The sequence below is a fragment of the Brachycentrus maculatus genome, unplaced genomic scaffold (genome assembly GCF_059751285.1).
Source record: "Brachycentrus maculatus isolate JH-2025_06_01 unplaced genomic scaffold, ASM5975128v1 h1tg000379l, whole genome shotgun sequence".
Taxonomy (NCBI): domain Eukaryota; kingdom Metazoa; phylum Arthropoda; class Insecta; order Trichoptera; family Brachycentridae; genus Brachycentrus; species Brachycentrus maculatus.
The window spans coordinates 1-62,500 of NW_028281128.1; the positions used below are offsets into that span (position 1 = coordinate 1).

Below are 62,500 nucleotides of genomic sequence, written 5' to 3' on the forward strand. Positions count from 1 at the left end.
ATAATACTTTCTTTTTCAAAATTGCTCGTTATTATACCTCACCCTGTACGCTATGTCTTCAAAAATTATCTTTCTAGAATGGGATACGAGGTATGGAGAGGCAGATACTTATTAAAAGCGTTGGTTTTAAGACTTTTCAAGCCGCCCATGCCACCCCCTTTTCTCGAAAGAGCTTTTTAATGAAAGCTATTTAGATTTCAAAGCTCTCTCCGATACGTAATAGTCCACTCGACCCACGTTCAAATTGTACACTGTTTATCTATTATCAGTTAGGCATGGTAGTTGAAATCTTACTGATGTTTTTTTTAAAGCTTCAAGACCAAAGAAAACACCTGATGGATGCTTTTCTACACCTACTGATTTCCCTTTACCATTCATTACCCAGTGAAAATATTAATTATTATTTTTTTAAATAAAATTAAATAACTTTGTTTTAACCACTTTATTATTATTATGAGTACACTTTAACCTACCGGTTTCGACAAGAACCTTGTCATCATCAGGGTTTATTAAATTCTAAAACATTAAAAACATTAAAATGCTCATTAAAATAATAAAAACAACATTTAGGATTTTTTACGGAGTTTTTTGGTAACGGAATGTAATTAATTATGAGTATTTTAATGTTTTACAATTTAATAAACCCCGATGATGACAAGGTTCTTGTCAAGACCGGTAGGTTAGGTTACTAATAATAAAAAAGTAGTTAAAATGAAGTTGTTAAATTTTATAAAGTTTATACCCTAGACTGGTCCCAAAAGCGCAGGAGTGATCACATTACCTTCATGTAAGTAACGATAGAGATAACACTGCGTCAATACGATGTAGTGCCCTATGCGCCGTTGGGTGTGGATAAGGGTTAGAAAACATTTGACGTAATTATTTTTTTTGAAAACACTGTTTTTGTTTTGAAAAAATAAGTTTTTCTTCAAAATAAATACATGAAAAAAAATGATTAAAAATATCAATATGTGTTCTTAAAAATACATTTTTTTAAATCGTGTGCAGAGACGACGCCGACGACCGGTTACTAGTGCTGCAGACCGCATACTGATTGCAAGTTCCCCTTAATGGAAACTCAAGGAAGAAAAAATCTTGTGGGTCCAAGTTGTCCAGCACTGTAGCTAAACACGCTAAGGGCGCTTGTCCACTACCCGGAATTCCGTGTAATTTTACTGTGCAGCACGTCAGTTTGCGTTTTGGCTTGGCTTGGATTGGCTTGTGCTTTTGTCCATCTTTCTTCAGATCAGAGCTCTTGATCGGTGCGTGAACACGTTGCGCGTAAATTCGATCACGCTAAACTGTCGTATTCGCTTTCATTTTTCAAAACCGGACTGCCGGACGGTCAAATTCAGGGTAGTGGACAATCGCCCTATTACACCATGGAAACGTCAAATGTTACCAATATTGGGCCTCAAGTAAAAACGTTACAGAATATCATACCTGAATGACGCACTGATGTGATGGTTTTCTAAAACAGCTCTGTCGTTATAAAGAAGAGCTGTATCCGAGCCGGACATGACGTGGAAGTTATTAGTGGTTCCAGTGTGCTCGAAGTCGTGGATGATGGCCGCCACAAGCGTTGCGAATATCTCCAAATCTGTCAACCAATTCTGAAAACAAATCATCGACAGTGCTTCAAAAGGGTTGTGAGCATGTTCATTGAGATTTAAACCATTTTCTTCGACCATTTCACAGACATCGACGTTGATTTGTGAGAATGTAACCCTATTTTGGGCAGTCCGAAACAGCTCGGCTGTCCAAATTCAAAACACAGTAAGGGACATTTTTTTGTGTTACGTTTTTTTTGCATTTTTGAAGTCCAAAAATGCAAGAAAAACGTACTGCAAAAAAATGTCCCTTACTGTGTTTTATTAAGTTGGGACAGCCGAGTCTGTACTCCTGTCCACTCGTGTACAGGGTGTTTTTTAAGAGCTTGAGAACTTTAATAATACACGAAAGAAATACTTTTGGAATATATTTTTTTAAATATTACAATCTGGTACATAATTTTATATATATATTTATTTATTAATATAAACACACACATATATATATATATATATATATATATATATATATATATATATATATATATATATATATATATATATATATATATATATATATATATATTATATATATATATATATATATATATATATATATATATATATATATATATATATATATATATAAATATATAAATATATATTCATGATAAAAATAACATAAGGAACCTTAACAATTATTTTTTTACTGCAGTCTATTTAATTAAAAAAAAATTAAAATATGATAGGGTCCACTTAATAATGAAACTTTAAAAGTGTAATAATAATAGCCTAAAGTTATTTTTAATGGGACTAAATTATAAAGAGAAAAGGGAAATATAAAAAAATCCAACAAAAGAAGTTTTTCAAGGAAAGGTTAGCCAACTTTGTTCTTTGTAATGAATAAACTGAAAATTCTGAAAATATTATTCCTCGTTCTCTGAAAATTCTATTGCTCGAAAAATCTTTTTGCATTTCAGTAGTAAGGTCTGTATATTGTTCTATAATACTTCCCTTTAAAGACGTTCCTTTGATTAATACAAAGGTGTTTAAAGTAATTACGGTTATATACATAAATAAATAAAAATATAATGTGAAAATGATATTTAATGTAAAATTTCACCGCATTCAGAAAAATATCATTAAGAAAAATTATTTCATTAATATATTCCCAGTAAATGCCCAGACTTCCATATTCTTCTTCATCTTTGATGAGATGTCAAAAAATAATATGAAAATAACTCCTGTAATTGGAGATAATCCAGATTTTGTGAACAAGTATTTGGACACACTCAAAATGTTGTAAATAAATTATCTGGTCAAATTATAAGCTTAATAATAAAAATGAAAATGGTATTTTCTGGCGTTTCTCATGTGTGTGATTATAATCCAGGATTCGGATCTCACATACTAATATAAGAGTTTCTGCTTAATAAAAAGCTTCTTTACATCTCACCAATAGATGTCTCTAGTGAAGTTCTAGTGATTCAAGAACAAGGTTTCTAAATTGGTTCATTTATATAGAACTTCCAAGAATTTGAGTAGTGTGGTTGTCAACAATGGGTAGAATTGGTGAATGTTACACGTGTGTCAAGTGATCACTTAAACCAGCCTATGACGGTCGTCAGCCCCGTAAATGCCCAGACTTCCATATTCTTCTTCATCTTTGATGAGATATCAAAAAATAATATTCCAAATATGCGTTAACGAGTCTGGGCTTGTCTACTTAGGAGTTATTTATAATATATTGATATCTCAAGATGAAGAATAATATAAAACTGGGTATAGCGATGTATTTACTGGGTATACGACCTGTCAAAGGCTGGTTTAAGTAAAAACTTTATGCACCTGTAAAAATAACCATTCTCTTCGTGATTGACAATCACACTTCTTTAAAAATACAACTTCCTGAATTCGAGTAGTGCGGTTGTCAATTATGTTACACGTGTATAAAATAATCACTCAAACCAGCCTATGCAAAGTCGTAAGCCCTGTAAATACTCATACTTTCTTATTTTTCTTCATCTGTGTTATTTTATGGATTCAATTAAAATGATTCTATAATATTACTAGAAAGTAAAACGAAATGCCAAAGTATCTTTTTACTTAATTGTTTGGATTGCAAAACAATATACTAAAATGTCTTCAATTGTGTCATTTTATAACATTTTTTATAGTTTTAGATGACAATATACACATATATTTGTAGATATACATATGACAAATATGAATGTTTATAAAACATGTTATTAACACATGAAAATTTAAGGGTCATCATATATTAAAATTGAAAAATTAGTTAATGATGTCAAAATTGTATAAAGTTAAAATGATAATTTACTGCAGGTACTAAAAAACGTGTGTCAGAAATGAAGAGTCTAAGGAGCATATCTGGCAAGAGTCTATGAGATAGCATAAGGGACACCAGGATAAGAGAATCAAGAGGGATGGTTTTAGGCGGGGAAGACAACGAAGAAGACAATGGTATGCGCATGTGAGGAGAATGGAACTATCCAGACTTTCCCTACATTGCACTGCACGGCCAACCCCAAGGTCTGTCAATCCATCCCTTTGGTGATCTGCCCGGGAGAATCACGAGGGATGGTTTTAGGTGGGGAAGACAACGAAGAAGACAATGGTATGCGCATGTGAGGAGAATGGAACCATCCAGACTTTCCCTACATTGCACGGCACGGCCAACCCCAAGGTCTGTTAATCCATCCCTTTGGTGATCTGCCCGGGAGGCGTCTCCCGGGCAGATCACCAAAGAGATGGATTGACAGCTTGGAATCAACATCGCAGAAGGACAATACCTCTTAAAAACAGACCACAAGACCTACACCAAACCTCTGTAAACGTCTTTGCACTGTTTCTTGTCTGTCTGCTGTGCTGGTCGGAGTTGTGGGCGTCTGTGTACCGGTCAACGCCGAATCGGATCTAGCTGACTAATTGAACTAAACACTAATCCCTTTCACTGCCTACACTGGGGTACTTCTAGAAAATTTGGTGATGGACTTACAATATTGTATTTATATAGATTGGCAGTGACAGGTATATTGAAAGCTTTCAAATGTAAATTCACAGTAAAATCGGGATACAATTTTATATTGTTTCACATTTTTAATAAATTTCGTAACTTAGTTTTTTTTTAAATTGCTTGGCAAGAGCAGATCTGTCAGGAAACCTAGATGCTTCTGTATCAGATCTGGGCATGCGGTGGGACAGCTTTCAATATATAAGGCCTACACCAAGAAAGAAGAAAATTTACTTTGTAAAAAAAACATAAAAAAATTAAACCTGTCTTAATAAATGAAAACATAGTTATTTTTTGCGTTGACTTTTCATAGAAGGTCCTATTTTTGGATTTGTTTTTGTCAATATCTCAGTAATACCCTTACTGGATAGTTTTTGTTATTTTATATGTTTAAAGTGCGATGGTCATGATTAAATTTAGAAATGGAATAAGAGAGGATGTAGGATAAGTAACTAAGGATTTAGTCGTCTTTTTTGAATAAAAGTATGATGAATAAAGGATAACCGTTTAGAAATATCGGATTTCAATAATAAGAATTTCAATTTGCAAATATCATCCCGACTCTATTCAATTTCTTAGACCTCAGAGAATACTTCGTGCTATTTCAATTTCAGCAGCCATTGTACGAGTATGACAACCATTCACCAATATAATAATATTATAAAATTATATTTATCAAATATAAGGTTTAAAAATCTATATTTAAACATTTTAATGACATTAATTTCGAATAAAGCAAAATGTTGATACTACTTTGTGTTGGATTTGTATAATGGCCTAGTATTTTATGAAATTTTACAAAACGAGATAGAATCAGAAATACCAGGATAAATGACATATCGCTCACTCCTTTCAAGAACGTCATAAATCAAAAAACTTGATTTTTCAGGAGTACGTTTTTGATGTTTTAAAATATAAAACAATGTATTAAAAATAAATATCAGGCCACTTATTGAACTTTTTACTCTGCAACAGATCTTTTTAGGTTCTCCATTTGAAAAATATTTAGTTTATTTGAAAAAAAACAATTAAACAATACCTTTTCCTCAAAATGCAAAAACAACACATTCTGGCCTGTAGCGGGTAAATATAAAGTTTAAAATATGTCGCGTTTGCTGGGATATAGTACATTTTCTGGGCATTCCGAAAACATGCACAACTGAAAATGGACGATTTTTGATTTATGACGTTCTTGAAAGGAGTGAGCGATATGTGAGATCAATGATGTTGTTAGGAGTTGGAATAATCCACAGGCGTGAGGAGTTACATGAACGTGGAAGAGGCGAAAATCGTTTGCAAAGACAGATTGATGTAGCGTTCTATTCTCTCTTCCTACCTCTGCGGCGAAGTGGCGTGATGGTAAGTTAGTAAGTAATATGTAAAACTAAGGTGGAACAAATGCGAAGATTAGGAAGAGTAAGGATTTTATGGTAGCGGAACTTCAGAAGCTGGATGGATTTTGAAGTGGAGCAACTGTTTCATGTCGTTAGCGATTCTTCTTCTCTTATTCTTCTTCAGTCCATTTCCGGACAAAGGTCTCCTCCATCTGTCTCCACGTCGACGGTTGGCGATTAGAAGTTATAAATCTTAGAGAAGAAAAAGAAGATTGACATACCATAAGTCCAGTTTGGCAAAGCATGTAGTGAACGGTTTGAGCAACGTCTGCCGCGTGGAGATTGTTGTGATAAGGATTCCTGTGGCGGCAATATCCTTCCTCTATCCTTGTTAAGAAGGTCTCCAGAGTTGAGGGAGGCACCTGGTAAAAATAGGGGAAACCAAAGTTTTAGTAAAATCTTACTTTACTAATATAGCGCACTTATAAATATGGTGGTCTAATGTTTACCATATTTATATGTGGACTATATTAGTCCACCAGGCAATTAAATATAGTAATCAATAGTATTACTAAAGTATAATTATACTTTACTTAAGTGCACACATAAATATAGTGGTCTAATATGGTCCACCATATTTATATGTGGACTATATTAGTCCACCAGGTGATTAAATAAAGTAATCAATAGTATTACTATAGTATAATTCTACTGTAGTTAAGTACACGCATAAATATGGTGATCTAATGTCAACCATATTTATATGTGGACTATATTAGTCCACCAGGTGATTAAATATAGTAATCAATAGAATTACCACAGTATGATTCTACTTTACTTAAATACACACATAAGTATGGTGGTCTAATATAGTCCACCATATTTATATGTGGACTATATTAGTCCACCAGGTAATTAAATATAGTAATCAATAGTATTACTACAGTATAATTCTATTTACTTAAGTACACACAAAAATATGGTGGTCTAATATAGTCCACCATATTTATATGTGGACCATATTAGTCCACCAGGTGATTAATATAGCAATCAATAGTATGACTGTAGTATAATTCTGCTGTACTAATATAGTCCACAAATAAATATGGTGGTCTAATATAGTCCACCGTATTTATATTTGGACTCTATTAGTCCACTAGGTGGTAAAATATAGTTGTCATACAAAAGAAATGTAAATAAAACGTAAAGTTGGCAGAGTAAAAATCATTCGAATGTAGTATTAAAAAAATACACTCAAATGAAAATTGTTAAACATCATTTAAACATAAATATATGCAGTGATAACTAGTTTTATGTGTGTTAGGTGTGTCAACTTGAGATGAAACATCTTTCGTTCTTTATATGAAGGAATGTGTGTCGAACTTATACTCGTATGTGTAAGTATCGTAATATATTTTCCAGGTTGTAATGACAAGAGAATACAAGATTTTGTCATTATTTTATTTATCTATTTCCGTAGTCTGTAAATCCGGATATCAGTCGGAAAGAACAGAATTTGCCGATGGCTATCCACTTATCCGTTGTAACTCTAGAATTTATTCAAAAGAGAAATTTTATTTTCTACTTACAAATATTTATTATCGATACCGCTAGGTATATTTAAAAACGCCAGGGAGAAAACTGAAGTTCAGAAAGGCATATTGAAAATAAAAATTTCCTCCAACTTAGAATGGAGATTATTACCCAGGTTAGCCATGCGATGCAATAAAAAATTAATATGAAGTATCCCACCCTTGCGTGTAATGTCTTGTCCCTATATTTTCCTATATTGTCATCGTTTTATATTTATTCACCATTAATTAATGCCGCTAATAAAAACTGACAACACCGGATATTTTCCACGAGGAATCAATTTGACAAATGTGCTTTTATACAGAAAACCATTAAATTTTATGCCATTATGACATTTTATGCACAGTAAAGACCGGTAACTTGCATATTACTGTACTTGTAAAACCAGCGTAGTGGGAAGAGGCTATAAAAGGAATGCGTAAATATAATAACATCAAAATGGGAAGATAAAATAGGAACGAGGAGACAATTTGATATGATTCTCAAATGAGATGTAATTTTATTGTATGATTAATCATAATAATTATCTTGTTCGAGATAAACAAATGATGTCTATTTTTTTTTAAGTGTACAAATGCATTAGTTACATATCGCTTACTGCTTTCAATAACGTCATAAATCAAAAAACTTGATTTTTCAGGAGATCGTTTTTAAAGTTTAAAAATATAATGAAATGTATTAAAAATAAATATCAAGCCACATATTGAACTTTTTACTATGCATCAAATCTTTTAAGGTAAAACCTGAATGTTTTTTCCCCATTTGAAAAATACTTTGTATATTTAAAAATAATTAAACAATACCTTTTCTTAAAAATGCAAAAAACACCACTCGCTGCCCTGTAGCGGGTAAATATTAAGTTAAAAATATGCCGCTTTTGCTGGGATATAGTACATTTTTTGGGCATTCCGAAAACATGCACAACTGAAAATTGACGATTTTTGATATATGACGTTCTTGAAAGGACTGAGTGATATATAAATTATGTATGACGTTATTGAAAGGAGTGAGTGATGTATCATTAAATATTCTTTAAACATTTACTCGTAGATGTGAAAAGGAGAAAATTATTTGAAAAAAAATTATATCTACATTTTGGAATCAAAATATGTATTATACTGACATGTTTCAGGAGCAGGAAATGATTTTCAAAACCAATTATTATTTTGTCCGTCTCTGTAGTGTAATGGTCAGCACGCTCGGCTACCGTTCTGGAGGTCCCGGGTACGATTCCCATGGGGGGTAAAATAAATATGAGTGATTTTTTCACTGTAATATTTATTCAATATTACCCTTGACTGGTACCTGAAGCGGAGGGCTGATCACCTTTCCTTCATGTGTAAAACGATCAAGATAACACTGCGTTTATATGACGCAGTGCCCTATGCACCATTGGGGTGCGGATAAGGGTTTTATTATTATTATTAATTTTTTTTGTAATACATTAAAGAATTGTAATATATTATAATATTACCCTATTTAGTTTCGCGTTAAGACGTATCTACCGTATTATAATATTTTTAACTCGTTTTTGGTTAGGAGCCTAAAAATAATTTAGGGCGTTTTCTTTGTTCAAATAACCACCGCATAATTTTACATGCCAATAGTCTAGTTGTTGACAAAAATCAATTATGAAGCTAAAAAACAATTTTGATATTTGGTTCGAAAAAAATCGGAACAAACAAAAAAATCACTTTTCACGTTTCATTCACATTTTACGAAAAGGAGTATATCAAATACATTATTATCATTTATTGGATATAAGTTTTAATAAAAATACAAAAATAGATGCCAGCCAAGGGTTTAAGTTAGTCCAAAATTGTGCAGCTGTATTATATGAAAGACAAACTGATGTTTCTCCAAATAAACTACAGGGTGAGTTTTCAAGTCAAATAGCGTAGTATGAAAATATGCTTAAATCGATTGCAAACCTTCCCCAAGGGTTTCAGTGCCCAAAATCAAAATAATAATTCCGGCTTTCGTAAATCAGCAGTTTGCTTTATATCGTAGTATTACATTTGTAATTCAAGTAAATATTGCGTAATGCATCGGATAATTGGTTTATATTTTGTAATACTATTTGCGATTCCCCGAAATTTAATATGAATTAATTGTTCGGTCATTTAATATTCGAGTTGTGATTGAAACGATGTTAAATATTGTACATTGAATTTTATATCATAATCGAGAGTTTAAATGAATAAATAAACGAATAATTATCATTGTTTGAAAATTCATAATCATTGATGTTTACATCTGGTTTATAAAGAACTATATCGCTCACTCCTTTCAAGAACGTCATAAATCAAAAATCGTCAATTTTCAGTTGTGCATGTTTTCGGAACCCCCAAAAAATGTACTATATCTCAGAAAAAGAGCCATATTTTTAACTTAATATTTCCCCGCTACAGGGTAGAAAATGTTGTTTTTGCATTTTGAAGAAAAGGTATTGTTTTAATTATTTTTTTAAATATACTAAATATTTTTCGAATGAAGAAAATACCTTCAGGTTTTACCTAGAAAGATCTGTTGCACAGTAAAAAGTTTAAAAAGTGGCTTGATATTTATTTTTAATACATTGTGTTATATTTTTAAACTTTAAAAACGTTCTCCTGAAAAATCAAGTATTTTGATTTATGACGTTCTTGAAAGGAGTGAGCGATATGTACTCTTTAACTCCATTAGTTAATTATATTGGTATTTTAAACATAGGTAAAACATAATAAACCACGGTCTACATAGATTACAATTTTAATGGCGTAAATTCTTAGAAAATTTCATTCCACATAAAAATAAATATAAAGTTAGTGGTATCTCATATATACGAGTAACGATAAGCAAGTGACATGAAAACTAACATTTTTCTTTGATCATATTTGTAAAGACTAGGGTTGCCATTAAAAACCCTGGAAAGCTAACGTGGAATCTCTTAATCAATTTAATTTTTGTTTACATATTAAAATATTAATCCAAAATATTAGGTTAATTACGATATTCAAACGTAATACTGAAATTTGTGATAATATGAAGATATTTTTGAAAACCTATTAAATATTTGACGTACGATATTAAGTCAATTGAATTTTTTTATTGATATTTTAACAAATACAAAGAAGAATATGGTCTGGGTGTTCACAGGGATTACGACCTGTTAAAAGCTGAATAAAGTGATCATTTTATACACGTGTAATGTTCACTATTCTACTCATGACTGACGACCACGATACCCAAACTGCGGTTTCCAAGTTATATTTCGCCTTCAATTGAAATGATCTGACGTGTACTACTTCTTTGGCGACATCTACAATACAATATTTTTTACAAAATTTTTATACAATATTTTGAACGTGGTTTGAGTTTATTTAACAATGATGGTTAAGAACGCTGTCAGGTATCACTGAAATTGAGAAAATAATTTTATAAAACGTTATATTACCAATTGATTAAAATTTCCATTATTATTTACTCAAGTCCTTTTGATCTAATTTAAAATTTCACCCTCATAATCCTTTTTAAACACGGCAGCAGCTCTCAAAGAAATTCTTAATGCTACTTAATTTTTATATTACAAATAGGGTGATGCCTCGCATAACAAACGCTGCGCACAGCGAACGTTTTGTTCGTCCATTACGCGACTCTTACAACGAACCTCGCTTCTCACAACGGACTGTATCGTATTTCATCATGTCTCTTGATCATTCCAAGGTTGTCAGCAGCCAATGCACTTGACTTACATACGACTTATACGGAATATACTTGTTCCTTACTGGATCTAGGAAAAAGCAGCCGAGGATACAGAAGTGGTGAAGAACATCATCATGGTGGCCCAAAAGTTGGAATTGGAGGCATAGAAGGAGAATGTGGAAGAGTTTATTGAAGACTAACAAGAGCTGACAACTGAAGAGCTCCAAGCACTCCTAGTCCAGTCACATGATAAAGCTTAAAGGGAAGCTTCATCCGATAACGAAGAGGAGCATTCGAATCAACCAATCTCAGCTTCTGGTATCAAGGACATCCTGGTTCAAAGAAAGAGATTCATGAGATTACTAACACTTACTTTCCAAACTCAGCTGAGACTAAACAGATCAACGATCTCTACAATGACACCCTTGCACGTTATTTCCGGCAGGTGTTAAGGAAGAGGGAGAAACAGACAACCATAGAAAGGCCCCTCAAGAAGCCAGAATTCAAGAAGCAAAGGATGGAACAAGAGGATTTGATCCTTCAAGCCTTGGTAGACTCCCCTCAATCTAAGACTAATTAAAAAATCGACGGAAGTATTTAAAAAAAAAATACTTACTACCATATTTTATGGTACAGAACGAATTTTTAAACATGTTTTATTACGAGAAAACGCGTTTCACACAACGAACTTGCTCCTGGAACGAATCGAATACGTTATGCGAGGAAATACTGTATATACATAATATACAAACGATGAAAAGAAGCGAGGAAAGGAATGTTTGCTTTATAACATCAAATATTTTCTTTTCACATTTTTCTTTTTCCCGTGAAAATACTTGTTTATTCAAGAAACTTGAACTTTAAAGAGGGAATTTTAGTGAAAAAGAAAATAAAGTACTCATTTCAATATTGATTCCCATCAATTTATTTTATAATTCCGTATTAACTACGATAATAACTTATTTTTGTTAAGAATGTAGTCATCTCAAGGATTTGTGAAAATAAAATTTTAAAATGGATAGTGACGTTTCTAAATGTAGATTATTAAAATAAAAAATGAAAGGATTTGTATGGCGATTCAGGATAAATCATGATAAGTCTGAAGTATATATAATATGTGTCGCCTACTTTCAAAATCCGTCAGATCCATGTAAGTCGATTTTACAAAATTGCGAAATTCTCCGGGTAACATTTATGTTTCAAAGATTTGTCCATCTTTAGATAAAATATTATGAAATAGAGAATTTTTCCATTTTTTAAAGATTTTTTTTAGTATTTAAAAAAAAAATCAAGAGACACAAACCGATAGTGACGTCATCTTAATTTTGACCTATCCCCGCTCTCTTGTTGGCCGATATGGGTCAGAAGGCAAGTTCCATACTTATTTTGGAATTTGAAATATAACGTTGTTGTTAAGCATTTTTAGCAGGGTTTTCAAGTGTATAAATATTTTAAACAATAAAACCCACAATTGGCATTTCGATAGAGTATTTATTTTTAAATATTATAATATTGGGTCTGGCGGAATTTAAAAGTAGGCGACACAAATCGCTCACTCCTTTCAAGAACGTTATAAATAAAAAAACTCGATTTTTCAGGAGAACGTTTTTAAAGTTTAAAAATATAATACAATGTATTACAAATAAATATCAAGCCACATATTGAACTTTTTACTGTTGAACAGATGTTTTTAGGTAAAACCTGAAGGATTATTCTCCATTTGAAAAATATTTAGAACATTTAAAAATATATTTAAACATTACCTTTTCTTCAAAATGCAAAAACAACACCTTCTGCCCTGTAGCGGGTAAATATTAAGTTAAAAATATGCCTCTTTTGCTGGGATATAGTACATTTTTTGGGCATTCTGAAAACATGCGAAACTGAAAATTGTCGATTTTTGATTTATGACGTTCTTGAAAGGACTGAGTGATACGTAAATTACCTTGAATTTGTGTATGATCCCGTAGCGATTAAGTAAATCATATCCTAGGAACTTCACTGGCTGGCTGTTGGCCGCCTCGCTCAAGGCGAATACATCAAACGACCAGTCATCCAGGGTCTGAAAGCACAAAGGTAAAATAGGCTTACACAAGAGGTATTATTATACAATTACTACAGATGTTATGATATCCCGATAATTATGTCATAACATTTTGTAATTAAGACGGTTCTGTAACTTGCTCACGGGGTCAAATAAACTTCAAGTATTAATGGGGTGCTTCAACCCTTAGAGAACTTACAAAGTTCTCACGCAATGTTATTTGTATTAACTGGCTTTAATTAAAGCATCAATTGTGTTATTGTTATTATATATAACTGTTATTGTATAGCAAAAATGAAAAGTATGAATCGCTGGCGAAATTGTATACTTTAAAAGTCAAGTTTTGCAGATTAAAGTATCTTTCATAGAAAACTCACAGTGACTTTCTGGGCATTCTGATGAGGGTTTATTTTCCCATTTGAGAGTGCTAAAATTTAAAGTGACTTCTCGGCTACCGTACTGGAGTTCCCGGGTTTGATTCCTAAGGGGGTCAAATAAATATAAGTAATTTTTTCACTCTAATATTTATTCAATATTACCCTGGACTGGTACTGGAAGCGGAGGGCTGATCACCTTTCCTTCGTGTGTCAACGATCAAGAAAACACTACGTTTATATGATGCAGTGCCCTATGCAACATCGGGTGCCGGTAAGGAAAAAAAAAGAAGTGAGCGATATATGATGTAAATTAAGCGTAAAAAATAGTTTGTATTAAATGTAATATACGCTTACAAAAGATTTTTTTATTATGTTATTGTATTACGTATAATGTTGTTAAGGCCATTTTCACACGCGCACCTTAAGGACCTTGACGACGTCGGGCGGGAACTGCATCATGGCGGAGTTGGAGACGCGCCGGTAGATGCGGTCCACGAAGATGCCGGCGCGGATGGCGTGCGCCACGGAGCGGAACTTGGGCTTCTCGTCCGCCTTGCGGCGCGTGGTGGCCAGCTGGCGCGTGAAGGTGGACGCCAGCCACTCGCGCACCTCCGGCGGCACCGCGTCCGGCTGCACCTCCGACAGCTCGTCATCCTCGTCCGCGAGGCGCCTAAGGACCCGACCCCCAATACAAAACATATTATTTTCCATAAAAAAAATATACATGCAAATATGCGAAAGACTCGCGTAAAGAAATTTGAACATAAATTTATACATTTTAGGGCGCTTGTGCACTACACGGATTTTTACTGTCCGGCTATCCGGTTTTTTTTTTCAAATAAAAGCAACTACAACAGTTTAGCGTGATCCAGTTCACGCGCACCGATCCGGAGAAAATCGGACATGTCGCTCACTCCTTTCAAGAACGTCATAAATCAAAAATCGCCAATTTTGAGTTATGCATGTTTTCGGAATGCCCAGAAAATGTACTACATGCCAGCAAAAGCGGCATATTTTTAACTTAATATTTACCCGCTACAGGGCAGAAAGTGTCATTTTTGCATTTTGAAGAGAAGGTATTGTTTAATTATTTTTTAAAATATACTAAATATTTTTCAAATACAAAAAAAACCTTCAAGTTTTACTTAAAAAGATCTGTTGCACAGTAAAAAGTTCAATAAGTGGCTTGATATTTATTTTTAATACATCGTATTATATTTTTAAACTTTAAAAACGTTCTCCTGAAAAATCAAGTTTTTTGATCTATGACGTTCTTGAAAGGAGTGAGCGATGTGGTCAAGCCAATCATCCGTTTTTTCATTCTAACCGGACTCCCGTACTGTACAATTTCTTGTAGTACACAAGCGCTCTTACGGTATTTATGTGCTAATTTCCTAAGAATTATAAATTAAGTTTACCTAAAGAACCGATACCCGAAACACAATATGAGCTGGAAGTTTAAGACAGCATTTTTAGGTGAGTTCAAACGCTTGTGCACAAATCTGGGTTTCTCTACATAGGAGTTATTTTAACATTTTGACATCTCAACATAGACGAAGAAGAAAATGAAAGACTGGGTATTTACAGGGCTTCTGACCTGTCATAGGCTAGTTTATAACCAGCTTATGACTTATCATAGGTTGGTTTGTAACCAGCCTAGGACAGGTCATAAACACTGTGAATTCCCACCCAGACTTCATTATTCTAGGTCTGAGTGTTTTCACGGCTTACGACTGACACCATGGTAGAATGGTGAATAGTAGACGTGAATTAATTAAGTGGTCACTTAAACCAGCCAATCGCGGGTTGTAAGCTTCGTAAATACCCAGACTTCCATAATATTTTTCATCTTTGTTGAGATGTCAAAATATAAATATTTACGAAATTGCACGAAGAATGTCAATATTTCATGAACTAAAAAAAAAGAATATCTAATGACCCGACACCAAAGCAAAAGAAAAATTATTTTCCACAACCAAAAAATGTACTAGATATAAACGTGTAAATGTGTATCGTAATATATATTTGAAACATTTATTTTGTGATATTTCATTTTATGGTTTACAATATATCTTTGTTATAAAGTTAGTGTTTATAAATAATGATAACTTAATTGTAATTTCGATTGGTTTCGAAGTAAACATCTTCTTCATCAAGACAATTAATTAGTCCTTAAGGAAGCAGTTTCATTCGAAACCGGTTTAAATTTTAATATAATTAATGTAAGATTTGTGGTAATTTTTCTAACAAATAGTTTTGATAGTTATACAATGTTTAATGCTTTTTTGTGATTAATTGAGAATTCATAAAAAATAACGTTTTGCAATGTATGTATGTGCCAATTTCCTGTAAGTGTACATAAAAAGTCCCTAAAATGGTAATAAATCATAAAATTTTACATGACTGACAACATGTTTTACTGTACCTATTTAAAAAAATAATTATGTTTTTCGTTAAAAAAAATCACAATTCAAACGAGATTCAAAGATTATTTTTGCAGAATTATTCAGTAAAAGTGATTATAATAATTACCGACGTTTATATCGATCTGTAATATTTATTTTCATGAAAGTATTAATACAATCAGACATTTGAACATTTTGTTGACAGTTATATAAAAAATGTATAAGCTCATTAAAATTAGTCATAACTAATGCGAAACTCGAAGTAAGATGATAGAAAGAACATAATTAGGAAAAGTATTAAAAAAGTAGGATATCGAAGAAATATTTTATAAAAGTTTAAGGAGGCGTATTATCAAATAAAATCAGAAATTCCCTACCGAAATTATCACGCTCTACTGCATAAACTTCTGAAAAAGTTTTTTTTTAAAGAAAAGTTTGACAAATCTTCACACATGTTTTCAGGCGTTATTAAAATGCTTCATGATTTAATAGTGTTGGAGCATAACGATCTGAAATGATAGGACTTTTGGATTCTTTTTTCACAAAATTTAAGTAATAAGTCCACATTAGTGACACATTGCTGGTTATAGAGTCAAACTCAAGTCAAACTTATTAATTGATAAAGACCATGGTTTAACAAGAGTCGAAATAAATTGTACTTTCAGTGTTTAATAAGAAAAAAAGCGTGGAGTTGAAAAAAGTATTGCAAACTTGTCTTCACGATGAGATCAGACCCTATAAAACATTTAAGGATTTGAAAAATTGTGATATGGCATTGTATATACATAATGGAATCATAATTTCTAATAAAGAAAACAGGTAGGTATGTACAAGACTCCTAAATGAAAATACCGTGTTAACATGACACAAAGAGCATGTCATGAAAATAAATATACATATGTCATGGTTTCCGTAAAATTTTCCCTTGAAAAGGTCATAAACTAAAAAAAATCATGAATTAAGATTATTGACAAGTGTGTAAAGTAATAAATAAAAAATCCTTACCTATAAATTAATTGTGATTTTCTATGTATACTGAACATATTGTGTTAAATTGTTTTAAAAATATATTTTGAACGTTACATGATGTCTAATAAAATTTGGTAATATAAAAAATATTAAAATAAATACATTTTTATATACACATAAAAACAAGAAAAAGAGTGTGGAATTTTATTTTTTAACATTAAGGTTTATTTAATGCATCCTCACATATCGATTTCTTATGCGTAAATAAATATATTTTTATTCTTCATGAAAAACATAAATATTTAAATTTCAAATACCAATTTCAATTAAACCCAATCGATTAGTACTTGAAAACAGGAATCAAGATGTGGTAAAGTGGGGGTGAAATCATGGACCCCTGACTAGAAGTTCACGACATTACCACGGTATCACAACCCGACTAAAAAATATCACAATGTTTACCCTACTGTACAAAAGTGATGTCTCCATCCACTAAATTTAGCAAGTCATTCACAAAACCTTTAATTATATGTATAATAACTGTATACATGGATTGTTTATTATTTTGATAAAAGGTAATCGGACTTTACACATCTCGCGAAAAAAATTTAATGAGATGATCTTAGGACGCATTGTATTTTTTTTTTCAAATAAAGACGTCATATTAGTACAATGGGGTAATGATGAACGAATTTTTAATATATTTAAACATCAATATAATATATTTAATATATTTAAACATAAAGTTAAAATCTTTATGATAGTTAAAACGACGCATTTAAATGTAAACAAAAATATTATAAAAAAAGAAATAATGTCTGAAAATCAGTTTGCTGTTGCTATTATAATGTTTTAATTAAATTATTAAGATATATTTCTTATATTTTTCTCATTTTTTTCATTCATGTAAAATTGTTTAACCAACTTTTCCTACTTATTTAACAATGTTTTATTGATCATTGAAACATTTTTTGAGTAAAATTAGTTATTTATCAAATATTTAAATTTAAATAATAAAGTTAATAATATTAACGTTATAATAATAAAATATTATAACCCTCAACTGTTGAATTAGTTTATCTTACATTTCGCTACTTTTTATAACGTATAATGCATTGAATTTGTCTTATATATGTATTTATATAATATTTCATTTAATAATTAATTCTTTTCAGACAAATGTAGTGCAAATACTCAAATTAATGTAAGCTTTTGCTGTAAAATGGACGATCATATTCTCTGATATATTTGGTGAAAATATATTTATTTCAGTATACACACTTTCAAAATTATTTGTAAATAATGCTTTTTACATATTAATTTAAATTTATATTAAAAAAGATAGTATTAAAATTCATACCAAATATTTACATGTTCAATTCCCTTCTGATATGGTTGATTTGATTGCCTCGCACAGATCGTAAACTGTCGTATTACTCTCAGGAACATTTTGAATACTTCCTTAACTACAATTACTTAACTGTGTAAAGAGTCAGAAATAATTTCAGACGGATCTTATACGATTAATTTTATCTTAACTTCTTCTTTAAAGCCCTGGCAACAAACAATACAAACACGAAATGAATATTGTGAGAAAAAATAATAAATAGTTGTCGAAGAATAGCTTTTTTAAAGTATTTTTATTTTCATTAAAATGCGACATGTGAATAGCAGGACTGAGATGGTACATTTCACATTAAGCCACAAACGAACACCCAAACAAGCCAACAAAAATGCGATCAAGCATGCGAGTAACTATTGTACAATACCAAACTTTGCAATTACAATTAAAGAGATGGTTATCAAGTGACACGTGATAATACCTGATAATAAAATTAATAATGTCAAAAGCCACGGAACTGTATCTTTGAACCTGTTGTCTGTGCATCATTTTAGTTATATTTATTTATAAAATAGGTAAATTAGTTTTCCGTTTCGTCTTTTAGCAACGTGTATTCTCACTCAATTACAAAGTAACACTGACAACGCTTAATTTGTCTTTCTTAGCATTTTTGTATTATTTACCTGTTCGTGCGTACAAAAGAAACGAAGGGTTGGCGCTAGGATTAAGATGTTCTATCGAAAATTATTTTAACTGCTCTGAATTATTTATTTAAAAAAAACACACCCTTTCAAATTGAAGACTAAATGATTTTTTTTTATAGATTTTAAATTACCTTCGTATTTATAGATATTTTGTTTGAACTTTTAAATTAATGACTGATATAAAGGTCCGGAAGGTGTTCTATTATGGGTATGTGCTAAGAAGAAAGAAGTACGAGATATTGCATCTAATCATAAAAGGGAAGGCAAAATAGAGGGCCGACGACGTGTGGACAGAAGATAGATCTCCTGGCTCCGGAATATACGAGATCGGACGTGGATCAGGACCGTCGAGGCGCTGTTTAGAGCTGCCTAAGACAAGGAAATTTACTCTAAAATGATAATGGACGCCAGGGTGATGTGACATGATACACAGAAGAAGAAATTAAAATGATTCAAAAGTACCTACCCATGATAGATTATCCAGTACTTACGTATGTTATTTACATACGAGTATGTTGGAACCGTCCAATGCAGGTTAGATAGATGAGATTTTTTTTCCCTTAGTATTTACAGATTAAAAAAAACAAGTGAAATATATTTTTACTTTCTGTTCTTAAATTAAATGTTTTTCATAATCTAAATTTTGAAGCATTTCAATTGATTTAAGTATCAAATTTTCCTACCGTTTTCCGAGTTTTATAACGTTGTAGATCGCTACAGGTGACCACATGGCTAATAAAGTTTTCAGTTTTTCAAAATGGCATTTTACAACTTCATGAAATATTTAGTAAAAAACTTTGGGTAAAAACTTATAAATGGAGCATTTATCGCAACGATCCGTCACCATTCGAAGACCTGCCTCGACTTTACATTAAGTCTAACGCGAATTGATATATCGCGTTATTTTATATTTTCGTCTACGATATTCGGTTGATTATCAATAACGATATAATAACGAAGAAACCTTAGGTAATACTTTACAGCGGAATCGCGTGTTAAGGGAGCCGATAGGGACGTGTTTAGAGAATTAACTCGCACGATAAAGCGCTCAATATAAAAATGACAATCATATAAGCGATCGCGTTATTACGTCGCCTCCTTCTAAATGGGTAAAACGTAACTTAGACGTATTTATATATTATTCGAAAAACATAATTACGCCTCTATTTGCTCTATCGGTTCATTAATTAAGTTTAAGTAACGATTTTTTGTTGTTGTTTTGTATTGCACAACAAGGATCCAAGTGGATAGGCCATAATTTCAGGAACCCGGGTGTGCTTAAACAATCGCGGAGGGATTGGTCGAAAGCGGCAACCATAGAAGCTTTTTTTTAAGATAGGATTTGCATTTATTATTTACCTTGCTTATTATATACAAGGTTTATAGTTCACTTAGTGGATTTTTTGTTTCTTCTAGCTAATTCAATATGTGTTTATTTGAATCTGCGTTGGGAACAGGAGGGATAATGTAGTGTGAGCCAATCAGGAGCTTCTCAGCAACTATAGAGGCTGCCCAAGAGATTGCTATATGGATCAGGTGATCAGAGACATAAGCTATGGCAGCTACAATGAGATGAAAAGGCTGTCGGAGAAGGAAAGCTGTAAGAAAGAGTGAAGAGATACATCACATCTGTTGCAGACCAATCTGTAGAATTGTGATTTCCATCCATTTCAACGTGACTTGTATAAATATTTGTTTATAAATAGTCTCGGTGATATATTTTTTTTATATTTACCTTAATTTTTATTCCTAAAATAGAGGATTTGTGGGTTATTCTTAAAATTGACTGATTAAAACTTGAAATTGATAACTGAATGAAATTCAAAAGATTTAGAAAAGTTCTTTAAGGTGATATGGACATGTGGAGTGAATGGATAACGAGAGAATGACTAAGAAAGTGTATATGGCAAATGTGAACGAGAGAACTGAACGAATACAGCCAAAACATACTCGGTACGATGCGTCGTGATTGTTAGTTAGTAAGTAAGTTATAAAAAATATTATGTTTTTTTAAGTATTCAAGTCAATATGGACTTTCTGAACACCGAGTATGAAGATTATAGGAATGGTAGAAAACGCACGTTATTGCGTCACTGAAGGAAAGTGAATTAACAATGTACTCGTATAACTACAGAATTTAAAAATAACCCTACAACGACAAAGGGTGATTTTTGCCCTGAGAAATACCATTTACTAATAAATAAACGGCTTTTACATATAAATTAAGTAATTTCATAAAGGATATAAGGATACAACAGATTAAAGGACTTTCTGCTAAAATGGCTGGTCATAATCACGCAAAAGTCATTAAATAAATATCCCAGTCGCTACGTTCCGTAAAATTCGCTGACATTGATTAAATACACAGGTTTATATTTTTAAATCCTTGGGAGGATCATTTGCAATCTAAATCCATATTTTCGGGATTCCAACTCTCTGGCATCTGGAATTATTTATGTTTCGTTTCAAGAGCAGGTTAAAATTGTATTAACTTAATCTTTTAAGATGTTTTATTCTATACGCTTTATTTATAATATTCTGATCGATGATTTTTGACTAAACTTTTAAGGAAGGTAAAATTTCAAGTTATTGAAACAAGATAGGTCAATATAGATATAAAATACAACAAAGATAAATTTGATTAAAATAAAGATAATTGATTAAAAAATAAAATTTCTTGTCTTAGAAACGTAATAATACTGGTAATTAAAGTTATTACGTAAGTAAGTTTTCTACAATTTCGGTTATTACTATTTTTAGTCTTAATTTCAAGTTCGTATGTTTTAAGATGACGGCTAATGCATCAGGGTTGGAGTTATGAAAATCTGGATTTAGATAATTTATCACCACCCTTTTTAACGAGTATAGTATAAGAGCTAATTTTAAAAAAAAACTCATCAAAAGGCAGTTAGAGCTTGTAATAGGATTTTTAGTGATATCTCAACATAAATGAAGAAAAATATGGAAGTCTGGGCATGTACAAGGCTTAAAACCTGTCATATACTAGTATTAGGTAATTAGTAATAATATAATAATAATAATAATTAAACCCTTATCCGCACCCCAATGGTGCATAGGGCACTGCGTCATATAAACGCAGTGTCATCTTGATGGTTTACACATGAAGGAAAGGTGATCAGCCCTCCGATTCAGGTACCAGTCCAGGGTAATATTGAATAAATATGACAGTGAAAAAATCACTCATATTTATTTTACCCCCCTTGGGAATCGAACCCGGGACCTCCAGAACGGTAGCCGAGCGTGCTGACCATTACACTACGGAGGCGGAGGCGGACACGGAATTAGTAATAAGTGAAATAAATTTGTATTAATAATATTGATATCTCAACATATTTCAACTCAACGTTAATCTTGATCTATCAACTTGAATAAGAACATGAAAGTCTTAGTATTCACAGGTCTTACGACATGTTGAACACTGATTTAAGAGATAACTTTAAAGTATAAAATATTAATAGAACTTTGAAGGGGTCATTATTTATCAAATAAATGTGTTAATCCATAATGAAAACAAAGTTTTTTTTGTTGGTTTTCCTATAGCCAGATTCGGGTGTAGGAAAGAGCTTTCAATTTATTTAATTAATGTAACATCAAATATCATACTAACTGGCCTTTTCCCATTTTGAGAGAAAAATTAAGCATATTCTATTTGTAGGTTAAACGATAGGATTACTGTTAGTATTTTACCTAGAAATTTCACCCACGCAATTCGAGGGTTGTAATAGTTTTAAATTAGTAAAATAATTGCGAAAGTAAAGAGGATGTATGTAATACAAAGATATTTGTATTTTCAAAGGCACGGGTAATTGAATATTGAACAGTTTTATTTTTCCCTAGAACATACAAATTGTTAATTGATGAAGATATTCTTAGATATGTTTCAAGTTAGCACGCTATTGTGTAATTACGTTAGTAAGAAAAATGGTGGTTGAAAAATATCTTTTTTTACGTTATTTTTCAATATTCATACGTCTATTTGGGTCTTTAGATATTTGACAGACAATAAAGGAATAAGTCATTTCAAATGGTCATTAAATAATAAATAAATGAACATAATTATTCAATTTTAAGGTCAAATTTTAGTAAAAAATGTTAATCGAACCAATTATTGAATTTTAACGTAGCCTGTTAATGGTATTTCAGAGAAAAAACCATCTTTGAATGACAGTGATTGGAAGAGGTTTCCTTAATACTTTACAGATATGTTGTTACTTTTTTCGAAATTTCAACTATGGTCAGTAAAAGTAATTTAAACCATAATTTTAACTAATACCTAGTGCTATGATTGCTAATGATTGAATATATCATATAAAACAATACTGTACAATATAGAGCCCTCAATAAAACAACAAAAATATTTTGAAGTTTTCATGACTATTTTTCATTTATACCAATCTTTATCTTTCGAACAACTTTTGATATTAAAAGTTAAAAAAAAAAAAAAACAAAATCGCACGAAATTATTATAGTTTAATTTAATTTTAATGTATATTGATAATGTCGGCATACAAATGAATTAAATTAACATATGACTTACATTGATAACATCGATTAAGAGCTTTTTTTATCTAATGATTATTTTATAAAAATACATAATGATTATTAAACTTTTTAAAAATGTGCGTGTCATCAGTTTATCTCCATACGAAGATTTTTTATTTAAACTAAAAAAAAACTAACCATCACGCCGCTTCCCCGCAGGGGTAGGCAGAGAGAATAGAGCGCCACACCACTCTGTCCTTGCAAACATTCTTCACCTCTTCCACGTTCATGCTCTCTCCACATACATACCCACCGATTGTTACGACTCCTAACCTGACCACTTTCAAGTATTTGGTATACCTGATCGTGCCATGTTTTTCTCGGTCTTCCTCTGCTTCTTTTCCCACTAACATTCGCCTCATAAATTTGTTTAATGTTTTTTAATAAATTTGAACGGTAAAACAAATTTATTTAAATGAACAGACATATACAGTTCCGTTTAATTTGCATTATAATATTTATTACAAAATCCAGTTGGAGGCTTCCTCGTTATAAGTGTCGTAATTTGTGACATAATTAAAAAAACTATTGAAAAAATTATTCAATTTATTTTAAAATAAAAATAATACATAATTAGCTAGACACAAGTAAGATCAATCGTGTAGGGTGAAAAGTAAACAAATCAAATGTGTAGATATATCTAATCAGCTAAATCTAAAATTTGTAATAATAATAATGAAATGGTAGATTTGTTCTCGTGAAGACATGATCCTTACATTGTAATCATAATTCCTCAAATCTTGAGTGACAGACACGTTTGTAATTATGATCTCCCTTGGAAATATAAAACGATAGAATTGATCATCTAAAAACTATTAAGAAAAAATAATAATTGGAAAAAAATTCAATACCTTTAAAATTTTACAAATTTTTGCTTGCGCGTCCATATATAACTATACGTATCGTAGTCATACAGGAGAAAGTGACCAAGTGCATTTTTGGCCAAAACGTGATCATTGACTATTTAATATTTTACTAGCTTAATATTGCCATGAAAAAAATCCCAAAGGATTTCAAACTGGAAATATATTATATTGATCTGTTAAAAATGACTAACTGCATTGGTGTTTATTTTCTTGCCAAGCAAAAGTGACTTAAATGACCCTCCTGAACATTTTACGTTTTGGTAGTTGGTCACTTTCTCCTGTACGACAACGATATATATATATATATATATATATATATATATATATATATATATATATATATATATATATATATATATATATATATATATATATATATATATATATATATATATATATATATATATATATATATATATATTCAGAGTTTTTTTTTTGAAATACGCATACATAAGCGGTGTGAAAAGCTGAACACAAAACAGTAAAAAGCCAATAGAAATATCTAAGCGAAATGAAACGTGAAAGCCATAAACGGATGGTTGGTTGACATCGACACACCTAAATACGAGGGTTGGAGCCGACTGCTGCCGCGATACCACAGGTCTACAAACACCAATCACAATATACAATATGAGCATAGTGTAATACCAACATCAACAGGAACATACAATATCTGGTGACACAAACAGAACAGAAAAGTAAATTATTATTATTCTCACATGAAAAGAAAAAGTAAAACGATAATCCGATACGTTCAGTGGCGGATCTGTCCACAATCTAAGACATGACAGGTTTGAAATACAACAAGGGATGGGAAAAATAATTGGAATGGCGGAAATACCTGTTGTATTGTGGAAACGGTTATTTTTCATATCTCCAAATAATTATTTATTTTATCGTGGTAATCGTGATATGAAATAAAACACAATTTTATTGAAGAGTTAATTTGTAACTCTTTTTATATTATTGGAAGAATTTTTAAAAACTTACAATATCATTGTTAAGTAACGCTGCTGAAGCAATGAAAAACGTTTCATATAAATTCGGCTGAGGATGTTAGGAACACAATTAAAATTGTCCTGTGTAGGATAATTTATGAATAAAATAATTAGATTTATTGACTCGGCAGTCCCAAATCTGTTCATTTTTAGTTATTTTTTTTTTTTTTGGATTTGGAGTTTAACTTGTAGAACATCATTAAAATTTATATATTCAATTATAAAATCATACACTGATTTCTAGAGTCTACTAAATTATATTTCATAGTTAAAAACATATAAAAAATAGATTTGTGACAATAGTTTCGCCTTGTTATGAAATTTTCAAATTAATGTGTAGATTGAGAAAATGCTACAACAAGGCGAAACAATTGTCATAAGTTTTTAACTTCAAAATATAATTCAGTACAGTCTAAAAATCAATGTTTGATTTTAAAATTTTAATTTATGAATACAAATTTCACTTGGGAAAAACCAATATTTCTTAAAAATCTATTGTGACACGTTTTTCGATGCATTCCGCATCATTTTTAAACACCGTATCCGTATATGGTGTGCGAAAATATAAATATATTTCCGAAAACTTTCAACATATTCTAGACTATTTAGAATGTTGTTAACAATTTAATTACATATTTAAGTAATTGCTATCCTGGATCACCAAACTTTTGTAAAAAAAATGCGAAGCATTATTTTCTTTCATTGCCTGATATTTCATAGTTTAACAAGCCAGTGTACGGCTTGTGATGCGGTCTGGTATATATGCAATATATTTATATTTTTCAACTTCATCGTTTTGTTATAATTTATATTCATTTTCCCACTTTTTTGATATTTTATAAAGTAGTATAAATATTTACTTGAAAAAAGCCGAAGAAATACAAATATTTATATATCTGAAGTTGAATATCCACAATGACGGGACCTTAACAAGCTGCTCTCTGGCATTATCATTACACAGTGAGGCGTCCTGAAAGCGCAACAATACGGCAGTTCCTGACGACGTTTTTCATTAATACATTTTTTAAAATTCTCTCTCATTATCATTTTCATATCATAATCCATACCTGTATAAGCGCCCTTGAGGTAGTTTTTTACGAAAATGGCGCTTTATAAATCATCCGAGATTATTATTATTATTATTCAAATACTCTTGATTCTATTTTATTTATTGTTTCGGCATTAACTTTGTGGTAAGACATGTTACAATGATTAAAGAAAACACTTCGTTTTTTACCACTTGATTTTATTGTATTATAGACTACATGTTTCAGAAGTTAAACTTCCATCATTCAGGTCTGTATAATAACTAAAATATTATAATATTTTAATATTTTAGTTATTATACAGACCTGAATGATGGAAGTTTAACTTTTGAAACATGTAGTCTATAATAAAACTCAAGTGGTAAAAAACGAAGTGTTTTCTTTAATCATTACTCTTGATTCAATCGTTAAAATACTTATGAATTAATACTAACTTCAGTTTGGTGATCTAAGGCTAAAGATGGGTTTGAAACGCGTGTATTATTTTGAAATGCTTTTTGCGATAAGATTATATAATCATAAAAAAACTCATTTTCAATTTGAGTGGAGAGTTTTTATTACATTCCTAACATCCATGATTAAATTCTGTTAATTAGGTATATTTCAAAGTAAATTTTAATCTTAAAGAAAAATCGGCCGTTTGAATGTCGAGATCCGTCAATGAATATATCTGAAAGCTATCAATAGCACAAGGTTCGGCAGTGCCAAAATAAAATTAATAGAAAATATTTTAAATTGATTTAAATTAAAGCGTTTTAAATTTAATCATTAAAATTTATTAAGGGTAAATATCCCGTCAACCCGCGTTCGTTTAAAATGTGGAAAAGGCTTCGTAAATTCCATTTTGGATCCCGATTATTTAATAACGACTGTCATGAGCACGGTAGGGTGCAAAGAGTAATTGAAAGACGATTTCAAATAAATTTGGTAGTTTTTTTCAACCATCTTTAATTATTATTTTTTTTAAATTTACTGACATTTTACCCCAAAATACTTATTCAAACGCTTATTTTTCCAATTACATATACAGCCTCTGATTGCACAAGCACGTTTGAATTTGAATAATTATAACTTGAAATTTGATCGTTATAAATTAAATATACTTAATTTTATTAATTGATTCGGCAGTTACATTGTGGTACTAAGTATATCATCCATTTTCAAATTATGGGTTTACTTGGTAAATACCACGTATTACGTGATATATATTATGACACGTGTTTCCATGTACTTATCAGTATCCGATGTTTGATACTGATAGTATCGAAACACTTGTCATAATACAAAGTGTTATAATTAGTACTATTTACCAAGTTAAAATCAATTTTTTTTTATATAGTTTGACTAAAACCTACGAAATCATTTAAAATTGGTTGTGCATTATAAAAGGTTTATATAAAATATATTTTAAATTTTTAATCATGCTCTCGGATATTAATTAAATAGGATTGATATAAAAATGCCGAATTAGCAGTGACTCGATGGACTAAAAAAATGTGCAATAAAATATTGAAAATAATGTGCTATAGTTTGCAGCATTCACTTCTGTCTGCGAGATTCCTTATAGAGAAATAATAGAATAAGCAAAAATAAACAAAAAATGAAAAGTTTTCATGCTGTCAAAGAGAAAAAAAACAGTAACAAGAATATTTAACAGTTCAAAGAAGTCGTTCAGATACAAGTCAAGAAGGAGATAGGAAGACATCAAATCATCTACGACAGGAAGAATCAAGTCCGGAACTCCACAACAAGTCACGTCCAGCTAAAGTACTTTAAGTCCTAAAAAATTAAAATTCTACGAAAGATCAACAATTTATGGCCAAGAAGTCCACTAAACATCACAATAAGGTGGGTATTCGAAGATAATAGAGAAAGCTTTCAGTAATGATAGTGCGTCGAGATGTAAAGGGAAAAGTAAAAAAAAAACGTTATTCAAGAAAATGTGCTTTGCTCACCGGACACGCGCTCGAAAGAGGAAGGTTCCTGCCACAGAATCTGAAGGACTTACGAGCAATTTCAAAGCCTTCTTGCGAAAGAAGTATGCTTTGAATTTGAAGAGTTTTTAATTCTAATATTTATACAATATCACCCTGGATTGGTACTTGAAGCCGAGGGCTGATCACCTTTCCTTCATGTGTTAACAGATCAAATAATACTGAGTTTAAATGATGCAGTGCTTATGCACCACTGATGAGGGGTTTGAAGTCACATAAGACTTCCTCACTTCACTTCAAACCCTTATCAGCACCCGATGGTGCATAGGGTACTGCATTATATAAACGCAGATGTAAGTAAAGGTGATCATTCCTCCGCTTGAGGTATCAGTCCAGGGTGATATTGAATAAATATAAGAGTGAAAAAATCACTTATATTTATTTGACCAACCCCCAGGGAATCAAACCCGGGACCTCCAGTATGGTAGCGGAGCATGCTGACCATAACACTACGGAGGTGGAGATAGTTGAACGTAAGACTAGTTGCAGTAAAATGAGCTTTGCTCCATTCGAGTTCAGTTAAGTGCAGTTCTTCGTCTCTTGCGACCGCGCGGCCGGCTGGATAAAGTGAAAACTTTTTCAATATCTTCAAAGCCCTCGCAGCATTCCCGCGGTACATATACCTAGGGCCCCGGGTCGGGCGCGTGTTAGGGATAGGGAGTTAGTGGTGTAGTTAGCGTGGTGACCTGGCCCAGACTGGGGTGCGCAGCCGGCGCTTCTGCACGGCCGCGGTGGGCGTCCTCGGCGGCTGGTGCTTGTCACCCGCCCCCGCCCCGGCCCCGGCCCCCACCGCCCCCGCCCCCACCCCCGCCCCCGCCCCCGCCGCCCCCGCCCCTGCAGCCGACTCGCCGCCTTCCACGGAACTTGAGGTCGCGCGTGGACAGTCAACGGGTGACATCATTAGAACAGGCATATACGTCTCATTTTCCAGGTAAACCAACAGTATTGACATGTATGTAGAATGTATTCGTCACTTCAATGGATTTATGAGAGATATACATTTGAGGTCATGACACAGTGAGCATTCAAATTACTGTAAAGATTATATTTGTATGAATTCAGATTTGTATTGTAATTATGCACTGACAATTAGATGTTTTTCGTTTGAAAGATTTATTAGAGACATTCATTTTAGCATAAAAAGTATTTTATTTAATAAAATAAAAATATTTGTTTTTTTTTTTATTATTCACACAAATATTTCAATTTCATACTATTTCTGTGAGCCTTAGCGGCTCATTATTAGAAATAGGTATCAAATTGTGGTAGAGTAGGTTCGAACCGAGAAACTCTGACTTAAGAGTCCGCGACACTAACCACGGGACCACAACCCTACACAATTTTAATTACTCTAAATATTGTGTTTGTATGCAGTCAGATTTATATTAGCATTATGCAATGACCAATAGATAATTTTCGTCACTTTGATGGATTCATGAGGCATACGTTGAGGTCATAATATAAAGAGCATTATATTGCAACTGTAAAAATTGTATTTATATGGATTCAGATTTATTTCGTCACTATGCACTGACCATTAGATGTCTTTTCGTAATTTTAATGAATTTATGAGAGTCATACGTTATAGTTTAGGTTTTGACAAAATGAACAGCTCAATGACTGTAAAGGTATTTCTATTTTTATGAATGATTCACACTATCATTATGCTCTGACGATTATATGTTTTCTTTTGGTATCACCGGGTTTATATATTTTTTCGAAGTTACAAGAGTCATATTCATGATCACGCAGTGTGGAGTGCAAAGTTGTTGAAATATCGAATTAATTAAATCAACACATTGATATAATATTTCAGTTATTTTTAAATCAACTATTCATAAATAAATACAAATTCAATTTTACATGATTCGATATTGAGTTTTTCATTCATTACTGATAAGTCATTTGTATTTTCCACACTTTTTGTGTTCTAATTTTAACATTATCAAGCACGGTAAGAGAAATACGAGCAAGTTTAAGAACTTAAAAAAAAACTTGAAAATAAATAATCCTTTCAACTGGAAACCATAATTCACCATGTTCTTGACAGCACATTTAATTTGTTTGCTCTGTATAATACTCACACAAGTTATTTAACAAAAAAAAAACGTCTCAAAAATCCACGAAAAGGGAAGAATATTTTCTCATTTTTCAGTATGCTTTCAACTGATATTACTCACTTAAACACGTGTTTAAATTCTCAAATTTACGAAAGTAAGTTTGTACTTTTTTTAAACAATTTTTTAAAATCCCTGTAATATAAAATGTTATCATGAAAATAAAATTTGCTTTTGAAAATTATTATTTTCAACCTATTTACAAAGTTAAAAAAAAAGTTCAGAAATTGACGAATTAATATTCCAGACAGCTATCTTAAACATAGTAAGAGGGTAATAGGAAGGCGAATTTTCAAGGTTTATGTTATGGAATATTGTTAGATATAATCGAGAGAATTTCCATTTAGTTCAAGTAGGCTTTTGAAATAATTAGCGCTGAGTCCAGGATTCGAGAGTTTAACTTAATTTTAAGTATGTAGGTAAACAGTTATAATATTTAGGAAAATAATTGAAATATCGATTTTAATTATTTGAAATGATCCTTGATATTTGGGAATAATATATTAAATACCACTTGATCTCTGTTATTGAAAATTAAGCACAGATTTGAACTGAAGTTAATGGATAAAATTAAGGTAAGGGTGAAGGTTTGACTCCTTTCTCTGCAGTGATTTATATTTTTAGTTTCAAATATTTGTTTATATTTCCTTTTTTCATTAATAAACTTAATAAAAAAATCAAAAGCAAAAAATCATATTTACGGTGTTTTCTTTATACGAGCATTACGTATAATGTGGGGATGAATTTTATATTTACTAACTACTACTAAATGAATTGATTTAGATGTATCCGCTGAGTGGAACTCCTAAACGTAATACGAATATGAATGCCATAACTAAATGGAACATAAGCAATTTGATTTTTCGGATAATTAAAAGCTTTTAAGTTGTGGCCTTTTAAATATTTTCATTTATTCTAAATTTAACATTCAATTTGACTTTTATACAATACTGTCATCTTTATGGATTGTATTACGAAAAAATAATTTAAAATAAATTTTTTAACTTTTAATGTAGGTAATATGGCCAAATTAATTATTCTTTTGATCCTTATTCTCACCCAATAGTACAAAAGACAATGGATAAATCGATGCCGTATTATCTTGATCATTAATTACGTGAAAGCAAGTCCTGGTACTAATTCAGGGTGATATTAAATAAATATTGAAGTTTAAAATTACTAATTTTATTTTGCCAATTTAAGCTTTTTATGAAAACAAATACCTATTTTCGTAATATTACTTGAAAGCATACTGTAATTTAATACTCATTTTGCTCTGTTTTAATACTAACATTTTGTTTAGTCTATAGCATATAATATAAAGTAGTTTGTTGATACTTTTTTTCAACAACCTTCTATAATATATTTGGGTTGTTTTGACCTGAAATCAGACAACGGTTTTAAAGTAACTGCTGAGACACAAACATAATCCGTAGACAACAAAATGAAGAAAACTATAAAACTGAAATGAGACTCACTTGGTTTCGTCTATAAAAACAGCTTCCAGGACCCGTGCTGCGTAGTTGAGATTTTTCTGAAGCACTTCAGCTGGAATCTCCCCGCGATGAAGCTGACGCAAAAGGCATCGTAACCTGAAAATTAATGAAAGAAACACAACTTCAGAGAATATTTGATAACATATATTCGCGACACGACATCGAAGTGACATATTAAAAAAAATAATAGGGAAAATGTTTCCAATAAAACTAAATAGCATCAAATAAAAAAAACATATTCACTTTATGTTTTTATTGGCCCTAGACCAATAGTTTTTTTTAAATTAATTGATTTGTCGTTTAATTCGTAGAACTTAATAATTTAAAAAAATATACTATGTCAAATATTGAATTTAAGGGTACATTTTATTAAGAAACATTATACAATCGATATTTAAAAAAATAGCAGTGGCATTAACTATTGCTATTTTTTCAAAAAAAATATCAGTAATTTGATAATACTCTGACAAGGCAAAACTATTGTCGTAACTTTATTTTTTGAAATTTTTATATTAAAAAAATTCTTTCATTAATTGATTCGGCAGTCACTTTGTGGTAAAATCTATCCATTTTTAATTAAAATTTTACTTAGTAAATACCACTATTTCTGAAATAGTGGTATTTAATAAGTAAAACATTAATTAAATTAAAAATAAAATACATTTACAACCTAGAAGATCCAAAAAATAAGTGTTTCATAAAAATAAGTCATTTTAATATTTAAAATATATTTTATTTTTTTTTCGAAAAATATTTTTCAATTTAGAAACATTATCACATAAAAATACTCTAACCCTTCGTTTACAATTCGTGACTTATGTCAATAAAAATAAATAAATAATGGATAAACCAATTATAAGAAAGATGTTTAAAAGATTATTATTACAATTTTAATATGATGTATTATACCAGACACTAGATTATTCACATATGAAAAAAGATGGAGTTCTGGGCGTTCCAGGGTTTACGACCTGGCATTTGTCTAGTTTAAGCGATCGCTTAATTATTTATACATCTTAAAAAAAGTATGCAATATGAATGTACAAAATGGGTAGAATGGTGAACGTTACATAAGTGTGTAAAGTGATAAACCCAGCTAAATACCAGGTTGTAAGCCCTGGGATGATCAGATTTTTATCTTCTTTCATATAAACATAGCGATAGACGTTTCATATCAAGTTAAGAAACCTTTAATTATTATTTCATTTAAAAAAAATAAAAAATAAAAAAAGGTTTTAATAAAATGAGATTGAAGTTTTAAGGCTGAAATGTAAAATTAGAATTTCAATAAATAAATCAGATATTAGCACATATCTAGCAACAAAAACCTTTGAAAGGATCGACACTTTTGATAGGATTATATTATAAATATATCTCTTTTAGATTTTTTTTGGAGAATTCAATATATTCATTGCGAGTATTGAACATTCTTGGTGCCAGACAAGAAAAATGCTTTTGAGCTTAAAAGTTATGTGGGTTGGTTTTACGTAACACACAGTTGAAATTACCGAAAAACCTCGCACAAACATTTAGCTGTGTGTGTGTCTGTGTGTCAACTCAATTTTTTAAAAAGCTTATTTTATGGCCACAATATTTATTACCTTAATAAGTGATATTTAATAACATTCTTGAGATTTTTTGTTGTCTGCCTCCGAGTGTAATGGTCAGCCTGCTTGGCTACCGTTCTGGAGGTCCCGGGTTCGATTCCCAGGGGGGATCAAATAAATATAAGTGATTTTTTCACTCTAATATTTATTCAATATTACCCTGGACTGGTACCTGAAGCGGAGGGCTGATCACCTTTCCTTCATGTGTAAACGATCAAGATAACACTGCGTTTATATGACGCAGTGCCCTTTGCACCATTGGGGTGCGGATAAGGGTTTTTATTATTTTATTATTATGTTTTTTGAAAAAGAAAGAGGTTCAGATTTTTATTATAATTTTATCTTGATATCAGTCAGACACTTAATTATTCACCCATGGATAATGTATTGGTTTAAATTATTTATGTCTCAACTGAGACAAGGCATCTGTAACAATTGAATATCTGATAGCAGAACTGTCAGCCAATATTGGACATTTATCAAAATTACAACTGACGTACAAAAGCAATATAACAGCAGTACATTAAAATATAATGCAATATGAAATTAATAATAGAAAAATGGTGAACGTACACAAGTGAATAAAGGGATCACTTTAACTAGCCAAATGCCAGATCGTAAGCATGGGAATGCTCAGAATTCGATATTTTTTTCATATAAGAATGATATGTAGATGCAAAATTAGTACTACGCACTGTAAATATGTTTAGTTTATAATTCATATATCGCTCACTCCTTTCAAGAACACCAAAAAAAAAAAAAAACGACAATTTTCAGTTGTGCATGTTTTCGGAATGCCTAGAAAATGTACTATATCCCAGCAAAAGTGGCATATTTTAAACTTAATACTTTCACGCTATATGGCAGAAAGTGTTGTTTTTGCATTTTAAAGAAAAGGTATTGTTTAATAATTTTTTTAATTATACTAAATATTTTTCAAATGGAGAGAAAAACCCTCAGGTTTTACCAAAACAATAAAAACTTCAATAAATGGCTTGATATTTATTTTTAATACATTGCATTTTATTTAAAAATTGTAAAAATGATCTCCTGAAAAATCAAGTTTTTTGATTTGTGACGTTCTTGAAAGGGGAGAGCGATATGTTTTTCAACACTCAGTATAGAAATTATTGACAAAAGGAATCATTGATTTTCGAATTTATATCCATCATATGATTATATATATGGTTACAATTTTATATATATATATATATATATATATATATATATATATATATATATATATATATATATATATATATATATATATATATATATATATATATATATATATATATATATATATATGTATATATATATATATTTATATATATATATATATATATATATAAATATGTATAAAGTGTATAAAAAATGTTGTTGGTGAACATTATAAAACAATGGATACCATATAAAAGTAATTTGGTTAAGTTACGTAAAGAGATAAGTGATGATATCAAAAGTAAGTCGGACAAAACGAATAATACAGTTCATAGAAACAAATTTCTGCAGAAACGGTATTTATTTAAAGCAATGCGGTAATTTTTTATGTGTTATGAGGCTTTAGAACGGGTTTCCCATTTACCTTTCAGATTTTCTTTATTCGAAAGGAGTTGAAATCAGAATTTGCATGTTAATGGAAAACGCCGCGTTGAAGTACAAAATATTTAATTCAAGTCTCTCAGGGAGGGCACAAAGCAGTAAAGTTTGTACTTAACATTTACTGCCTCCGAACACTTTCAAAGCAAGGATCATAATATAAACCTTTGTAAAATATTAATCCTGGTTTTGGAAAATCATCGCTAAGAAAATAGAACGTGGATATGAAACTGTAGAAGTGGATACGAAATAAATATAATTTAATTGCATTAATTGATTCGAAAGTCACTAAGTGGTAAAATCAATAAATTTTAAATTTAAGTTTTACTTGGTAAATACCACTATTTCTTATAAAAACCATTTCAAATTTAATCTAAAATTTAGAAAAAGTGTGTGATTATAATCCAGGATTCAGACCTCACAAACTAATAAAAGAGTTTCTGCTCAATAAAAAGCTTCTTTTCATCTCACCAATAGATGTCTCTAGTAAATTAAGGACAATACTCTAGTAATTCAAGAACACTGTTTCATTGATATTTCATTGATTTATTGATTGGTCGTCAGCCCCGTAAATGCCCAGACTTCCATATTCTTCTTCATCTTTGATGAGATGTCAAAAAATAATAAAAAATTTAGATTCACAGACGTTGATTGTTAATGATGTGGAATGTATCAAAACATGTGTAACAATAGATTTGTAAGAAACAGTGGTATTTACTTAGTAAAACTTAAATTAAAGAAAAAAACAATAAGACTTAACGAATACTGGGCCTTGAGGGAGTCGCAAACCGACAATGAGTGGGAGCCACTGCTTTAAACCAGAGGTCGGCAAGCTCTTAGACCAAGAGAGTCAAACGTTACACAAATTGCTTAAAGAGCCACATGTGGCTCGCGAGCCACAAATTGCCAACCTCCTACTCTGAACCATTTAAGGGGAAGAATTTAACCTACCTTAGCGCAGCTTTATCGCAGGCGTCCGGCGTGTCGACGGACGGCAGGTTGTCGGTGGCAAGGTCCACCTGGTCCAGGACATGGTCCAGGTGCGGGGAGCCGGGGGTGGGGCCGAGGGGCGGGGGCGGGGGCGACCTGCCCACCGCCCCCCCGCCGCCCGCCATGCGCTTGGCGCTCGAGCGGCGCACGATCGTCAGCGAGCCTTGCTCTGAAAGAGGAAGGGATGGTTATCTGAGACGAATGGCTGTTTGATAAGGGGTAGTTTATTAGTAGTAGAAGTAGAAGTAGGTTTAGTAGTAAAAGTAGAAGCAGTAGGTTTAGTAGAAGAATTAGGTTTAGCAGTAGAAATAGGCTTAGAAGTAGAAGTAGGTTAAGAAGTAGAAGAAGATTTAGTAGTAGAAGTAGTAGTAGTAGTTTTAGTGGTAGAAGTAATAGAAGTAGCCTTAGTAGTAGAAGTAGGCGTAGTAGTAGAAGTAGCCTTATTAGTAGTAGTAGGCTTAGTAGTAGAAGTAGCCGTAGTAGTAGGCTTAGAAGTAGAAGTAGTACAAGTAGGCTTAGTAGTAGAAGTAGTACAATATTACAAAAAAGGGTACAAAATTAAAATGATTATTTTGAGAACACTAATCTCAACATACTCTTAGGTGTAGAAGAATATTAAAATCTAGGCATTTACAAGGCTTACAACCGTCATAGGGTTGGTTAAATAATCACTTTACACACGCGTAACAAATACTAGCTAATTCTTTACAACGTTTTCAGTGTGTCCAAATACTTGTTCACATATTTGGATTATCTCCAATTAAGAGTTATTTAAAAAAAAATAACATCTCAACGTGGATGAATAAAAATATGGAAGTCTGGGCATTTACAAGGCTTACAACCGTCATAGGCTTAGTTAAATGATCACTTTACATACGTGTAACATTCACCAATTCTACCCATGATTGACAACTATACATTTTAATATATCCTTAAATACATTAAATATTAGGTTAAAAATATTTGCTTTAAATATAATATAAAATGCTTAAAACATTTTTAGGGATTAATTTTTTCATGAATCTGTTATTGCCTATTCGTCTTCATATCGCCCTCAAGAGAACGATATTGCCCAGTTTGGGAATCTATGGTCTACATTAAAAACGAACACACACATCTATATACATAAAATATTATAATAAAAAAGTTTCATGCGAATATCTACGCAAGCCATTTGTAAAAAGATAAAAAGAGCACAAAATTTTCCTTATTTACGTATTTTTTATTTCCTACTAATTGTAGATTTTTTAATTTTTGTAAATTGGTACTTTTGCCATATGCATAAAGTTTATTTTAACAAAAGCCGTATATTTTCAAAACTAATATGTTTAGTTTGTTCGTTTTGTTGACATTTTCTTACGTAAAAAATACAAACATATTTTCCGGTGTTTTCCGATTGTCAACAGAATCACCGTAGTTCGATAAAATGCATAAATTTGTTTATTTTTGCATTAACTTAACTTTGAAAAATATGTAAGTATGGTCATTTAAAGGGCTTACGACCATCATAGGCTTGGTAAAGTGATCACTTTACACACGTGTATCATTCACCAATTTAACCCATGATTCACAACCACAATACTGTAAAATTTGGAACTCCTAGATATACTGCTCAAACGAGTGACACTATGCATGTGAGTTCACAACAGCTATCTTTGTTGGAAAAGGGAATTTTTATTTTGCTCTATTTTTCAAGTAATTAGTACTGTAATTTTTAATTTAAAAGTTATTGCTAAAATAACCGATAATGAGTTTAAACAACTAAAGTATTTTTGAAAAATCAGAAATAAGTAAAGCAATCAATAAATAACCGACTAATTTACCGAAAATGAATAACCAACTAATTTTTATCTTCGATTCCACTTTTAAAAATATTCCCATTGCGATTCATTCGTCTTCTTTCTCTCATTCAAAATTATATTTTTGTATAAATAACAAACCGTAATAATTTTATTTTCATGACCTGTTGATGGAATGATTATTCCGAAACCGGTAGTCATGAATTATTGTTAATAAAAGTGGTATTACACAAAGCAAACAGTAGATGGTAAGGAGAGTGTTTTTTAACGTTATATTAACATAATTTCTTTGAATAAATTATTTATTGAGTAATTAATGCATCTGACACGTGTTTCTTCTCAGTTTACTAAATCGAGAGAAAAATAAGCTTTTTTTTGCCGTGCACCCAGCAAACCTATAAAGCTTGGCTTTATTCTTATTTATCATCTGTAATGCCAAACAATAAATCTTTCAAAAAGTAAACCCCGCCCTAACCCCCCCATTTGTATATGCGTACACATTACAAATACTTGAAAACAAGATGTATCCATTAGGATTTTTCAGACCAAATTGAACGTCTTTTCATTCATCCCATTTCAGCCTGGTAGCCGCGATAACTTAATTTTTGAATTTAACATTTTTCACCAAAGACGAATTATCGCAATATATTACTTTAAATTGAAACATCAAGGTTTTTTTTTAGGGGATGAAATAGCTTCTTTTTTATGAAATTAGCAAGTTACTGTAGAGATTCGTTTTGCGCCTCAGGGTAAATGCGCCATTACGCTCTGTAAAGTTATTTAGCGCAACACAGCTTTCAAAAGTCGTACATTATTATTTTTATTTTTCTACCGTTGCGACGGTATAATTAAATTTAATTATAATTTAATATCCACAATGAGCAGGCTTACCCCCTCTAGGCTAGTCGCTCAGTACGTGGTTTGAAATTGTATGAATTAATTAAATTAAAACTTTCAAGTATTTGAAATACTTGATCGTAACTTGGCACGATCAAGTATTTCAAATACTTGCAAGTGGTCGGGTCAGTAGTCGGAAAAATTGGCGTGTTTGTAAAAGATGTATGAATGTGGAAGAGTCGAAGATTGTCAGCAAAATTAGATTGGTGACGCGATCTATTCTCTCAGCCTCCTTTTGGGTAGAAGCGGCGTGATGGTTAGTTAGTTAAAATTAGATATCAGTGGGAAAAAAATCCATGCACATAAACAACTTCTTGGTGGGTTACAATCTGTGCGATGATTAGTTTGCTTCTTCATCTATGTTGAGATTTAAAAAAAAAAAAAAAAAAACGTTTTAATACTAATTTCTCTACAAAGTGATGTTATTCCTCGCCCGAGCACGTTGTGTAAAGTGGGTCTCTGCTACGTGATGTTTCATGAGAGGACTCTCGGCAATAAAAACGAATGATCTTCTTTAGAGAAACGACGTCCTTTTCTCAAAGGTGTGTTTCCCATGTGACGCTTAGTACTCGTTTTGTGACGTGTAGTGAAATTCAGAAAGCTACTTCAGTATTGTGACTTCACTATGAAAGCAATAAATAGTCAACAAATCCAATAAAAATAGTTAAAAAGGTCATAAGGCAATCGCGAGAAAAATAAAAAAAAAATATTATCATCACAGTAGATTTGATTTCAACCAAGTCAGCAACACATATTATATTAATTATCCGCCTCCGTAGTGTAATGATCAGCACGCTTGGCTACCGTACTGGAGGTCCAGGGTTCGATTCTCAGTGTAGGGGTCAAATAAATGTAAGTGATTTTTTCACTCTAATATTTATTCCATATAACCCTGGACTGGTACCTGAAGCGGAGGCTGATCACCTGTCCTTCATGTGTTAACGATCAAGAACACTGCGTTTATATGATGCAGTGCCCTATGCACCATCTTAAGGCTTTGAAGTGAAGTAAATGTTAATTGTACAATAGTGACAAAACCGTAATGTTTTCCGTTTTTATATATTTTTTGTGTTGAGAAAGTCCCTGTTTATATTTGATTTGATGCGAACGAGATGTAGCAATTATACTCGTATTATATGTATGCTACTATGGACAGTTATTATAGACAATTTTAACAATTGATAAAGGTTTTGATAGATACAGTTAAAAAATATAAAGAATGAAAACAACGACTAATTAAAGTACATTTTTGGGAGAATTTAAGGGTGAAAATATCCCTTCAATCCTGTCATTAAAATACCCCTGTGGTTAATAAAGTGTTTTATATGTCTACAATGACATGAAACGAAGCTAGTTTGTGCTGCGTAGGCATTTGGTATTTAAGGCTATAGAATTTTTTGCAGGCTTTATTGGCTTTTTTTCTGGAAGACAGAAGGATATCTGGCATTTTTAACCAGAGTTTAAGTGGGGGCTTCAAATAATCTTAAAGTATCAGCCTGAAATATTTGAAAACTTTTTTTTATGTACGTATCGTAAAAAAATACAAATAAGAGATGAGACTAATGAGTTACGGCGACTTCTTCGGTAACTCGATGGGGATATTTTCGTCATATTATCGGTTAATATGTATTTATTTCAAGCATATTTTTAAAAAAATAAATAAGGAGCTAGAAATACGCAATAAATAACTAAATTTGTGATCAGCTTTAAATTAATATACATCATCCACACACACACACATCTATTTAAATATATAAACATATATATATATATATATATATATATATATATATATATATATATATATATATATATATATACATATATATATATTTATATATATAAATATATATATATATATATATATATATATTATATATATATATATATATATATATATATATAATATATATATATATATATATATATATATATATATATATATATATATATATATATATATATATATATATATATATATATATATTTATATATATATATATATATATATATATATACTTATATAAATATATATATATATATATATATATATATATATATATATATAATATATATATATATATATATATATATATATATATATACTTATATAAATATATATATATATATATATATATATATATATATATATATATATATATATATATATATATATACTTATATTTATATAAGTATATATATATATATATATATATATATATATATATATATATATAAATATATATATATATATATATATATATATATATTTATATATATATATATATATATATATATATATAAATATATATATATATATATATATATATATATTTATATATATAAATATATATATATATATATATATATATATATATATATATATATATATATATATATATATAAAATATATATATTTATATATATATATACATATTTATATATATAAATATATATATATATATATATATATATATATATATATATATATATATATATATATATATATATATATATATATATATATATATATATATATATATATATATATATATATATATATATATAAATGTTTCAAAATGATGTAACCTAGCGTACAAATTTTGTAGCGTGTTGAATACAGCTCCAAATAATAAATATTTGACATCGAAAATTTGAGCTGGAAAGAAATACAAACCAATAAAAGTAACGAACACTGCCTATTCCAAACGGATAACCGAAAAAAGTCAAAGTTACTTATCAACCACATCTCTACAATTGATATTTCTAATGATTCCTCTATATAAGCCACAGAATTTCGTAGTTTGGGAACAGCTATCATGGTAGGACTCGTACGTGTATAGTCCTTGAGCTAGTCCATAGAAATTCAAATCCCTCTATAATTTGTCCTTCCACATTCCACACTCCTCCCAGTTATCCCAAGTCCCTATGGACTTAGTCATAATTTATATTGCATCTATAAATATCGTAACACTCTCTTTATAATTCGTCGTTCACTATGTGTAATACCACTTAAAAGGTGGCATTACTTTTTTAAAGTAGTATTATACAAAGTGAACGATGAATGAAAAGGATAAGTTATATTACTATAACACAGAATTAACAATGCTTTTAATATACACATTATATAATTATCGTGTTCATAAATTTAACTGTACTCACTTCTAGTATGGGAAAATATTGTAGGAGTCCGTTTTGAATGCTACAAAGCGACGGAGAGTTTTTGTTTATTCAAATTAATTTTTTTTTTAAGAAACTTACTTGTAAGTTTACAAAATATTGTTGACTTAATATTGCACCAACTCTTAGCCAGCTAAAGCCAGAATAAAATTATCGTTTTAACTATCGGTGACGTTAACTTTCTAAAAATACATAACGACACCAGTTTCAAACTGCCAACATAACTCGTTAATAATATTAAACTTACTGGCATGATATTTATCGATGTCATAGTGTACATATGTGTCTGAAATACACGTTATCACTCACTCTATGGGCAACGTGGCTGAAAATTTATCACACTCAATTTGATCGAAATTTGATACGGGCTACAGGATGTGTTCATAAAATAGGGTATGTAAATTTTTTGGAGATGTATAGTTCAAGGGTCTCTTGAAAATTTGAATTTTACGATAGTTACGGCACTGGACCATCTGCCTTAGATAAAGTATATCTATCTATCTACCAAACGTTATAAGGGAGGGAGTAAATTTGACCTAATTTTCCCACCAAAGTCTAGTCCGAATCTGATGAAACCTTACGGAGGCCGGAGAGGGCTATAAAATTATACGAGCTGTGAAAAGCGTTTGCACCGAGCAACTCTCCCACATTGGCGACGCGAAATCTCTCCCAGATATCTGCTCCACGACGACCCGGATTAACGCCGCAAGATAAAACGTTTTACAATGTTGATGTTATTGGCAACGTTAAAGGCATCCCTCGATTAGGGCGATTAATTGGTGGTTATAAGACGGCGCATCACTCTGATACGCGTTTTCACAATTGCCTTTAAATTTGATCCCGCAACGAAAAGTTTAACAATACAAAAATGATAATACAAGTGCTGGTCTTCACCCCCTGTATTCTACTTTCATCCAGTTAAAATCAGATTTCCTATAGTAAATTACCGGTGTTATTATCACACTCATTATTACCGCCATTTGTCAAAAATGGTAAGCGAAAGTAGTCATTATTTGTTATTAAAGAAATCCAAAGTATATCATTACCATTGACGACATTTTCAATAATATTTGAAATCCTTACCTTTTGTACAACATTTATTGAATTTTAAATTGCTGTGTATTTATATTCCAATTGGTTTACGTAACTTTATTATGATTGCAACTTTATTTCACGTAAACCATTTAAGTCTAAGGTATGACTTGCTGAATAGTAAAATAAATACGTTTAAACCCAAATCATTTGCATTACATTTTTTACTTCTGTATATTAACTTTTTATTGATTCCTGCCCATTTTTACAAATGAAACACCTGTATATCATTGTATTGATAGGCATCTCATAACACATGAATAATGACAGCTCTCTAGCTATAGTCATCAGCTGACCATAGACTGACAGATCGTCGTGGTTGCGTTTGAACGATTATTATTTAAAAAATCAGTCGTTTTTTGTGATTAAAAAATCTGTCAAAAATATATTTGGAGTCAACAGATTTTTAGATAAAGCTACTCAACGAAGAGTAGGGTAGGGAGCATTGGATCAAAGCGGCGATAAACGAGCGTCAATCACATGTGATCAGTCCTGCGCTCCTGATTCATGAATCAAAAAGTAAAATTTATATTTAGGATAAAGAGGGCGTAAATGAAGGAGCGTAAAGTGAAGGACATTGTTGCTTTAATGCTACTTTAATTTGAGAATAAGAAAAAAAAGTGCCCACAGCTAGAACGTTTGGAATTGCATAAACGTACTTGTACATACTATCGTATAATATCTTGTGCTTCGATGTGTTCAACATCATGATCAAATATCGTAAAACAATGAAGTTAAAATAACCCTAGCACGTGTTACAAACGATTTCAAGGCAAAGTGGTATTTACCAAGTAAAATACTAATTTAAAATGTCTGTCATATATTTCCACAAAAATACTGCCAAACCAATTAATGACATCAAGTAATCTCACTAATCTATAATCTTTTAAATGGTACAATCATTTATTGACAGAATAAGTAATGAACCACGAGAGACGAAGATCGAAGAAAAGATGTATTTTCAAAGTTTATTAAATTTAAGAGTTTTTCGATAATCCCACCAGGATTTCAGACGCCATTAGCCTCATTGTATTATAAATCAAAAGATGTTTTAGTAAGAACGTTAAGTTTTTTAATAGCTACGCGGCAAAATCGATAAATTGCTGATACATCGAAGCCAAAAAATACAGCGGATTTCTTGAAAGAGCATTATATTGTGAGAATTCGTTTGTAATCCAATAGAAACTGCGTTATCTTGACAGGAAACTGGGGGTTGAAGTTGAAGGGTTGGGGAGAGGAGACGTTCTGTTAACGTTCTTTGATAATATTGCTTTTTGTTTTTCCTTCGGGGGGAGAAATAATAAACGAAGTCCAAACCGAGCGCCCGCGGGCGAGGAAAAAATGAGAACCTCAATTTCGTTACGTACTGTCTGACAGCGGATAAGAGGACTTAGTTAAAGGTCACAAAATAATAATATGTCATGAAAACAAAACTAAGATCCTCGAATATTAAATATCCTGACCGACTAATCTCAAAAAGTATTATTGACGTTGTTAGATATTCGTATATAACGTTTGGTTTTTTGTTTCGTTCTTATGTATGTATGATCTCTTATAATCTCTTAATCACAACCAAACAAAAAATATTAACTTTATAAAATTTTAAAAAAATTGTTTTAACCACTTTTTTATTATTAATACACTTTGACCTACCGGTTTTGACATTAACCTTGTCATCATCAGGATTTATTAAATTCAAAAACATTAAAATAGTCATAATTAATTACATTCCCTTACCAAAAACTAAATCCTAAATATCACTGTGCATTGCGTAGCAACTCCAAATAACAACTAATGGAATCACCCAAAAAACAAGGAATGTAACTAATTGTGAGTATTACAATGTTTTAGAATTAAATAAACCCTGATGATGACAAGGCTCTTGTCGAAATCGGTAGATTAAAGTGTACTAATAATAAAAAAAGTGGGTAAAACAAAGTGTTTTAATTTGATGAAGTTCATAAAATGTGCCACTCAAGTATCATTCAAGAAACAAAATATTAAATTTTGACATCTTAATGCAGATGAAGAAAAATATGGATGTTTACTAAACGGGCCTATTATTCAATCTCTCGTCATTTATACCTCATACAACATTTCTCAATAATTATTTATTATCTCTAAGTCAGCCTTATATTATTTTCTAATATCCGAATTTAAACCAGTCTGATGATGTCGGTAACGACGAAACCCGGTCGCTGGTCAAATAAAAAAGTGGAAAAGCTAAAAATATTGGTTTTAATCTAATAATAAATTAAAAATGCAATTCCATCACGAAGTGTCAGTGGATAATATAAATCTATTAAAATTATGTGATTCATCGATTTTCCACACATTAGTTTAGACTAATGTGTGGAAAATCGATGAAATTATTCCATCCCAAAAAATGAGAACCACTGCCTTAGGGCATTGATTCTCTTTTTTTTTGGGATGGAATAATTTTGAAATATTGAATAATTTTACGGAGTCCTAAAAATAGGATAAATGTTTTATTTTCATAATTTAAATGTAATCATTTAATGAAAATTATTTACAAAATATATACTCTTTACACTACTGAATTCAACAACAGCATACAAAACAACACACAATAATACAATACACAAATTAAAATAACATAAAAGTATTAATTCCGAAGAAGACCGAGGGAAACTTGGCTCTGTTGAGTATTTCAAATGCTTGAAAGAAGTCAGGTCAGTTGTCAGAATAATCGGAGGGGTGTGTATGAGGAGATGCACGACCGTGAAAGAGGCGAAGATTGTTTGCAATGACAGATTAGTGTGGCATTATTTTTTCTCTGCCAACCCCTGCGGAGAAGCGACGTGATGTTTAGTTAGTTAGTATTTTTTATTATTGTCAATCTTTATACATTTATTTATTTCAACCCTTATCCGCACCCCAATGGTGCATAGGGCACTGCAGAACATAAAAGCAGTGTTATCTTGATCGTCAACACATGAAGGAAAGGTGATTAGCCCTCCACTTCAGGTACCAGTCCAGGGCAATATTATAAATATTATAGTGATAAACTCACTTATATACATGTAAAAATATTTAAAAAAAAGACAAATATTTGTGTTTTTATTATTTACACAAATATTTCAATTTCATACTTTTCCTGTGAGCCTAAGCGTCTCATTATTAGAAATAGGTAACAAATTGTGGTACAGTGGGTTCGAACCGAGAACACTAACCTCAGGGCCACAACCCGACAGATTTATTCCCCCCCTCCCCCTGAAAATCGAACCCGGGACCTCCAGACCGGTAACCGAGCGTACTGACCATTACACTACGGAGGCGGATATTAAAATTACCATTTTAAACCACCGCTTACGAAATATTCACCACACGTAATATGTAAATGTGCAAGCATGGATACTATAATCTGGGTGTCGTACCGGAACTATTTATTATGGAATGGTGCGATTTAAAGCGCCCTGGACAATAAAAATAATAGCCCGCCTAATAAGGCAAAAGGGTTATAAACATAAAAAAACTACTAAATAAATCTTGAGGTAAGCCATCGTAAGCATTATGTTTATTACACATTTTTTGTTATATCTGAATTAAGTGACCCGTTTGTGAGGATTTTTAGCCTACATATTCGTAAAATAAACCTAATGCTTTTGAAATTTATACAGTCTACTTTTTTGTCACTTCAGCTGATGATTAACATACTGTCGTGTCAATTTAAATAAAAAAAAAAAGTTTAATATGTTTTTATATGAAGCGTGACGTTCCTCGTAATAAGCAGGGTCCAAGTTACACAAGCTATTACAAGTACGATTTTACAACTTTGCATGCCTTAGCCAAATTTTCCAATCTGATATTACTCCTCCATTTCCTTTTCAATATATCGGTAACGTTCTTCATCTTGTGGCTCCTTTATTTCGTCATCTGTTTTTCATCTATTTGTCTGCCTTCGCTTGGTACCATGCTGGAGGTCCTGGGTTCGAAATAATTATTTGTGTGTTTTTTCACCCTAATATTACCCTGGGACCTAACCGGAGTGCATAATTGATCACCTTGCCTGTATATAATTTCTTCTTCATCTTCAAACCCTTACCCGCACCCCAATGGTGCATAGGACACTGCATCATATAAACGCAGTGTTATCTTGATTGTCAACATACGAAGAAAAGGTGATCAGGTATTAGTCCAGGGTAATATTGAATCAATATTAGAGTGAAAAAATCACTTATATATTTGACCCCCCCTGGGAATCGAACCCGGGACCTCCGAGCATACGGACCGAGCGTGCTGACCATTACACTACGGAGGCGGAAATATAATTTACAAACAAATAAACATTTCATCAATCTGATGCAGTGCCCTACGCACGATTTGGCGCGGATGAAAGTAAAAAGTATTTTCTGAAAAAAACTGCTTTGATATGCAATAATTTGGAGAGCAGCATTGATCGCATTGACTTTATATAATGAACAAATTTGCATTTCGTCGATTAAATGCAGTGCTTTATGCACCATATGGGCACAGATAAGGGTCAACTCTAAACCTTATACATAATAAGCAAGGTAAATAATAAATGCAATTCCCATCTAAAAAAAAAGGGTTAACGTTATATTAAAAATTAAGATAATTAACGCATATTATTTTTTTTACGGGATAAATGTGCGTCAAAAAGCGTAACTGTGATCAACATTAGGCAAAATATTTATATGTATTTTATACAGACAGTGATATAAGTTACGTATTACTTTTTTTTTTGAAAATGCTTGTTTTTAAATTTGAATTGTGAAATAAATTTATCGTGCCCGTATTACCAGCCAAACAACGTACTTATTTTATTTTATTTCAAAGCCTTCAATAAAATATTCAAGAGATATTGTCAGTCCTTGTTAAGGTTTTGCAAGGGGTGATAAAGGAGAAAATATTATATTTGTGCAAAAGAATCTCAAATTTAGTGAACAAAGTTCTATTTTACAAAGAAATGATATAAATGATTGGCGGAAATGAAATCCGTTTGGAGAAATTCATCAAATGATCGAGAGAAATACAAACAGAATAAACGGTTTTGAAGGACAGTAAACGACAATTTATTGGTGACCCAAATTGAAAGATTTTTTTTTTACCTTTATAAATGACGCATAGGGCACTGTATAGAGACGACGCGGTATTAATTTGATGAATGTAAGATGATCGGATTGTTGGAAGAGTGGAAAATATTTGGAGGACACAGATGACGTACGAAATTGGATGATGAAGATAAATTTAACAGTTAAATAGGAAAGAAGAAGGAACAGGAACTGCGGATAGTTAATATATTGACTGTCGGTGTCAGCCACCGGTGACCGACACAAAGCATTTCAATTGAGTCTCGTCGGCCACCGGAGGCGGACACTTTGTACCTTATATTGTCATAAAAAGTAAAATTTTATTATTATTTTTTTAATAAAGAAATATCTGTATTTTTGTTATTTACAAAAATACTTCAATTGCAAACTATTTCTGTGAGCATAAGTGGCTTATTATTAGAAATAGGTATCAAATTGTGGTAGAGTTGATTCAAACCGAGAAAGTCTGAGTCGAGAGTCTGTGACACTAACCACGGGACCACAAACCCGACACAAATATGTCATTTGAAATTATGACGAGTCGCAGTTGAAATGCCTTGTGTCGGCCACCGGTGACTGACACTGGCAGTCAACGTGTTAAGAGAAGAACAACTATTTTTATCTCGAAATATTTTAAGTTACTTTGGACGCGATCCGTAGTTCTAGTTTCGGGTCCCTTTGATCACCTTATCGTACTATTAGAAAGTGATCTTATCATGAGTCCAATCTGGGATGCATAGAGTCAATTGGGACTAGAAAATGTAATTTAATGTAATACGTGCGACATAATAGGGGTTGTCAGTTTGGGCACTATATATTGTATTAAATTATAATAATTGTATTGTATTTTATATTAAAATAATAATTGAAAAATATTGAAAAAAAGAGTAGGCATAATTTACGGTAGACCAAACAACATCAGCGGGCAACACTTATTTATTTCTAACATATTTCGTTAATAAATAAAGTCAATTTTGAATCCGTAATCATTTTGTAAATATAATTAATTAAAGTTTTTTAAAGTTTATTATCATTTAATTTTTTATAATAAAAAAATACAAAAAAATAAGGTTAGACCAACCACAGACTAAATTTTTAATTAAGTTCGTTCCACGAATCTTAAAAAAAAAAAATTAACCTTTGGGGATAAAGACCGTTTTCTGTTACATTTTCAGACCAGACTTCCATATTCTTCTTCATCTACATTGAGATGTCAAAATGTAATATGATAAATAACTCCTTTCATTGGAGATAATCCATAAATTTGTGAAAAAAGTATTTGGACACACTCAAAATGTTGTTAGTAAATCAACAGTATTTTTATAATCTAAGTGTATTTTAGTTTTCGGCAAACCATTGAATTATGTTGGTCAGCTGAAAATTTATGGTTGTTTCACCTTTAGAAATTGCGCCACTCCATACACGTCCAATATATTATTTGTCCGCTACCGTAGCGAAGTGGATGGCGTGCTTGGCTACCATGCATCAGTTTTCTGGTTTGATTCCCGGAGGGAGAGAGGGTTTAAAATATATGTTACTGCTTTTCGATACTGAAATAATTATTATCGGGTTCAACTCGTATTTGAAACGCGGTGGCGAAGTTGTGTGGAATGAATTATTCTGAATAAATGACAAGTTTCAGTTATCATTAAGTTGCAGATATGTACAAATGTAATCTATGTTACTCATTTGCACAACACACTGACTTCATTCAAAAAACAAAATAATTTTTAAAATGTGCATATTTGCATTACGTTTTTTTAAAATTGGTTTTACTGTATTTTGAGCACATTAACTAAAATTGGTTATCTTTAATTTAAAAAAAATGAATAACCTTAAAATTTTATTATGAAGTGGCTCGTTTACAGATTGTATAGTAAGGATAGGGTAGCTAGATGAGAAAATTATAACACAAACACCCAGACTAATAGAAAATACATATATATATATATATATATATATATATATATATATATATATATATATATATATATATATATATATATATATATATATATATATATATATATATATATATATATATATATATATATATATATATATATATATATATATATATATATATATATATATATATATATATATATATATATATATATATATATATATATATATATATATATATATATATATATATATATATATATATATATATATATATATATATATATATATATATATATATAAATCGTGGGTGTACTGGCAAAAAACATTAACTCGGAAAAATGCAATTTTGACTTAATGATGCATATAAGTTTTCCACGTTCTATAAGATGGCAAATTAAATAGTAGATGGCACTAAGTAGTTTGAAATATCATATATGTATAAGTATGTGGTTTTACAAGTAAATTCAACTTTATGTTTAACAGCGGGTATTTTATTCAGGCTAAAAGCTTCATATAGCAGGGATTATTCAAACAGGAATTTTTGAGTTAACGTTTTTTACCAGCATACACACGATATCTTGAATTATTTTTGTAGTTGGCGGGAATCGGACCCGCGACGCCTGTTTTGCAGTCTAGTATCTACTTAAGTACACCACAGCGCCTGTCTGATATTATTAAAGTGTTAATAATGATAATTTGACGAAAAAAGTTGATATCTTCAAAACAATGAAAAAAAAAACAAACCAAAAAAAATATATATTTGGAAAAATAAAGTAATATATTACAATGATCCACATATTAGTGCTTTAAATATAAAAAAAAAACATTCAAATTCGATACGGAAATGTTGTTAGGAATGGTTCTAGCTACTGAACTAACACCAAGTGCAATTACCAACGATAACGTGCACCGCTTTTTGGCACTTACTAGCCAGCTGGCCGTTCCTGGCCGGGGGCGGGGGCGGGATGGAGGGCGGCGGCGCCGGGGGGGCTCCCCTGGGCGGGGGCACCCCCACGTCGTCCCGGGCTGCCCTTCGGTCTGGGGGACTTGCGACTGGAAGAGACATAAAGGTCGTAATGAGCAATACAGTGAAAAATATGAGATGATAAAAGGCGTAATGATAGTGGGTTAACTCGACTATGGAAGTAACATACGAAAGAAGTCGTGAGTATATACGAGATAACATATAGTAGATAACATAGTTGTAAAAAGCCTTTTTACAACATACAAAAATAACGGTTTATTTAGAAAAAAAATAACTGTTTACACGGTTTTTTCTTTAAAACACAGTAAATAAAATTATACTACGTTTGAAAAATAGTTTTAAACGCCTTAATTTTTTTTAACAAATCGTAGTCGTACAGGAGAAAGTGACCAACTACCAAAACGTAAAATGTTCAGGAGGGCCATTAAAGTCACTTTTGCTTGGCAAGAACATAAACACCAATTCAGTTAGTCACTTTTAACAAGTCAATATATTATACTTACAGGTTTAAAATCCTTTGGGATTTTTTCAGGGCAATATTAAGCTAGTAGGATGTCAAATAGTCAATGATCACGTTTTTGTTAAACAATGCACTTGGTCACTTTTTCCTGTATGACTACGATATGTATCTTTAAATTTATTCATCTATTTATTTTATTTATATAAACGACCGTAGGGCTTTTACAAGTATAATTCAATTATAATTCAAACACTTACTAACTAGTTAACCATCACGCCGCTTTCACGCAGGGGTAGGCAGAGAGAATATAACGCCAAATCACTGTCTTTGCAAACATTCTTCGCCTCTTCCACATTCATCTATCTCCTCATATATAAACGCCGATTATTCCGACTCCTTACCTGACCAGTATTTGAAATACTTGATCATGTCAAGTTTTCCTGGATCTTTTGTTTTAAGGGTTAATTTGTTTTCCTTTATTTCACTCATTTGATTGCCCAAACCATCTCAACACAGCTTTCATTATCTTATCGATAATGCTCATCTCAGCCTTGCATTTTTTCCTTTTCACCACCATTCGAACATATTTGTGTCGCCTACTTTCAAAATCCGCCAGATTCAATTTTATAAGTTTTTAAAATAAATACTCTATCGGAATGCCAGTTGTGGGTTTTATTGTTTAAAATATTTATATACTTTAAAACCCTGCTTAAAAATACTTAAAAACAGCGTTGTATTTCAAATTCCGCTATATTCATGGAACTTGCCTTCTGACCCATATCGGCCAATCAGAGAGCGGGGATAGGTCAAAAATTAAGATGACGTCATTATCGGTTTGTGTCTCGTGTTTTTTTTTTTAATATTGAAAAAATCTTTAAAAAATGTTAAAATTCTCTATTTCATAATATTTTATCCAAAGACAAACAAATCTTTTAAACATAAATGTTACCAGGAGAATTTCGCGTGTTTTGTAAAATCGACTTACATAGATCTGGCGGATTTTGAAAGTTGGCGACACATCGCTCACTCCTTTCAAGAACGTCATAAATCAAAAAACTTCATTTTTCAGGAGAACGTTTTTAAAGTTTTAAAATATAATACAATGTATTAAAAAATAATATCAAGCCACTTATTGAACTTTTTTCTGTGAAACAGATCTTTTTAGGTAAAACCTGAAGGTTTTTTCTCCATTTGAAAAATATTTAGTATATTTAAAAAAATAATTAAACAACACCTTTTCTTCAAAATGTAAAAACAACACATTCTGCCCTGTAGCGGGTAAATATTAGGACAGTATTGTTTGCATGCTGTGTTAGTGATTGTCCTGACGAAGAGACGGGTACGTCTCGAAACCGGTAGACGTAAAAATCTCGGTGAGTGGTTATATACTAATTTTATTAACATTTTTGTAAAAAAATTAATAAGTAAAAATGACTAACCACATAGTAAATGCTTTAAATATTAATAATATTGAGAATATGGTAAATATTAAGTTAAAAATATGTCGCTTTTGCTGGGATATAGAACATTTTCTGAGCATTCAGAAAACATGCACAACTGAAAATTGACGATTTTTGATTTATGACGTTCTTGAAAGGAGTGAGCGACATTTCATACAACGTTTTGCTGCACATTCATATGAAGAACGCATTTCGATTCCATTCAGTTTACTTTCATCCTTCTTTTACTCGATATTTCACTTCCGTACGTTATTCTGTTTCTTAAATAATTGCATATTTGATTTCTGTTTACGGTAATAAAAGAACGAGGTTTAATGAATTTGTAAATAATACTACCCACGCCCGGGTTGTTTAAGGCTTACTGAATTGATAATTAGGATTAAATAAATCACCAGATAGGATAGCAGTGATTTTCGATTCGTCCCAAGTAAGCCGCTGTCGCACTTAATGAAGATAGAAAAGGGGAAATATACGATCTTGGCACAAAAACACCCCACACTTTTTCCGTTCGCAAAAAGCTTTTTTGCCAATTCTGTGGCATAAAAATCCTTTCCACATCGACAGCAAAAATGGCAATATAATTGAAGAATTTATTCGACGGCGATTTATTCCTAAACATGATTAATATTTGTTAACTTTGCGTTATTCGCAAAAAATAAAATACATCTCGAAATTCCCATTATTTATTTATTTATTGAACGGTTTAAGCCTTTAACATAATACATATATACAGTATCTAATATAAAAATACAACTTATATACAGAAACAAAAAGTCTTAAACATAAAATAATAATAAAATAACAAATAGTAAGCACTGGTAAATACACGTCTCCTTCACACACTATCAGCGAGCAGTGAGAGAGAGTGAAACACAACGTTTAAATTTATCCATTAAAACATGGAGAAGAAATGCTGAAAAAATACAGACTTCAAGGTGGATAACAATATATTAAATAAATCTATACTATCAAAAGCATAGGCTAACGTGCGAAGCCGCAGAATCGGAGAGAACATGGCATAGTTTGCATTATGTACAAATACTGCGAATACAGACTTTTGCCTAGTACCTCTTCGACGCATGCTAAGCTTTATTTGATTTAAGAGATCACGGCTGTCCAAAAAATTGTTAAAAATTTTATATAACAGGACCAAATCAGTAATTACCCTTCTATCACTAAGATTTATTAATTTTAGCCGCTTCATTATGAAATTATAATCTAACTCAACAATGGGTATATTTAGTATTATAATACTGCTTAAAGTTACAACAAAACTATTAACTGTGAGGTTGTACTGTCATGAGGTTGATCAATATATCTAGTAATTTCGAAAATATGAGAAGTGTGGTTGTCAATCATGGATAGATTGGTGAATGTTGCACGTGTATAAAGTGATCACTGTAAATATCCAGACTTCCATATTCATCTTCATCTTGTGATTACTTTACTCTTCACTAATTCTACCTGTGATTGGCAACCACTCTACTCAAAAATTGGGAACTCCTAAATATATTGATCAATCTTTCGACATTCACAACAGCCATCTATATTGGATTGAGGTAAGCTTTTAAGCAGAGACTCTTTTATTTATATGCAAGATCCGAACCCCGGATTATATTCGGGTACTAAGAACCACCTGATAACATGATTTAAAAATAACTAGTCAAATTATAAGCCACATGAAAGATTAGCGATGTCGTTAGGTTAAAAAGGCAATGAAGAAGACAACGGTATGCGTATGTGGGGAGAGTGGAACCATCCAGATTCCCCAACATTGCATTGCACGGCCAACCCCAAGTTACACGACTCCCGGGTAGAGCAACAAAGAGATGGATTTACAACTGGGATTCGACATTCCTTCTTAAAAATAGGCCTTTTTTACTCTAATATATATTCAATATTACGCTGGACTGGGACCTGAAGCGGAGGGCTGATCACCTTTCCTTCGTGTGTTAACGATAGAGATAACACTGCGTTTATATGATGCAGTACCCTATGCACCATCGGGGTGCGGATAAGGGTTTAAAAAAGAAGACGAAAAATTGGCCTCAAGGCCTACACCAAGAAGAAGAAAAAGAGAGAAGATTTTAAAAGAAAAAAAAACACCTAGCTAGTAAAATATTTATTTAACAAATAAACATTCATTATCTAAATGACATTGCTAACTTACCGGTATTTCAGCACAAAACCATATATTTTTTCAATATGGAAAACATCTTGGAAATATTTTTCTTAGAATGTTACCTTTCTATGTACCTACGAAAAGAGTTGGCGTAAGTATAAAGGAAAGCTCTTATATCGTATGAATTCATGAAAGGTTAATTTCGTTTTAATTAATATTTCCAGGAATTTCGGCATATTATATTTTAGATTTTGAAACTTGAGCGGAATACTCAAAGATCTTTGCATACATACATATTTCAAAATAATGTTCCAAATTTGTCTAAGGCATCATGAATAAGTAAAACAAAATGGAGTCGTTGTGGGAAGGTATACATTCTTGAGTTTAAAATAAAAGCTTTATTTTAGTAAAATAAACGCGAATAAAACAGTGATTCCATTTGTTTTACCTAGCAGAAGTATTTTCTGAATTTTTATTTAAAGAGGGACATTTTGTAACATACATTATTTATAATACACGTTAGTATGAACTTGTTTTTGAAATTTTGGGTTTGTTTAAAAAAATCTGATGGTATAAAAAAATTCCCGTGAGTATATAAATAAATAGCGCTTTGATTATTTTAAGAGGGAGAATCCAATGAGTAAAAAAAAGAATAATAAAACATATTTATGATGAGAATGTGGTTGGTATAGAAGCAGAGGAAGGCTGAGGTAGACTTAGTATGTATTTCAAATACTTGAAAGTGGTCAGGTTTGGAGTCGGAATAATTGGTGGGTGTGTATGAGGACATGCATAATGTAGAATAGGTAAAGATTATTTTCAAAGAGAGATTGATGTGGCGTTCTGATCTCTCTGCCTAACCATGCTGTGATGCGGCGTGATGATTAGCTAGTTCAGTAGATTTTTAATAAATTATAACACGTATACGTAAGATGTGTATCTTGAAAGACCGAAATCGGGGCTCCAGAAATTCCTGTTATGCCACATACTTTATACCAGTGTTCCGCAACCGGTGTGCCGTGGCACACTGGTGTGCCACGAACTGGATACAGGTGTGCCGCGGTGAAATTATTGTATTTGATATTTTATAATTATTCATCATGTATTGAATACAGAATGACAAAGTAATTTTAATAATTTTGTCTTTTTTTCGAAACGTATTAAAAATGATTACTTATTATATATATTTTTTAAATGCTCTATGTTTTTTATCTTTTTTTTAGCTTTTGGTGTGCCGCTGAATTCTAGGAAGAAGTTTGGTGTGTAGTAGGTGGGAAAAGGTTGTGGAGCACTGCTTTATAAGATCAGATGGTAAAAAGAAAGGAGAAAAATGTATTTACAATATTTTGAGTGTGTCCAAATACTTGTTCACAAAATCTGGATTATCTCCAATTACAGGCGTTATTTTCAAATTGTTTTTTGACATCTCATCAAAGATGAAGAAGAATTTGGATTCAAGAAATGTCTGATTCAAGAACAATGTTTCAAAATTGGTTCATATATACAGAACTTCCAAGAATTTGAGTAGTGTGGTTGTCAATAATGGGTAGAATTGGTGAGTGTTACACGTGTGTAAAGTGTTAACACAGCCTTTGACGGTCGTCAGCCCCGTAAATTCCCAGACTTCCATATTCTTCTTCATCTTTGATGAGATGTCAAAAAATATTATGAAAAATGTTTTTTTTTAATGTATGTTTTATTTGAAAAATACCACCTTTTCTTAAAATTTAATATGTCACAAATTTCGATGCATTTTGTTATCTTTGTCAAATATTTATATTAAAGCGGAATGAATCGAAACACGTGTCAGAATAGATTTGAAATAATAATGATATTTACCAAATAAAACTTAAAAATGGATAGATGTTACCACAACATGTCTGCCGAGTCAATTAGTGAAAGAAAAATGTCATCTAACTGTACGTTATAAGTTAAATAACCCGCTATGCTTCTCGAAGCTTCTGACCTGTACATTCGCCAATGATCCACCAAACGTTGGAAAGATGGGTGGAAATCCATATAACGCCTGAGGCAACATCGCTTAAAAATAAACGACCCTCAGTCGACCGACAGTCTAAACGAAGAAGAAGAATGTAGCGTAAATATTTCAGCTGAGAAATTTTTGTTATTCAGGACTTGTATGTTAATATTCTCAAACTTCATAAGGAGGCAAAGTTTCTTGTAAAATTTTCTCTAAAGTTAATTTTGGAATGTGAAATGGTGTCGTTTCCCTCGAGTTCAGTCGGTTCAACTACCTAAGGACGAACTTTTTTGCTGTAGACGGAATTATTTGAGCATTTTAAATAAAAAAATGTGTATGCAAAGAGCAGAAAACTAGTGTTTTATTACCCAGTTCGTAATTTAATCAAGAATAATGCTATTACATCCTGTTAGTAAACATCAACAGGACCCCACAAGATGAATCCTTTTTTTAAATGGAGACCTTGTGAAGTCCACAAAAAAGACTGGCTGAAAACAGGAACAGACTGAAAAGAATGGAAGAATACGAGAGAGACCTATATCCAGCAGTGAAGGATAGAAGGCTAAAGAAGAAGAAGAGTAAACATCAAAACATAAGGTATAAAATATTCAGATTTAATTTAGCTGTGGGTGCAATTCTTAGCTGGCCATATTTTTTTAATAAACACGTGTTCTTCTGTAAAAATAAAAATACGATTATGTTTTCTTGCAACGTAAGCAAGATGAGCTATACGAAACGGTTTCGTTTATTATTATCATTATATACGTAGTTATTAAATAATGTCGAAATATATCAAAATTAAAGTAAAACTTACTTACTCTCTGATCATCACGTTTTTTAATTTTTTTTTACCTAACGTCCAAGTGACTCTGAAATCTAGCTACGACTTTATCATGCAACACCGTTTATCATGTCCCTACTCAGGCTTCAACTTTATAAGTTTCATAGCCTATGCCTACTTGTGAGTGGATTTACTCTTTATGTTTAAAGTTACTATAATTTCATGTAATTCATGAGTGAAAATTCTAGGCAAAAACACTCGCTGATCATCACGCCATTTCCAGCAGGGGTAGGCAGAGAGAATGTAATGCCACAGCAATCTATCTTTTGCAAACAATCTTTGCCTATTCCACATTATGCATGTCCTCATACACACCCACCAATTACAATACTACTTTTATTTTATTTTTTTGTTTTTTTGTTTTTTGTTTTTTATTTTTGTTTTTGTTTGTTTTTTTTGTTTGTTTTTTTTTGTTTTTTTTTGTTTCACTTTTAAGTAATTGAAATACTTGATTATTCCATATTCTCCATCCTGAGATTCTTTTACTAACCACGTTCACCTTATAATTTTAGTTTTATTTTTTTTTCTTCACTCATTCGATTCACATGCCGTAAACTTTTCACCACACCTTTCTTAATTTTATCGATATAGGTTAATGCATTGCTTCGAAAAGTGTGTGGCGTGGCACACTGGTGTAACGTGGTGATTAGTTGGCGTGCCGCGAAAAAAAAAGTCTAGTTTTGTGAAAATAACACAATTGTTCTAAATTTTGATTGCCTGTGAAGCAGGCTCACATTTCACATTAAAAATAATATAATATGTTAAATATGTTACCATAATATGGTAAATATGCACATGTGAAATTCCTTAATTTGGTGGGTGTACCTTGAATGGAACATTTTTGCGGAATACTGGGTTGATGTATCCATTTAGGTAATACTGTACGTAATTTGTTTAAACATATACATTAGTGACATCTATTGAGATTTGCAGTAAACATCGCAACTATCCGTGTTTCGAATCAAAATACTATAACAGTTTCACATTTTTGTCTGATTCAGACCAATCTGGCCAACTGCATCTTAAAAGTTTCACTTCAAAAACTAATTCTATTCCGCCACAGTCGATAAACGTATGTACCGTTTTCAAACCTTTGATCTTGTGGTCAACGTTCGTTCTTGTTTTAAATTACAATATAAACTCTAATTATAATCCTACAAAAGAAGGAAAAGTAAACGTACAAACGAAATTAAATAAATATAATGCTGCTTTTGTAGAAATACATTTCCTTTCATTATGCTCTTATTGATGGAATATTTTGATGAAGGTTTCATGGTATGGGAAAATAATCCGAACGTTATAATCAGCTTAGACAAAAAGTAAGGGAGAATTTATTACAATATAATCCCTTTCTTCTCAGCAAACGTAAAAGGGAATAAATTCGCTTCAATGTCTTATAAAACAAAACAAAATCAAATGTAAATACGATTTGCGATAGTGAAAATGTAAATTTAACCTACGAACACCTAAAAATAACATGAATTTTAATACTTTTGATGTGATTATACTCTTAAACATTCATTGTTGGCAAAAAATCTTGGGTATTAGTAAATTTACTAAAGATTATATTTGATATTATATTTATAACGACAATATTACAGTAAAATGGGAATTTAGGAGTTACCTCAAAATTTTGTTATAAATAAAACCTTTTTAACTTCTCACTAATAATTACTAAAATACCGAATCGAATGAGCCATGTCTATTATGTTTTTAGAATTTGTTTTTCAGTCGAAATACAATATTATTATTGTCATTGTAACATTTTGAGTGTGTCCAAATACTAGTTCACAAATAGGAATTATTTTTTATATTATTTTTTGACATTTCATCAAAGATGAAGAAAAATATGGAAGAGAAAAAATATGAACCAATTTCGAAACATTGTTTTTGAATCACCATAACTTCACTAGAGACATCTATTGGTGAGATGAAAAGAATCTTCATTACTTCAAAAATGAAAGATGCCTTTCTCAAGTTGAGCAGTCATCTTTAATAAATACGAATATTTCTTTCTTTGTGTATTTTTTTTTTACCAAATTGAAGTAACGTGAAAGTTGTCTTCTATACGTAGCTATAACTTTAACATTATTTTAAAATTAACACCCTGAATAAGGACCTGCCTAGGCTGAAGAATAAAAGGACTTAGCTTGAAATGATTTTTACTATGAAATATATTTCTTATTTCGTCTTTGGGGGTCCAAATCGACCTGATGAGAGCCAATTACAAGTGAGTGAAATTGACAAAGAAAAAAACAAGGTTTTTTGTTGAGTTTAATTGTTTAAATAAAGTAAATTTTCAACTCAAGGCCGCAAGAGGTTGAAAGGAGTCTGATCTTGGATTTTATTTATTATGAGCGGAGGGAACAACTTTATGGAAAAACCTTATAGCGTAACTCTCCTTCTGGGAACCCTTTGGTCCGAAGGAGCTAATAAAGTTAAATCCTTGAGCGTGCTCCTCGGCTCAAGGTGTTTTATCAATATTTTAGGAGGAACATCTTTATTTACTTGTAAAACATCTCTTTGATATTATGAGATTTTTAATCAAAACTTTTAAAAGACCATAGACCAAGGGTTACCTCTTAGAACGTAGTTTGAATATAAAATTATATGTATACCAACTCAATTGAATAAAAAATTTGCTGCGTAATTTACAGTGTTGAAAACAACAGGCATTATTATAAAAAAATACTACATTTTGACATCTCAACATAGATGAAGAAGAATATGGATGTCTGGGTATTTACAGGGCTTACGACCTGTCATAGGCTGGTTTGTGTGATGAGATGTCAAAATGTAAAAATAACACTAAGGAGGTGAACAATGATTTGGACGCACTCAAAACGTTGCAATGTGTTGTAAATAGTGGGATTGTTTGATAAAAGTGTAAAGAATTTTCTCTGAACTATAAATTTTATTTTTAATTAAACTTATTGTATGGAATATATCGTAGTCGTACAGGAGAAAGTGACCAACTGACAAAACGTAAAATGTTCAGGAGGGCCATTCAATTCACTTTTGCTTGGCAAGAAAATAAACATCAATGCAGTTAGTCATTTTTAACAAGTCAATATATTCTACTTCCAAGTTTAAAATCGCTTTGGGATTTTTTCACGGCAATATTAAACTAGTAAGATATCAAATAGTCAATGATCAAGTTTTTGTAAAAAATGCACTCGGTCACTTTCTCCTGTATGACTACGATATGAACATAGTGAGGTTTTTTTCTAAGAAGCAATCTTTATCAACTAACTAAAAGTAAACTGGTGATACTCGTCAAACTTGGAATCTTATAAAGCCTTTTGATTTGAGGGCAGATACATGAGCGTAATCGAAAAACAAACATAAATTACTATATTATTTATGAGTGAACTGAAAAAAAAAACAAGAAAGGCAATGTACGCAGGATAAGGTGAAGAGTATAAGAGGAAAAAAAAAGAATAATGCCCATCATGGGCAGATTATAAATATGTTCTTTAACAGAAATTTTTTTATTTTTTTTTACATACATGATTTGATCTAGAACAACATTTTTTTTTCTAGGAAGAGGATTTGTTTTTAGTTTTCAGTCTGTTATTTGAAGTATTTTATAACTTTTAATACAATTATTGTAAGCACAGTGAGAGCATACACTAGGCAAAAGGGAGAAAATCGCGTAGAGATCCACAAACAAATTAACATATAGTGGTAGGAGTGGGCTGGAAGGGGTTTGGGAAAATTCTCACAAAACCCTTGTTATTTTAACTGAAAAAAATCATCTCATTTTAATGTGTTTTTTTTCTTTAAAACGTCTCGTCAAAGGTATTTTACTGGGGCATTTAAATATTTTACGCCCATAAGATGTTTGATATATTATTCTGTACTTTGCCGTGAGTGTGAATATAAATAAGTAATATTTTTCCTATGGTGTGTTGGTTTTATTTAAAAAAAACATTTACTTTTTTACAATATCATAATATCGTTGATTTATATAAAACAACTCAATAAATAATGTGAGTACTATCTCTACATACTTGTTTATAGTACCCTAAGGGTTCCTTCCCCAATAACTAAGTTCATGCTTTTACAGCAGGATATATTTTTTTTACACTTTGCTGTTTTATACAAATAACAATATATTTGGTTAAATTTAAAATAATTTTTATTTATTCGTTCGCCAGTCAGTTTTAGATAATGGGTTTCGCTAAGCGCCCTTGAGGTAGTATTTTACAAAAATTACCGGATTGCCGGACAGTAAAATTCCGTTTACTGCACAAGCGCCCATAGGACGCTTGTCCACTACCCAGAATTCAATGTAATTCCGTGTAATTTTACCGTCCGGCACGTCAGTTAGCGTTTTAAAACGATGATTGGCTTGGATTGGCTTAAGCTTTTGTCCATCTTTCTTC

At 31.3% G+C, this 62,500-nt stretch overlaps 1 protein-coding gene across 1 annotated transcript; it reads right to left on the bottom strand.

Annotated features, from left to right (window-relative positions):
* Positions 1-1,443: 1,443 nt before the first annotated feature.
* LOC148303201 (dual specificity calcium/calmodulin-dependent 3',5'-cyclic nucleotide phosphodiesterase 1-like) lies at positions 1,444-54,188 on the bottom strand (the record flags this gene model as incomplete). Its single annotated transcript, XM_088270367.1, has 10 exons — positions 54,155-54,188; positions 51,191-51,316; positions 36,274-36,481; positions 32,099-32,212; positions 29,190-29,300; positions 25,024-25,068; positions 14,037-14,286; positions 13,141-13,257; positions 6,200-6,340; positions 1,444-1,613 (listed from the first exon to the last, which is right to left on the bottom strand). Coding segments are annotated over exons 1-10 (1,316 nt in total), but the record flags the coding sequence as incomplete, so codon positions are not given.
* Between the last annotated feature and the right edge of the window lie 8,312 nt (positions 54,189-62,500).